Genomic DNA, 72,089 nt, shown 5'->3' with positions numbered 1-72,089 from the left:
CCAAATCTCTGCTGAAATTGTTCTGCATTCACTTAGAATTTCTGTGTCTCAAGTCATATCTTAGAAATTCTTAAGTCCATTGAGTCTGTATCTGATTTGTATTGTGAGCACCTCTGATTGTATATCAAGTGTTCAACCTTAAACAATTTTCTGTGTAATTTTGTTTAGTTAGGAAGTCTCTTGCATTTGTGCTTGAGCAGGAAGTCTCTTGATTGTGTTCTTGAGCAAAGGAAGTCTCTAGCTTGTGTGCTTGAGCAAAGGAAGTCTCTTGCTTGTGTGCTTGAGCAATTGTAATCAGATATTACTCTTAGTGAAATCTCCTTGGAAGTGCAAGGGGGACTGGACTACTTCCGGATTGTGGAAGGAACAAGTATAACTGCTTTGTGTCGTTCTTCTTCTCTCTCTCTGTTTTATTCCGCTGCATTTAGATTCTGTTTATCACTTCAGAAGCTGTCTCACTTAGCTTCTGATCAGTGTGTTCAGTTTTAAGGAGAAACGAAGAATTTTTCAAAACACAATTCAACCCCCCCCCTTCTTGTGTTTTTCTCACCTTCAATTGGTATCTAGAGCCTTGGTCTGTTGTGTAACACTTAACCGTGCAACAGTCAAAGATCTGAGAAAAACATGTCTATTCCTCCTCCTACTGGTTCTGGTGATACTAGCTATAAAAATGTCTCACATGATTATAGTGATAGTAAGAAAACCAGTGTTGGAAAAGTTCCAAAGTTCAATGGAGATGCTGAAGAGTTCTCTTGGTGGAAGACCAACTTTTACAGTTACATCATGAGTCTAGATAAAGAATTATGGGATATTCTGGAAGATGGTGTTGGTGATTTAGTCCTTGATGAGGAAGGAGCTGCTGTGGATAGAAAGAAACATACTCCAGAACTGAGGAAACACTACAAGAAGCATCATATTATCAGAGGAGCTCTTGTCACTGCAATACCCAAAGCAGAGTACATGAAGATGAGTGACAAATCCACTGCTAAAGCTATGTTTGCTTCTCTCTGTTCAAATTATGAAGGGAGCAAGAAGGTCAAAGAAGCAAAGGCTCTTCTGCTTGTACATCAGTATGAGTTATTCAAGATGAAGGATGATGAAACTATTGAGGAGATGTACTCAAGGGTTCAAACTTTAGTTTCTGGACTACAGATTCTAAAGAAGAGCTATGTTGCTTCTGATCATGTAAGCAAGATTCTCAGAAGCTTACCTGCCAGATGGAGACCGAAGGTGACTGCCATTGAGGAAGCTAAAGATTTAAACACTTTAAGTGTCGAAGATCTTGTTAGTTCTCTCAAAGTTCATGAGTTAAGTCTTAATGAACATGAGTCTACTAAGAAGAGTAAATCAATAGCTCTTCCATCCAAAGGCAAGTCATCAAAAGCTCTCAAAGTGGTTGAATCTGAAGAGGAAGAACAGTCAAGTTCAGATTCTGAACCAGATGCTGCTGAAATGGCCATGCTCTCAAACAGACTTCAATATCTGGCCAAGAAGAACAGAAAGTTTCTCGCCAAAAGGGGTAACTCCAGAAGCTCAAAGAAAGAAGATCAGAAGGGATGCTTCAACTGTAAGAAGCCGGGACACTTCATTGCTGAATGCCCTGATCTTCAAAGAGAAAAGTCAAAGGACAAGTCAAAGAGGTCTACATTCAAACCAAGCAAATTCAAGAAGCAGATTAAGCAGAGTTTAATGGCAACCTGGGATGATTTGGGTAGTGAATCTGGATCTGATAAAGAGAAAGCTGATGAAGATGCAAAGGTAGCTGTTGGGTTGGTAGCAACAGCAACTTCAGAAGCTGGATCAGATTCAGACTCAGAAGATGAAAACGAGGTATGTCTAAGAGCAGTGCCAAAGCAAAGATCATGGTACCTAGACAGCGGTTGCTCAAGACACATGACAGGAGACAAGTCCATGTTCCTCAGCCTAACAATGAAAGAGGGAGGAAATGTGAAATTTGGAGGCAACCAGTCAGGCAAGATCATAGGTACAGGAACTATTGGTAATTCCTCTACCTCAATTAATAATGTATGGTTGGTAGATGGTCTTGAACATAACTTTTTGAGCATTAGTCAATTTTGTGATAATGGTTATGATGTTCTTTTTGAAAAACCCAACTGTACAGTAATCAACAAGAAAGACAAATCCATTGTGTTCAAAGGAAAGAGAGTTGACAATGTCTATAAAATCAATTTTTCTGAACTGACTGATCAGAAGGTGTTTTGCCTACTATCAGTGAATGATAAGAAATGGATGTGGCACAGAAGGTTGGGACATGCTAACTGGAGGTTAATCTCTAAGCTTAGTAAGTTACAACTTGTGAAAGGGCTACCAGACATTGACTATCATTCAGATGCACTCTGTGGTGCATGTCAGAGAGGGAAAATTGTGAAATCATCTTTTAAAACCAAAGACATTGTTTCAACCTCAAGACCTTTAGAATTACTCCATATTGATTTATTTGGACCAGTGAGTACTGCATCCTTATATGGAAGTAAATATGGATTAGTCATTGTTGATGATTACAGCAGATGGACTTGGGTGAAATTCATAAAGAGTAAAGATGTTGCGTGTGATGTATTCAGTAGCTTCTGCACTCAAATTCAATCTGAAAAAGAATCAAAAATTTTGAAAATCAGAAGTGATCATGGTGGAGAATTTGAAAATGAGCCATTTGAAGCTTTTTGTGAAAAACATGGAATTTTCCATGAATTCTCTTCTCCTAGAACACCACAACAAAATGGGGTTGTAGAGAGAAAGAATAGAACTTTACAAGAAATGGCCAGAACCATGATTCATGAAAACAATTTACCAAAACATTTTTGGGCAGAAGCAGTGAATACGGCATGCTATGTTCAAAATAGGATCTATATCAGACCTATTTTGGAGAAAACAGCATATGAACTCTTTAAAGGAAGAAAACCCAATATCTCTTATTTTCATCAATTTGGATGTACATGTTACATTCTGAACAACAAGCTCTACCTAAAGAAATTTGATGCCAAGGCCTAAAGAGAAATCTTTTTAGGTTACTCTGAAAGGTCAAAGGCATACATAGTGTATAATTCAGAAACACTCTGTGTTGAAGAATCTATGCACGTTAAATTTGATGACAAGGAGCTTGAAGATAAAACTTCAAATAAAGATGAAAGTTTTGCAGAGATACAGGTTCCTGAAGTTACTCCAGAACCTGATCAGATAGCTGAGTCTGAAGATAGTCCAGAAGCTGAACCCACATCAGAAGCACAAGATGAAACTGCCTCTGATGAAGCACAAGGTGGCTCACATCAAGAAGATCCTCCCAGAAACACATTCAAACACAAGTCTTCACATCCTGAGGAGCTAATCATTGGAAACAAAGATAGTCCAAGAAGAACAAGATCACATTTCAGACAAGTAGAGTCAATGATTGGACTAATCTCAATGATTGAACCTACAACAGTTGATGAAGCACTTTCAGATGATGGATGGATCCTAGCTATGCAAGAAGAGTTGAATCAATTTCAAAGAAATGATGTGTGGGATCTGGTACCCAAACCTCAGCACAAGAACATTATTGGAACAAAATGGGTATTCAGAAACAAGCTGAATGAGCAAGGTGAAGTAACAAGAAACAAAGCCAGGCTTGTTGCACAAGGGTATAGTCAACAAGAAGGCATTGATTACACTGAAACGTTTGCTCTAGTTGCAAGATTGGAAGCAATCAGGTTACTTCTTTCCTATGCAGTTAATCATGGCATAATATTATATCAGATGGATGTCAAGAGTGCATTTCTCAATGGTGTCATAGAAGAAGAAGTGTATGTCAAGCAACCTCCTGGATTTGAGGATATTAAATATCCTGACCATGTTTTTAAACTGAAGAAATCACTATATGGCTTGAAACAAGCTCCCAGAGCTTGGTATGATAGACTAAGTAATTTCTTAATCAAGAATGATTTTAAAAGAGGACAGGTTAATACTACACTCTTCAGAAGGACCCTTGGGAAAGATATTCTTGTTGTGCAAATATATGTTGATGATATAATATTTGGTTCTACTAATGCATCTCTTTGCAAGGAATTTTCTGAGTTAATGCAGGATGAATTTGAAATGAGTATGATGGGAGAGCTGAAGTTCTTCCTTGGCATTCAAATCAATCAATGCAAAGATGGAGTCTATGTTCATCAATCAAAGTACACAAAGGAGCTTCTGAAGAAGTTCAAACTTGAAGATTGTAAAGTGATGAACACTCCAATGCACCCTACGTGCACCTTAAGCAAAGAAGATGAAGGAGCTAAAGTAGATCAGAAGCTGTATAGAGGTATGATTGGTTCTTTGTTATACCTCACTGCATCTAGGCCAGATATTTTATTCAGTGTATGCTTGTGTGCAAGATTCCAATCAGATCCTAGAGAATCTCATATGACTGCTGTCAAGAGAATCTTCAGGTATTTGAAGGGAACAACTAATCTTGGACTCCTTTATAGGAGATCCTTAGATTATAAGCTAATTGGATTCTGTGATGCTGATTATGCTGGTGATAGGATTGAAAGAAAGTCAACCAGTGGCAACTGTCAATTTCTGGGTGATAATCTTATATCCTGGGCTAGCAAAAGACAACCAACTATTGCTATGTCTACAGCAGAAGCAGAATACATTTCAGCTGCAAGTTGTTGTACACAACTACTTTGGATGAAACATCAGTTAGAAGATTATCAGATAATTTCTAACAGTACTCCCGTCAAAAAATCCAATTTTGCATTCAAGAGCTAAGCACATTGAAATCAAACACCATTTTATCAGAGATTATGTTCAAAAAGGAATTTTAGATATACAATTCATTGATACTGAAAATCAATGGGCTGATATATTTACTAAGCCTTTAACTGTTGAAAGATTTGATTTTATAAAGAAAAATTTGAACATGCACGTTGTATCTGATTAAATGCTTGCTTGCTCCTGAATAGGATTTTAGGTTCCGAAGTTAGTTCAGAAGCAGTAGTCCATCAGAAGCTCTTTATTGAGATTCTGAGGAAAACTCTCTTCTGATAATGATGACGTCAGCATCTGAAGTCCAGAAGCTAGATTTGTTGCTTCTGAATAGTTGAATTAGTGGAAACGTTGGGAGTTACCTTTTAAAAAGTAACTTCTGGCCCACTAACTTGGTAGTTACTCTGTGAACTTTTGACGCGGCCTGTATGTATTGGTGTATAACTAAAAGGGCAATGATGATTTAATAGCTTTGAAAGTACTTTTCACGCGCCCCCAATTTTGTCATTAATGTTATGTTTGTTTGTCTCTTTTGAATTGCAATCGTTTTACTTTTAACACTTTGACAATTCACACACTACTCACTCACAACAAACACATTTGCTCTCAAACCTCTTGCGAAGTAAGCGCATTCTCTCAACCTTAGAACCCTAAAATCTTCATCTTCTTCAAATCTTCGTCAATCATCAAATGGCATCATCGAGCTCAAAAGTTTCAGAATCTACATCAAACATGCAAAGCGCACCAGAATCTGGGTCAGTCTACAAAGAAAAGACTATGGATATCCCATGGAAATCCTTAATAGTTCAAGTAGAGTCACCGGTGGATTTTGCTTCACTCAAGAAGTACGAAGTAAACATGGAAGGATTGATAGAAACTCAGAAGCTGTCTGAGTATTTCAAGATGCTAAATGGGCCAACATATGTGAACTTGGTCAAGGACTTTTGGTTAAAAGCTGAAGTGTACAATGAAAAGCCTGCAAAAGTTGTAAGCAAACAAGCTGGGTCAAAGAAAGGGAAAATGGCCATGGATATGAATCCTACATCATTTGATAGCTTAGAAATAAGGTCTGAAGTGATGGGCATTCCTATAACCATCACTGAGGACGTTATAGCTAAAGCTTGTAGAATGCATGCAGAGGGAAGATTCCAAGAAATAGTCAAGAAGGAAGATGTCCTGCTACAAGGTTACTACAACACTCTTCTGGGTGGGAAGAAAGATGCCAAGCCTTCTGAAATGGAGATTCACAACAGGATGTTGGTGAAATTCAGTAATGATTGTTTCTTTCAAAGAGCAGGAGGGTCTGATCAACCTAACAACCAACAGAAGCTAGCAATTTACTTCATGGCTATACTGGAAAAGATAAACTTCCCAAGATATGTAATGGATCACCTCTGCTGGGCAATAAATGAAAGCACTATCAGAGGAAGGAAGCAAGTGCCTTATGGAAGATTATTGTCTGAGATCTTTCATCAAGGAAGAGTGTTGGACTTCTTGAGAAATACAAGGAGTGCTTCTGATAATTGCTTCGAAGTGTCTACTGCTGAAAGAACTATCAGTAGCAGGAGCTTATTCTCTATGAAGTTTATCAAGAAGGCTCCTGAAGATGAAAAGTGGTTGGAGATGATCATAGAAGAAACTGAGATTATCAGGAACTTTCCTTCAATCTTTGAGGAAAGTAATCCTGAAATCTTGGCTAAATCAGTAGCTGAGTATGTCTTGGAAGAGATGCAAGCACTCAGGAGGAAGCTGCTCCTGCTAAAGTGAAGAAGGTTAAGAGTGCTACTGCATCAGAGGCAGCTACTGATAAGGGCAAGCAAAAGAAGGATGTTAAAAGAAAGAGGGGGAAAGCTGAAACAGTTTTCCACAAAGAAAAACTGGATGAAGCTTTGGATGAAGTAGAAAAAGAGGAAGCTGAGCCCAAGCTGAAGAAGAAAAAGGCACCTGTTGATATAAAAAGCTCTATAGTTGAGCTGACTCCTGCCAAGGCCAGAATGGCTAAGGAAATTGCTGCTTTTAAGTTAGCAGACTTACAGGAGAAGAAGAGAATTAGGGCTGCTTCTATTCCTAAGAAAGATCAAAGTCCATCATCACAGAAGAGCATCTGAACAAAGCTTTTGATGGGATAAAGGAAAATGAGCATAAGGAGAAGGCATCTGAACTAACCTTCACTCCAATGGTTGTAGTGACTTCTGATATGGAGAAAGAAGCTGATGAGCAAGCTGTTCAGATGCTAGCTGAGATAAAGAGGAAAGAAGCTCAGCACAATCAGGAAAGGGATCAAAGGCTCAAGGCTTCAGGACTGGAGAATTGTGATGAATTTTTCAAGAAGAAGTCTGAAGAAGTCAAGGAAGTGGCTGTTAAAGCTTCAGAAGCGGTTCTGAAAGCACCTAGTGCTACCACTTCAATAGCTGGCTCTTCCGTCAAGGTATGTCAGATTCCAGTCACCTCTACCCCCATTTCACCCCCTTCACCACAAGCAACTGAGCAAGAAGAAGACACTTCTGTCTTAGACAGTCTTGCTCTCCACTACTCAGGTGAGTTACCTTTAGACAAATCTACCTCAGAAAAAGCCTCTGAAACAACTCTAGAAGCAGCTGCTTCTGAAAATGTTGTTTCAGAAAACCCCCATCAACACACACTTGAACCACATAAACCCACAACACCCCCACAATCACCAACAGCTTCCATTGACCCCCAACTCAACACTCAAACATCAACTTCACCACAACAATCACCAACTGAAATTGAACCCCTACCAACTCCCATGGATATTGACAACTCTCAAGTCAATGTCCAAAACCTAACCTCTATCGCACACATTGTTTCTGACCAACCATCAACCTCAACCCCAACTCAACACATCACCATTCCAATTTCTAGCCCTGTTCAAGACCTTGAACTTAGTGATTCTGATCCTGAAATTCTTGAACAACCACCCACAAACACTCTGGAATCTGGATATATTAATGCTGAGGTACTCTCTATTCTCTCTCAAATTCATAATCTGGTGCATCAAAGGATGACAATTGATCTCACCAACGCATATGAAGACTCCTGGGCATCACTTCAGAACCGGGCAACTGAGCTAATTGAAAACATAAAGGCTAAGTGTATCAGAGTCAAGCAAGCTTCAGTCAGAAGGCTTATGGAAAATCTAAATCAGAGTCTCAGAGTTAGAAATCCTACACTGCTCCTGGCAAACCAGCCTTTCTTCTTAAAAATGGATTACTTGACCAGAGAAGCAAGGTTGTGTAAGTTTGTGAAGAAACAGATGGCACAGCAGCAGCAAGAGGCTAGAGAAAGGGAACAGGTTCTTCTCCAAAGGCAACAATTTCTTGAAGAACAGTTGCAGAAGAAAATTGAAGAAATGGAGAAGATGAAGAAACAACAACAAACCAACCCTTAGTTGCACACCTTAGTGTTATCTTTTGTTTGTTGTTTGTTTTAAAATTCTTAGTCTTTGCTTCTGAAACCATCTTGTTTTATTTCTCTATGCTTCTGAATGCTTAATGGTTCTGACTGCTTAGCTACTTCTGATTTATGTATTATGCCTGGATATTCTTGTTCATTTACATTGCTCTGATTGACTTAGTTATTTTCCTATTATACTCTCTTCTTGTTTGAGGTTTCTTTTTCTCAAATCTTTTTGTCTTTTATGCTTATTTCTTTTGATAATGACAAAAGTGGGAGTATATGTGACAAGTATTTAAAGGCTCTGAGCCCCATTAAGTGCATTTGAAATTTTTGAAAAACTTCTATCATTTTTTACCTTATTGGTATAAGCTATGAACGAAAGAAGGAATATCAAAATTCAAGTAAAATTAATTGAACCATTCTTCTTATCTCCTAATTAATTCTTTCAATGATTCAATTTTTTTAAAGCTCTGAAAATTTTATTGTGCGAAAAATGAATTTAATTAACCTGGATAGAACTTAGGGGGAGCTTACAAACCTCACCTTAAAGACTATCAGACTCAGGGGGAGTTTGAGCTTACAAACCTCAGACTCTGAGCTTACAAACCTCAGAACCCCAAAGTCAACTTGTTAATTAGATTAACAACAATTGATCAATTTTAAATACTTTTGTTTGTCATCATCAAAAAGGGGGAGATTGTTGGAACAAAATGTGTTTAACAATGAACCTTAAAGAGTTTTGATGATAACAAGGTATTAAAAATTGTAAATTGGACTAGCTAATATTTGTTCAAGTGTACAGGACCTTAATTAAAAAGTTACATCATCATTGGTTCTGAATGAGCAAATAAAGAGCAAAGGAAACAACATAATTGAAGCTTGGACGCTCCTGAAGGCAACGTGCTCCTGGAGTTGAGTCGCTTCTGAAGTAAGAATAGTGCTCCTGAAGACAAGAAGTTCAGAAGTTGTATCATCAGAAGCTGCATCATCAGAAGCTGCCTCATCAGAAGCTATTTCACCAGAAGCTGAATATCAACTGGATTTGCAAAAGATTCAAGAATTGAAGAATTATCACTGCAAAAGCTGTCTATTGGATTCGAAAATGCTACAAAAGATTAGTGGAATTTTGCAACGGTCATTTCAAAGGTGTTTGAAGGCATGTGCTTGCAATTTGGACGAAAGCGTTGACATTTGTACGGGTTGTACAACCACGTTCTCCACTACTCTGTTTTGTGTCCACGCTACAAGACAAGAAAACAGCTCCAGAATACGGCTTCGCCTGCATAGATGTTCCTTTGGATAAGGAATGGATTTCAAATTAGTTCTTCATAGGACAACAACCAAATCAGGCAAAAGATCAAGGGTGAAAGATCAAGCTTCAGCAACGACTCTTTGGGTGCTGGCAATTTCAACGTCTCTTTCACACCTCTATATAAAAGAGTGAAGACCTAGAGATTTAGTAATGCTGAACAACAGACTCTCAATACTTTTACTAGTGCCAAATCTCTGCTGAAATTGTTCTGCATTCACTTAGAATTTCTGTGTCTCAAGTCATATCTTAGAAATTCTTAAGTCCATTGAGTCTGTATCTGATTTGTATTGTGAGCACCTCTGATTGTATATCAAGTGTTCAACCTTAAACAATTTTCTGTGTAATTTTGTTTAGTTAGGAAGTCTCTTGCATTTGTGCTTGAGCAGGAAGTCTCTTGATTGTGTTCTTGAGCAAAGGAAGTCTCTAGCTTGTGTGCTTGAGCAAAGGAAGTCTCTTGCTTGTGTGCTTGAGCAATTGTAATCAGATATTACTCTTAGTGAAATCTCCTTGGAAGTGCAAGGGGGACTGGACTACTTCCGGATTGTGGAAGGAACCAGTATAACTGCTTTGTGTCGTTCTTCTTCTCTCTCTGTTTTATTCCGCTGCATTTAGATTCTGTTTATCACTTCAGAAGCTGTCTCACTTAGCTTCTGATCAGTGTGTTCAGTTTTAAGGAGAAACGAAGAATTTTTCAAAACACAATTCAACCCCCCCTTCTTGTGTTTTTCTCACCTTCAGAGAGAAGTCAGAGGAAAAGTTTTTAGAGAGAGAAAGTTTCTATATTGTTGTCTTGTGCTAATTCCGGGGTTAAATCACAAAAACTGCTTTGCTATTCCTCTTTTTATTTTTAATAATTGTTTAAGATATTAAAATAAAATGTTTCATGAATTTCCATGAAAAATAATTTCGCTGGATATAGCAGCACCCTAGATATAATGGTTGTGATTTTTAGCGCATTAAACCATTATTCCAAAACAAAAACAAAAAAGGGGCACGTGGTGAATGCTTTATAGAAAATTTAAAAGAAGGCAAATTGTACCAGTAGCCCTATAAGTCCTTCTTCATCGAGTGTGGGAGTAAACTTATTATACTGAAAAAGTCACGCATAGAGGTTTTTCTTTTTATTAACAGGCTTGATTAATTTCCTAATAAGGCTAATTGAAATCGAGAGGATTTAGATTCTTTATTGATTGATAGATTTTTTATTTTTGATCCATGTTGCTCTATGATTTGAGTAATCTTGTGGCCAATGGATGAATGAGATTGAGAGTGGAGATTTCATGTGGATAGAATTTGAGATCATGTAATGTGGTGGATCCATTGCAAATTTCTGTACTTGGAGTTATTATTGTGTTGTTTGAATTTTTAGAGTGGTTAATGTGTTATCACATTATGCTGCTTAAATTAGACAGTAGTACATCTTTGACACATCTCTTTTCATATTATGATGAGTGTTTTCAACTTAATAAATTCATCAACTTCATATTATAACAATAGTACATATTTAATTAATTGACGTACTAGAAGAATTCGCTGCATTCTTGAAATTGCGCGATGATGACAGTTCCAGGATCATAATCACATGAGTAAAAAAATGAGTAAGTAGTCACATAAGTGTAGCTCAATTGGTAGCTATCAGGGACAATATATGCAGGGGCTCAGGTTCGAATCTCGGATTCCCCACTTCTTCACACTTTAAAAAGCGTGTGATCTATCAGCTAGGCTATTGAAAAAAAAAAAAATGAGCAAGTAAATATACAGTTTCAACTCATCAAATGGTTTTGATTTGTGTTTTTACCATTGATTGTGATTTTTAAAATTTATTTATAAAAAATTATTCCAAAATTATTATTTCCAAAATTATTTATTCATAAATTTTTTTTTCTTTAATTGTATAAGAAATATTTCGGTGTATTTTTGCGGTACTTGTTATTAAAAAAAGAAACTTATTTTCAAATGCACTTAATGTTTTATTTTATTTTTATACCCAATTTAATGTGAGATTTTTGTTTTAGTAAAAGTAATATATTCTTTCATTCTAATTGGTAGAATATATCGCATCTAACCATAGATTTTACATCAATAAAAACGGAAAAAACGACGAGTCTACAAACAATATTACATCATGTACGTAAATAGCATAAAATAGAAAAAACTGTTACAAATAATATCACAAAATCATAGTTACTGGAAAATCCTTGTTTCTGCAACATTCAATATGATAGAATAATCATTGATTGAATCTGAAATCGAATATGATCCGTCAATTTGAACCAAACGAACAAAGCATTAAAATGAGAAATCAAACAACGCCGCATAAAAAGACTAGCTAAAACTATGATCTTTATAAAAGTCATTTACTTATAAAAAGTTAGGGCTGACTGGGATCATTGATGCTATGACTATATTTGAAATAAGATTATTACTTTTTCCACCTTCCTCTGTTGTCGCGCGCTCTGCAAAAAAGGAAGAAATAACCCCATTCCATATTATATAATCCGAACTAGATTGTCAGCATTTCCGGAAAAACTAAAAAACTAAGTAAAATTGAAGAAAATGTAAGAAAAGAGGTGAAGTGAAGAATGAAGGAATTTGTTGAAGATTGAAGCCTATTTATAACCCAAAACAAGTCATAGGTCATAAGTAAAGTAAATGAAAACGTGTTTGTGGCGCTAGCCGTTCAAAAATGCATTAATGGCTCCACCTAACCAGACAAACCTTTCGTGAAACGCCACAGTCCAAAAACAACTGAGGGTTTTCAGATTATATAATCCGAAAATGACAAAAACTTTTCAGATTATATAATCCGAACAACACTAGATTGCCTATTTGGAGGTGAGGCCTACGTTACCCTCTCTTGTTTAAAGGGTAATTACCCTATCATGATATTAACCAATCAAAATGTAATATACATAGGCAACATTAAATGTCAAATAAATGAATCAATTTTTTCTAAAAATAAAAGAGTTGATCTTAATCATATGGTAACTTTTAATACTTTTAATTTTTATTTAATTATATTAAGGTGTTCAATCTTAATTAATTTACACTACAAGACTTATAACAAATAAAATTTTACATCAAATTCCTTTCATCTGGATGTCCTTAAATTCATCACTTACATTCATAAAATTTCTTCCATTCCAAAACCCCTAACGTGAGAACAAAAACATCTTCATTCAAATTTCTTCTTCTTTATTCTTCCATATCGATCAATTCTTGTTTCTTTTTCATTCTTCTTCCCATTTTGATTGTTCAATTTTGTCGTTCCAAACTGCCATAGTTTCCAATTATAGTGAGAATTGTCGTTGTTTCTAGAACCGTGTCAAGTATCGTGACTTGAATTTTTTTATTTAAGCAGTCAACCTAATAAAATCTGCTAACACGCATAGACCTGCCTCACTATCAGCTAAAGCCTTTAAGTCCAAACAAAAGAACAAAAGCCTCATGACATAACCATTTCAGCAGCAACCAAAAAAAAATGCTAGCAAACTCTCACAACATCACAGCGGCAACACTTGCTAGCAGTCCTCAAAGTACAACGGGTGACTTACTCAATTGTTATAATTAACTAACTCACAACCAAGAAAAATCAAATCAAAAACAAAAATAGTGTCTCCAAACCTGACGTGGTTCTGGAAATAACGGCAATTCTCACGATATTTGGAATCAAACGAACGACGGCGATTCTCAGGAAAATTGAAAACTGCGGCAATTTGGAACGACAAAATTGAACAGTCAAAATGGAAGAAGAAATTTTATATATGAATGTAACTGATAAATTTAAGGACATTCAAATGAAAGAAATTTGATGTGAAATTTTAATTGTTCTAAGCTAGTCCTATAGTGTAAATTAATTAAGAATGAACACCTAAATGCAATTAAGGCAAGATTAAATTAGAGATCCTTTATCTTATTTATTTGTAACACCTTGGTCCTCTATCTTTATTTTTTTTTCATTTAGGTCCTTTATCTCTCTTGAAAGCACATATACATCTTTTTTTCTCATTTTTTTATTAAAAAAAACATAATTTTATTTTTAAAAATATATTTTCATTAAAAATGAAAAAAATTCAGAAATATGATGAAGATGTTCACCACCTTCACCTTCTTCCTTTGAATCTTCATCATCTTCTTTAAATATAAATTCTACTAAAATATATCTCCAAATATCGTGAATTAATGTTATATTTACCTCAAATCTTCTTTTAAACACAAAAATCAAAACCTTAATTTCACAAATGTTGCAAGGCGGATGGTGGAGGCCTAGTCACTGGCGGAAGGGTTAGGCTTTACGAAAGTTAAGATTGTTCTGGAGACAACAAAATTGATGTGCAAAGATTCTCTCAATTTTGGAGTTATTTTTATGCCGGGTTTGAATATTGAGTTAGAAAATAATAATAATAATAATAATAATAATAATAATAATAATAATAATAATAATAATAATAATAATAATAATAATAATAATAATAATAATAATAATAATAATAATAACTACAACAACATACGGTGTGACAATTTATATAACTAAATCTTTTTTTTTTTTTTTTGTGATGAAACTAAATCTCTCTCTCTCTATAGGGTTTTGATTTTTGTGTTTAAAAGAAGATTTGAGGTGAGCGTAACATTAATTCATGATATTTGGAGATATATTTGTGTAGAAATTTTTTTGATTCAATGAAGAAGATGAAGATTCAAAGGAAGAAGATGAAGATGATGAACATCTTCATCATATTTCTGGATTTTTTTTTCATTTTTAATAAAAATATATTTTAAAAAATAAAATTATGTATTTTTTTAATAATAAAATGAGAAAAAGGATGTATATGTGTTTTTATGAAAGATAAAAGACCTAAACGAAAAAAAATAAAGATAAAGGACCAAAGTGTTACAAATAAATAAGATAAAGGACCTCTAATGTAATCTTGTCTATAATTAAATAAAAATTAAAAGTATTAAAAGTTACCATATGATTAAAATTGATATTTTTTTAAGAAAAAATTGACTCATTTATTTGTCATTTAATGTTGTCATTATATACTACATTGTGATTGGTTGATATCATGAGGGGGTAAATACCCCCTAAACAAGAGAGGGTAATCTAGAAAAAACCCTATCTGGAGGTTTTTTTTTAGAGAGATTTCATGTAATATGACATAGAAAATAATTAATAAATGCATAAAAAAAACAAGTAAGCAACTTAAAATAAACATAAACAACAAAATATTATAGGATGATGTTCGAAGAGGTGCTTTTGAACTCGATCCAGCTGACTCGCCAACTGACATATTTCTATCGGCGGGTCAACTGGATTGAGTTCATAACTTTTTTTTTCAGAATCAGATCTGCAACATAACGATGAAAGACAAGGTGTTTGAAGCGGATTATATATTTTTGACAGCATGTTGAAGATCCACATAATGCCGTCAAATAGAGAGTTATCTATTTGCGACATCATTAGATAGATCCTCAACACAATGACAACAATTTCCATGATTTCTTAGGTGTGTTTGTTTTTTTTTGTTATTGTCTGTTTTGCAGCAATAAACCAAGGCAGCAGCAAGATCTATCCATATATTTTTGACAGCATAATGAGGATCTTTATCATGCGGTCAAATAGAGAGCAATATATTTACGATCACATCAGAAAGATCCTTAACACAATGACAAAAAATTTCATGGTTTCTTTGGTGTGTTTGTGTGTGTTTTTGCTGGAAATGAAGATGAAAACAAGAAACACTTATTTATAGAGGTCTCTGGAAGTCGTGAACCACAGAAACTGTCGGTGCATTGTGGTCCATACAAAAGAATCCTATGCTGAAGGAATTCCGTTTATGTAATCCGAATTGCACTTACACCCTATAAAATTGAGTTGAATTCGGATGGTTTTAGTGTTTAAATGAACATCTTTAACGTAAAGTAACACATAATGCAAATTTAGATGATATATATATTATTTAAAACATAATAATACATCTTAGTTGAACAGCATATAACTAACACGTAATTAAATAAAACATAAAACATATAATAAAATAAAACATAACACATCATCATAGATCATCTAAATCAATGTCTTCGTCTGGTGGATCTATTAGTGTCCTGATCTCTTCGTAGTTCTTTGGCCGGATCAAACTTCGTTGAATATGTTTAACAGATCTGACCAACGAAGCGTCCAACTGGATCGGCCCTCTAGTATTGAACTTAGATGGAGAACATGGTTCTCATGTCATCGAGGATGATTTGATTCAGATGAATCTTCAATCCGTAGAGGGTGACATCATTGCAAATCTTGAACAGATGGGGTGGTTTCCCCCCGTTGTAGTAAACTGCAGCTAGCTTGGTGTTTGGATCAAAGACAGAGTTTTACATGGTTTTTTTTTTGTGGTTTCTGGTTATGAACACAGGGACACCTATTGATAGAAGTCCCTGGGCGTCCTAAACCACAAAAATTGTCGGTACAATGTGGACCACGTGAAAAAAAATCATGTTTCGGATTGTATAATCCGAAATGTCCATCACCCCATAGAAGGTGCGCTTTTTCCTTCAGTTTGGCCCAATATCGTAAAAATTCGGATTTCATAATCCGAAAACCATGGGAGGTTTCCGAATTATTTAATCCGAACTGTGTCAGTTTCTTTTGGACGGTGGTCTGCACCACAAGAAACACGTTTTCAAAGGTTTTTACCAGCATTAATAATGGCTGGTAAAACTCCTTTGAAACACGTTTTTGACTCAACATTAAGTTTAGATACACTCTATGCATAATTTTCCCCTATAAATAGGCTTCAAATCTTCACTATTTCTCACACCAATATCTCACACCCTCTCCTCCTCTCCTCATCTTCCTTCTATGCACAATGTATTTCCATCGTTGGCTTTCATTAAAAGATTTTACTTTGGAAACTCAGGGATTATATGAACGGTCAACGGAGAAGGCAACACGCTGCAAAAAGGCACGGTGCAAGGTTGATCTGTTTCGGTGCAAGGTTGGTCATCAAAGTCTCTTTCGCCCTGTAAACAAACCTTACCCCAATAGCCTCCTCTCCCACACCCCCACCCCCCACCCCACCCACATCTCTCTGTATCTCTCTATCTTGCTGACTTTCGCTCTGTATCTCTCTTTTTATCTTTCAATTTTCTTTGCCTTAAAATACACTGAAGTCAGGGACAAATTGAAAACACAAGTAAAAGATGAAGTTATATTTTTCTTGCCTTAACGTACCCCTTAGTGATACTTAACTAAACTATCAAGACAAGAAGATAGTTACAACATTTAGAAGATGGGTTCCATCTGGCATGGTCTAGCATATCTTTTTTTACCATGGTGGTCTAGTTAGCAACAACCATATTTTCAAGTAGGTTGTTTCATATTATCACGGTCCATCGATACTAGATTGAGATTCCACATCCTGCCTCTCTCATCCTTCTTCATGTTCATATCAACACTAACGATGCACACTTCTATATATAATGAATTTTAATTTCAATCAATATAACAGGTGACAAATTCATAGTGTTTCATAGTCTGAATTATGACAGAAACATTCGTTATTGTGTGTGAAAAAAAAAAAAAAAATCGTAAATAACAAGACAACCACGACCTTCAATTAGTAAAACAGAACCAAAACTTCATTTGCAAAGAATACTAACTAAATAAACCTAGGCAGACACTATTCTCCAAGAATGATACCGAATTAATTGTTCCAAAAAAAGTTGGTTTCCTTGCAAGATAACAATATGAAGCTTGTGATCTTGCAACAAGTCACTAAGACTATACACAAAAACATGTTGCTATTACCTTTAGATTTAAGTAGAATCATGAACTCCGTAATTATTTACTAAGATCTAAAGTAGAAAATAGTTTGGAAAAGTAGAATTACATAAAGACATCCTAGAGATGGTGGATTCTTACAAACTGCATTACGTGTAGTGTCAAAAAGTATTCTCTTCCACAGGATCAGTTGTGATTTCACTAAAACTAATTAAGTCACTCGGCATTGTTTTTTGTAAGAATCACAAACAACTCATATCCAAGAATCAAAACATATCTCCCATTGCATATGATATGAGACAAGTAGTAATGGGAGATTGTTAGAACTAGATTTGTTAAAATACAATTTCAACCAATAATGTTTTGATAATAACAACTCAAAACAAGAATCAGCTTACTAACAGTTTATTTCAGTGTGCATGGTAAGTTCGATATAAAATATGCAAGTCAACCTGTGGCGTAGGTCAACGAAACAATAGTCCTGAGGTTAACACTATCTCAAGGGAAGAAGTTTTGAGTTTGACGAATCGTGATGAATAAATCAAAAGCCTTTGATGACAAGAAAGCACCAACTACCTCTCGTTAGAAGAATTTAAAGACCGAAGTTTCACAAGACTCGGTAAGAAAGAACAAATTTAACCTTCACTGACTTTAGAGAGAGCCCAGTGTCTAGAAAATCATTATTGTCAGGTCCTCTTGCATCAAAGTCATCAAGAAGACATGCTTATCAAAATATCTTAATCATCTAGCATTCATTCCCTACATGGGCTGACACGAGTTTACCCTCTAATTTTACTTCAAGTACATGTGTACTGTGTACAACGACCGTACTCATTGTAAAATATAATACTACTGGCTTATTTGAACAAATAATTGTACAATCTCAAACTATCATATTTTTACGCCCACCTCATGCATTTGTATTCTGTCTCAACGACTATATCTCAACGAATACCATAGAGACGGTACTTCTCATGGTATGGTGGGACCTGATCCAAAATACATATATTGCTGTAAGTTGGACCATAGGGTTGATTTTTATATTTTGTTTACTTTACACCGACTACGACCATAATGTACTTTTTAGAGTAAATAGGCAATTACCCTCTTGAAATTATAAGTTTTGTCAATTACCTCCCCTGAAATTAACAAAACGTCAATTACCCCGCTGAAATTGCACAACGTTAATCAATTTACCCCCTCCGTCAAATTCTTCTGTTAGTGAGCATGACGTTTTGCAAATATCCCCCCGAAGTTTTGCACTTATGTGCAAAATGCCCCCCAAACTTAAAAATTTATATATTTTTTTTTATCCTTGACTCAAAATGCCCCCATTCACGCATCTTCCCTCCAATTTGATGCACATATTTACTTGCAGAAAAAATAAATACTTGTTATTCACTTTTAGTTTTACTTGAACACTTTTATTCCCATTGCTAAAAGGATGGAAATCTTTTCTATGTGGTGATTGTTGTGATCATGGAACACAAGAACACAAATACACCAACACATTGTGCAGGTGAAAATTTCTCATACATGTCCAACCATAAAATATGTTTGTGGTCCTGCATAGTGGTTGAATTCTTTTTTGCCCATTAATCAAAATTTGGCTTTTGTCCATTGATTCTATGTACATATTTAGAGAGCATGTATGAAGCCTAAAGTGAACAAACTTGCAGCAAGTTTGGATATTGCATTGAAAAGAATTCTGAAATTCTATGTAGCAAAGAAGTATGTAAATCAGACAAAAGTTAATGAACATTGGTTCATTGATCATGTATATATATATATATATATATATATATATATATATATATATATATATATAACACAACTCTACCATCAATGATTTTTGGTTTCAATATTATTTTCATATTGATTACTCAAGCAAGTAAGAATGAGAAAAAATATATAAATTTTCAAGTTCGGGGGCATTTTGCACATAAGTGCAAAACTTCGGGGGGGTATTTGCAAAATGTCCTGTTGACTAACAGAAGAATTTGACGGAGGGGGTAAATTGATTAACGTTGTGCAATTTCAGGGGGGTAATTGAAGTTTTGTTAATGTCAGGGGGGTAATTGATGAAACTTACAATTTCAGGGGGGTAATTGCTTATTTACTCTACTTTTTATCTTCATCACTTTCTTTTGTTAGAACAAATTAAATACTAAATAACAGGAGCACACAGTGCTTTGATTACGCTACTGAATCTTTTAAATCTTCTGCTTTCAATAGCAGCAGTGATCATGTCGATTGTTAAGCAAAATCATCATTTTGTGACGATTGTTCAAATTAGCTACGAATCACTAAACATTTACATTTCCGACCCAGACAATTGCTTTATGAAAATGTATCTGGAACAGAAACATAAGCGTTCATCATTTCTTCCTTATTACCGATTTGATGCAGAATTAGAAACAATGATATCCTTTTTAAAATGCTATTTAGTTCAGAAACGACACTTGAGAAACCAAGATCGGATATCTGATGATTCACAAGATATAATCACTTGTGTCGTGTACCAAGATGGTTGACGTCAGTGCTTCTATCTATGCGAATCGCCTATGACTAATTTCCTCATTTTAAGTTGGCCCAAAACAAATTGTGCAGTTTGCGAAGCGAAAGGGATAACATGTAAATGGAATGATAGTCGCAAAATTCAGTCAAATACTTGGGAACTGTGAACCAATTCGTCGGTACCGGTTCCCGGTACTTTTTTTTTCGAATTGATACTCTTGTATTTTTGCAAAATTCGCAGAAAACAGAGTACCCACGTACTAGTTCCACCGAGTACTTCAAAAACATTTTACTAGTTACTAGCTATTCAAGCAATTTACAAATAAACTAATCCATTGTCGACATTGGAAAATGGAACAGGAAACAATGGCCCACAACATGCATCTCATACGATGCAGCACAAGGAACATTATTGTACCTTAGCCTTATGTGGTACACTTATTTATATTGTAGTTTGTCACGACATTTTCGAAGTGTTTGATTTTTACCGTTACGGGATGTTGTCGCTAGAAATGGTTGGAGAAAGAAAGAATGTAGATTCGTCATCTCCAAAAAATCTTCATGTTTTTATACCGAGAATTGATTCATGATAACTTATTGGAAAGAGACGTATAAATAAATATTGAAGGTGAAGGTGATGTTAGACTTGCAAAGAAACTCACAATTGCCGAACTTTGGTGCATTCAATAATGGCAACCAATGAATCTTCCTTCCATAAAAAGTGTCATACAAATGTTGGAAACAAGAGATCACAACCATTTGACCATTCCACCTAATCCATTTCATGCCACCAATTTCATTACCATTAGTGAAGGCTCTTTAACAGGACAATCTTTTCAAATGGAAGAGATTCAAAAATAAGGGAAAGATAATCATCTTAGATTAAGCAAAACAATTTCTGTATGTTAAATTGATTTCATTTCTTTGAACATGCGCTCAATAAAATTAACCTTTAGCTCAAACACAGCCGCGTGAAGGAATAAAAACAAGGTTTAAATGTGTAATTGGTCCCTGCACTTTCAACAGATTTTGGCATTGGTCTCTGCACTTTTTTTTTGTTTGGCATTGGTCCCTGCACTTTGTAAAAATATTGGCATTGGTCCCTGCACTTTTTTTTGTTTGGCATTGGTCCCTGCACTTTGTAAAAATATTGGTATTGGTTCCTGCACTTTGTAAAAATATTGGTATTGGTCCCAATCATTCCCTGCACTTTTTTGAAATAATTTTTTACTTTTTTTTGAGGGAATAAATTTTTTACTTTTAAATTAGATCAAATTATTAATTAAAATCTAGTTTAAAAAATATTTACTCCTAAAATGATGATGCCTTCAATTTTAAAAACTGTTTTTTTTTTTTTGTTGAAGAAATTAAATCAAATCAATTTTAAAAACTGTTAATATCCCAACCCAGTATATAATACAATTTATCCTACACAAAAACATGTTAAAATTACATATATAGATTCAAGTAGAGTGTGCTATTAAGCTTTTGATATTTTTAGGGACACTGAACAGAATGGAAGAGTAGAATTACAAAAGAACAAGTGTTTTAGATATGATGGATTCTAACAAGTGTCAAGAAGACAAGAAGTATTCTTTAATAGAGGATTAGTCATGTTTTCCCCCGAATCGCTAGAACTAATGAAGTCACTGGATGTTGTTTCGTCTGAGCTGGTTGTTTCATCTCTTGAAATTGTTTCATCTGGATACATGGTGGGCTCTGGAGGCATTTCTATGCTTTCAATATCTCCTTCAAGCATTTCAACTACTTTACTCATTGAGGGGCGATCGTTCGGCTTCAATTGTATACACCAAAGAGCGACTATGATCATCTTTTTTACGATTTTCATATCCTCCTCTGTGACATCTTCTATTTGTATTTCTCCCTCTTTTTCAAGTTGGTCATAAATCCAAAAAGGAAAATAAATCTGGCTTGAATGATCCACATTGGAATTAAGGTTTTTCCTCTTGCTTGCCATCTCCATCAAAAGCATCCCAAAGCTATAAACATCAGCTTTGTAGGACACTCCCCCAATATTTTTGTAGAACAATTCTGGAGCCATGTATCCAATTGTTCCTTTAGCTGCGGTCATTGTTACAATGCTATTCTGTGCTGGATATAGCTTTGCCAGCCCAAAGTCAGATATCTTTGGGATAAAGTTCTCGTCAAGCAAGATATTGTGGGGCTTAATATCAAAATGCAAAATCTTCATTTCACAACCATGGTGGAGATAAGCAATTCCTCGAGCTACTCCGATTGAAATATCATGTAATTGGTTGTAACTTAAATTTATACTCGCTTCTTTGGAGAAAATAAATTTATCGAGAGATCCATTAGACATGAATTCATATATAAGAGCGCGTTTTGACCCCTCAATACAAAATCCAAGTAATTGTACCACATTCAAATGATGTATCCTTCCAATAGTTGTGACTTCATTGAAGAAGTCTTGTCCATTACCTTTTGCCTTTCCCAACATCTTGATTGCAACACAAGGCCCACTACGTAGGTTTCCCTTGAACACAGTGCCAAATCCTCCTTTACCTAATTCATCTTTGAAACCTCTAGCCATTTTCTTGATTTGTTTGTATGAGTATCCAATGGGCATGAGGTTGTTTTGCTGTAGATATAGTTCAATACATTCATACATTGACCAATGTCTTTTTCGCCATTTGTATATCAGTAGTGCTATTAAAAATGTTATCCCAAATAGAAGCCTGACTACCATCAATGAAGGTAGAACGTAGTGGCCAGTAACCCATCCTACTTCATAGTAGGTAGTAGCGTGTCTTGGTTTTGATCCTTTTATTAGATTAACCAATCCTGTTATGTAAAACAAATTAACAAGATAAAAGCTATAAATAGTAGCAAAATTTAGGCGGAATTTCTGAAGACTTAGAAGTTTTTGTATTTCTTACTGAATAAGTGTTGACGGTTTCAACAATAAAGCGGAATAAACAACAATGATTACCAAACAAAACAGTCCAAACAATAAAAAATTCAACAAAGAACAAACAAATAACCAAGTACAAGACAAAGAGGGTCGATTAATAAATACATCAGCAGTGTGTGTGTATATATATTTGAAAAAACGCACCAAAATTTCACTTTCCCTTGAACTTGGTGAATTTATCATTAGATTAGTTTTTTCTCCTTTGTTTATGTTTGAACCCAAACTCCGACTCCTTATCCCTTAGGTCAAACAAGTTGAGCTACCTTACCCTCCCAAGATTGTTGAACTAGTTCGACCTAAATAACCCTACGTCTGGGGAGAAGTTGAGCTATCAATAAACCTTTACAAGATATGTAAAATAGTTACAAGAAATTAGCTTTAACAAAAAACCCTAATTTCTTTATGTTAACCCTCAAATAAAGTAATTCAAGAAAACAAGGGAGAATATCAACACATCGTGAATATTTCATGTTGGTTAAGTTCGTGAGGTCCAGCATTATCGTTCTAACATTTACCCTAAATTTTAATATTTGAAATGTTAACACTTGAATTTGCTTAAAACACTTAAAGATTAATACTAAAATTCTTAAATTAAATTAATAATAACAAATTGCAATTTGTGTAAACAGGTTGAGTTTGTGGTTTCCAATCATAAACAGGTTTGAATGGGTTGATCCGGTTGGACCCGAACTTGTACGTGTTTGGGTAAAATGCGGGTTGGGTTAATTAATTGATCCGGTTGATTCGCTTGACCTGGGAACACCTCTACTAGGTAGCAAACGAGCGCATATGAACACCCTAATGCGCCTTGCATGCCAGAAAACTTCTTGATCAAGCTGTTAACTCTGCTTGAAGCTCCTCGGGCCTGTACCTCATGCACCAAACGTTTTGGGCAAAATAAATCTGGACATGTGATAACAAAAATGTTGTGTTTATTTGTAAAAAAAAAAAAATGTTGTGTGTATAATTTAGCAACAAAGGTGGAGTCTTGTTCGAGACCACATGAATGTGGGGTGCAATGCTCTAAGGTAACAAGTGAAAGATACCACATCTCCACCAAAATTCTGAAGGTGGTGAAAGTATAAGCAAACTATCTTATATTGTCAATATTTAATTCATTCATAGTTGATATGAGACTAACATTCTCACTTGAACGTCAATAATCCCCCTCTCAAATGTGAATATACATCACTATACTTCACGGCCAATATTGGATCGCACTCCCGTACTGCACCCCTACCAAATGAAACTAGAGTTCTGATTCAAAAAGTTGGACAAACTCAGGAGCGCTACTAAAGGTTCACTTAAGTGCACAAAAAGTTCAATTTAAAAAGGACATACTACTAAACGTGAATACAAAGATGACACACTATTTCAAAAAGCATAAACTCCACTAACTCAAATGTTTAGTCCATAGTACTATTTCATATTTTAACCTTAAACGGGACTATTCAAATAAACCTGGGGTCTTTTGACAAACCCGTCTAAATTAACCGCCCCAATCAACAGTCAATTTATCGATTTTGTAAAAAAAAATCATCCAATTTATGGATGCTCAATATACGACTACCCCCATTCCCCAAAAAAAAATATATGACTACCCGTTCACACTTGACAACAATATTATTGGGCAGCACCCTATAAAAAAAATATTATTGTGCAGCTTCTTACAAAAAATTATTATCGGGTACCTTTCAAAACAGAAAGAAAATATTGGATAAGACAGATATATCAAATGATAAATGTCAAAATTCTTATTTACTATAATAACAAATATTTTAAATTTTTTAGAAAATCATGCATTTTAAAAAAATTTCACACTACAAAGGTTAAAAAACTCACCTATAAAGGTAGCCGAGATAATAGCTGCAAAAAAAAATTAAAAATACTTTTAGTAAATAAATATAGTGGTGAAAAAAAAAAATCAACGTTAATCCTTCAAAAAAAAAATCAACGTTAATTTAAAGAAGAATGATATTTACATTGAAATTGGACTGTGCAACTCATCAAGAATTTCACGATTTTGTTATTTTACATGATAAAATATAGAGCCTTGCTATATATCCCGAAGGATTTCTTCAAGAAGGGATCGCCAAAATCCATTTAGCCAAATAAAAGCAGTTGTTGTCCGGAAATCACGAGCATTCTTTGTGTTATTGTTATTTAGTTTTTTATGAAGCCTGTTGTTTCTTTTTTAAGATGAAGTGGTGAGTTAATCAAATATAAGATCTAATGGACATTGTATTGCCAATTTATTCCAGAAGCTTTCGTGAAAATCCATTCTAGATATCTAGCATTATCCTAAAAAGGAATATATAAATTGTAAAACACTAACGGTTCTTTATTTTAGTTTGTAGATGAAATGGCAAATACTATCATCACTCGCACACACATAAACACACAATAGAATATTCTGAGTTCAAACCCGGTGACAACGCAAAAATATCTAACTAATAATATTGGCATTGTCGAATGTGCTAAAACTAATTATAACAATACTTTATTTAAGTAATACACGATATGAAACTCATCGATTTATTCATTCAAAAATTGATTTTTTTTAATTATAAAATGCGTGCGTGAATTTAGTTGTTTTGAATTAAGTTACTTATTTTTATGTGGTAAAATTTTATTTTCACCAAAATTTGAATTATTAGAATGCTTAATATGTGATACAATTTCAAAAACTATTTGGTGGGTACATAGATACCCAATGACATACCATGAGAAAGAATAAAATAGGGAGAGTAACGTGACAAATGTATAAAATGAAAGAGATAAAAAAGAAAATAAAATGTTGCATGAATATATAAAATGTATGGTGTTCAAATATAACAGTTGAATACTTACATATAGCCTTTATAGCCATCCGAACCAATTTGCCTGCATTCAAAGAAAATGTAGGCGGATTGAAATATGAATCTCATGTTATTATAATCACAAATACAACATGAATCCTCTGCAATGTCATAAGCATTTATGCAGATTCATACATAATTTTTATATATTCTGCAAGTTAAATACCGTGTAGGAAAAAAGTTTCATCAACGGTTATAAGGGATCATAAAAAAGTTGCAAGATCTGGATAAATTTCAAATCTGGATAAAAAAGTTGCAAGATCTGTACTTTACCACATCTATTGGTACAATATTCAGTAAAATAGTCATCGGCAGGAATGCATTGAAGTGCCTCGGTGGAAGTATTGAAGGAACATAGCTCATTTTTTCGACAATGCAGATTCTGACAGGAAATATGCAACCATGAAATCTCAAATCCATATACTAGTGCTTTGTGTATGACAGCATAGGAGAGCACTTGATTTCTTTGCAAACCCGACCAAGAAGTTAGAGTAACCAATTTCACACGACAACCAACTTGAAAATCTTCAGCAATTAAATCACCAGCTATAGCATACATATAATACCCTTTGGATTCAGAGCTCCAATTGAGACATGAAGAAGTATTCACATATTTATGATTGTTAGTCACTTGATGGGTACAATTCAAGTAAACTATATGCTCAAAGAGAAGTTCATGAGAACCCTCGCCGGCACTGAAAATTCGTTCTTTATCAGAAACGGCATGGTATGCATCATTGCAAAATTTGTTGTTGTAATCATAAGTATCACAGAAATTAGATCGAGACAAGGAATGGCGTGGAAGTGAAGAGCAATTAGATTGTTGAACTCCAGGATCTACCAGTCTGATTGTGAAATTATTGTAGTTGATGGACTGGACATGATATTTTGCAGAGTATAGATATAAAGTTGTCACATTATTTTCACAAGTTAGTTCGTACCTGCTGTCTCCGCATTGTTTTGGGTCATCTTTTAATCGAAATGGGTAACTTATTTGTGATATTTTGCCACAAGATGAAGAGGGACAAAAATGTTCTTGCCCACTTGTTGTATTGCTGCTACTGCATTGCTGGAATAGAAGGGAAAACCCTACCAATATCAATGTCAGTGACCACATATGGGGGAAACTTTTTTTGATTGAAACCGAGCAAAGTTCAAAAGCATGGAATTCGATGTTCAGGTTTAGGTTGTATTACATTCTTATGCAAGTATTGCATTAACAAAGTGATACTATGAATTGATTTGATGAATGTGTTTACACTGTCGGTCTTAACAAATTAAATCCTAAACCTAATACCAATTCATAATATTAATTAAATATATTTAACCGATTACAGAACCTTAAAATATATGTTTGGTGTGTACACACTATTTTTTTCCAAAAGAGGGGTGAGTTCAGGCACACATATTCAATTAGAAAAGATAGAATAAAATATACTATCCTTGATCTGTACACACAGCACAGTCGCAAAGTGGAGTGCACTGTTTTTGACTGTGTTGGCTACTGTAACTTACTAAAATATATATCATCACACTCACATTCAGAGTTTAAGAATATTTAATATAAGACATGTTTTATCTGTGACCATGGTGGTTTGATACTTTTAATTTTTTTGACAAAAGGGTTGATATTTTTTTGACTAACTATTAAATATATCCTTAATCCCTATGGCCAATTTGTTAGTGTAATAATCTTGATCACTGTACACACATGCAGCCCATTAGCAACTCTAATTCCATCTTTATCCATCTGTATATATTAAATTGTATGTGCACCATCAAAAGGAATATCATTTCACAACCTCAACATATTTTAATGTTATACTTACAAAGCATTTTGTTTAAGTTTTAGCCTTGTGCTTGGGGTTGTGGACCATTACATGATATATAGCTCTTCACCCCGTCCTAAATAAGGGATTCAAATAATATTCGGCCAGCGATACAACCCTAGGCAAGCTACATCAACCTGTCAGTTGATTTAACTTGGTTCGCCCTTACATGCCAAGTCACCCATTATGCTTCGACCCGCCCAAACATCTAACTCCCGGTAATTTCTCTAAACTTCGAAGAACATTTCTATAAAAAGGAAGGAAGTCTTTGAAGAGAGGAAATTAGACAGTTCTTATACAAAAAAAAAATACACTACACATTCTTGAAACAATACCAAGCAGGGTGGAAACGATCGTACTTACAACAAATACATATGGATATTTGTGAACTATCATCAAATGTACATTCTAATGTTATGCTTACAAAACATTTCGTCTTAGTTTTAGCCTCGTGCTTGGGGGGTTGTGGATCATCATATGATATTGTCGCGTCATTTTTCGGACGGTCGAATGCCATTTGATTGGCGTTTGACCCACTTTTGATTTCACGACTGAACATTTAATTCTTTTCAAAAAGAAAGTGGAAAAAAGTTCAATTACCACATTTTTTAGGGATTAAGGGTTCGGGGGTCGGTTATATTTAGGGAAGGTGTTAAGCACCCTAAATATTTGTAGTACTCTACGAGAACCTCTTGATTTTATTTAACTTTTGTGCTATAAACTTGCTTGCTTTAAAAAATGGAATTAGCAATGATAAAAGAAAATTAGAGACCTAAATTATCTACGTTTTTATTGATTTGGAAGGACGCGTGTCCCTTGCCTACGTACCCGTGAGGGATCAAAACCTCGTAGTTCGGGGTAGAAATTGACGTTTGATTGGTTGAGTGTTTTTTATGTTCTTAAAAAAAGGTTTTAAAATGAAAGAAAGCCAAAGTGGCAAATGAGTATTTGTTTGTGTTTTTTAATATTGAAAGAAAGTAGACTCAAAGTAGGATTAAATTGATTGATGATTTGATTAAGAAATAAACTAAAAAAAGACGATCACTTGATTGAAGATCAAGGTTTATTTATGAAAATATTTTTGTGATTTGATTATTTGAATGTTTTTGTTGTTTTGAATATTGATATGAAAATTATATAAACAGAATGAGAAAAAATAATGTTAAACTGAAATATAAGGTTATTTTAACCCGGACCAGAATACTCTGGAGAACGACTATATAAGCATAAGCATAATATTAACAGTTGATTTAGGACCAGAGCACTCTGGATTAATTTAATTAAACAAGGACCAGATCGTTCTGGAGAATAATATAATATTAATAGTTAAATTAGGACCAGAGCACTCTGGATTGAGGTGTATATTAATGACAAAATTTAAATATGCATATAATAATAGTAGATAATGGAATGCAATGCGAAAATAAAATAAAAATGCATGAGATAATTTATAAATAATAAAATGAGATACGAGCAAAAAATAAATAAAAAAATGCATGAGAACGAAAGTAAAAATGCTAAAGAAATTAAAATGCATGCGATAATTTATAAATGATAAAAATGAGATGTGAGTAAGAAATAAAAATGCATGATGACAAACTTAAACTAATAATAGTAAATAAAGATGCAAAAGAAAAGAAAACGAAGTGCCAAAAAGTGTATGCAAGAGACAAAATAAATAAACAGGGGGGTGTGCAAGTAATAAAGGGGGGGTGTAGGAAGAAAACTGGAGGGATTGGGCTTAAATGAGCACAGAGGAGCACTGCTGGGCCTGGGTTGGACTTAGACCGGTTCGGACCTCAGGGTGAACCGGTTTAATAAAAAAAACCCGGTTCAAGGAGGAATATAAATAGGGTTTTACTGGTTTTTTCTTTTCATTTTAAACCATCTTCCTCTCTCTAACTTCTCTCTAGTGAGAGAAGCTCTGTTCTCTCTCATCCCTCTTCTTCATTTCCGGCGAGAAGACAGGGTGGCCGGCGGTGGTCTGACGCGGCGGTTAGCCGTCATAGACGGCGGCGCCGCCGCTGTGAACACCCCAAACAACCCTATTTCTTATTTTTTTTTTTCGGCTTTCTAACCGTTTTCTTCTTCTCTTTCACTTTCTTTCAATAAAAATCCCAAATGATGAATATACAGCCCTAGATCTAAACAAAACAGAATAGACTTTTAACCTTTTGATTTAAGTTCCTCTTTATGACAGCTTTGTAGTTTGAAATTACGGATTTTTGCGTTGTGTTGATGTTGAGTTCGAGGATGATATGGGTATAGTTGATGATGACTCTGTGATATGGGACTATGATGTCGATGGTTGGGTTTTTTGTGTTGAGGTTTCGGATTTTGATTATTGTTGGTTCTGTGTATTGGTTTAAAAATGGCTTTTTGTTGTTGAATTTGTGCGCAGGTTTTTGATGAATTGATCGTGAATTGGGTTTTGATGAAATATTGTGTTGTATCGGATTTTTGTGCAGGTTTAGGCTTCTAGAACTTGGCTGTTAGTGTCTTTCTGGACCGAAAATTCCATTTCGTGAAAGATTTGGCTTGTGAAATTTTTTTGTGTGTATTTGGTTGTTGGAAAAATTCCTCCCTCTGTTGGTTGCAGGTGTGGTTCCATTTATAGAGAGGGATTGAGACAAGGAGCTTGCTGAAAGAGCAACACAAACTGTCTTTGTGTGGTTTAGAGGGGACAGGAAAAGGCTGTCTTGAGCTGGATATTTTTGGACAATCATTTTGGACTTTTTTTTTAAAATAATAATAATAATAATAATAATAATAATAATAAAAGTAATAATAAATAAAAAAAAATGAGCGAAGAGGGCCCGACTCGGAACCAAATATGAGGTATTTTAAAATACCTCTCTGCCGAAATTTTCGTTGAAAAGTCAAAGATTAGTCGGGTTTAAAAGACACGTGTCTGTGATATCTTGGGTCAAAAATTGGGGTATGACAGATATATAGCTCTATACCCATGTCCTAAATAAGGGATTGAAATAATATTTGACCAAAGGTACAAACCCTAGGCCAGCTACATCGACCCGCCAATTATTTAACCTAGGTCGCCTTACACGCCAAGTCTCTCATTATGCTCTGACATGACCCGCCCAAACATCTTTAACTCCCGGTAATTTCCCTAAATTCCCAATAACATTTCTATAAAGAGGAAGCAAGGCTTAGAGGGTAGGAGATTAGACAAAATGTGTTGATTACTTCACAAAATGTTAATGATCTGGAAAAGCAAATGAATTTGGTATAATGAATTCACGTGGATAGTTAAACAGCTACAATTCATCAATACATTAATAAAAAAAATATATCAAATTAAAATGATTTCATTTAATCAAACATAAACATGATAACATTAATAACAAAAAAAAAACCATGATAACATTAATTGATTACTTTTGGTCAATTCGCATTACCATTTGTTTCCTCAAAATCAATAATTATAATGTCTTATTTAAGGAAGCCAAAACAAGAAAGTTTTTAGTTAAAAATAATACTTTTGGTCTCGCAGCGAATTTTTTCCTCAAGAAACATCACGAGCGGTTGTTTCTTTATTGTGGCAACCCCCCATGTTTGGTAAGTGGGACCTCTTTTTTTTGTTTTATTTTTTTTTGCTACAACAGCAGATTTTGTTTCGTGAGCTATTCGCGAGAGTTTTCTCGCGTGATATAGCATTACTGTTTGGTCTCTGCCCTCTTTTTTGTATAAAAACAAAAATAATACTTTTTAAACTTTTGATTCCTTAACCGAGGTTTCGGATGCGTTTTCAGTCACAGGAGTGCAAAATGCTTTAGTCTGTCTGTGGAGTGCATGAGACAACAGTTTGGCATTTCGCGGCTTTGCATTTTTCACCCTTTTTCCATTATGAATTTCATTTTCAACTATACGTTTTGGCCTGCTACATCTTTCACAAACCGACCCTATCCAACCACAAATCAAGCCAAAAAAGTATGTATGATTCTAATTTCCTATAGTTTATTTGAAAAGCAATTCCCACCCTACCAAACGCCTTATTCAAAACGCATTTATCTAAATATTTAACTACTACAATTTAAAAATATATCAACTTTTTAATAAAGGACGACTTAACTATTGATCTAAATTAAAGAACAAGGAAGCAAAAAGCTTTCATTATTTTACAACAGTATGGTAGAAATTATATATCATAAAAAGAATCCAATGTGTTTTTTGGAAGGAAAGAATCAAATAATATTCTCAATTTCATACTGAGATAAGATTGAGTTCACACTAACTTGTGTTCGTAAAAGGCATGAGTTCTATTTAATAAAGGCAAATGATAATGTTTTGATTAGGTATATACTGCAAGCAAAACATGGGCAATAGGAAATTAACTAACAACTTAATCTCTCTCTTCTCTCCTTCCCAAACCTTAGCCATCTTTCTTTTTCTTATCTATTGAAGACGGTGATTTAGGGTCAATTTTATAAACCGACCTTACTTATAAATTTTATAATTTTGGGAATGAAAAAAAACACTACTGTTGTTTATAGTTTTGATACGTATGCTTTTGATGGAGATGTCAAGCAAGAGGAAAAACATAAAACCCAGAGGATAATATAGAGATAGTAAAAAATGATGGTCCTTCAATAAGTAAAGTAGTGGAGATGCTTGAAGGAGATATTGAAAACCTTGAAATGCCTCCAGTCCAAAGCCTACCCTGTATCCAAATGAATTATTTTCGAGGGATGAAACAACAATCTCAAACCAATCAATGTTTCGAGTGACTTCCTTAGTTCTAGTGGTTATGAAGAAATCCCAACCAGTTCTCTAGTATAGAAATATTTATTAACACCATACAAAATGTAATTTGTTAGAATCCACCGTATCTAGGGCAGTACAATTGTTTTTATGTAACTTTAGGTTTCCATATTGTTTTTCTACTTCAATTGCTAGAAATGAGTTACTGAATTCATGGTTTATTTTTTTCGTCCTATTTTTACATCTATAAAGAAAGTTACAAATTATTTATATCAAACTAATTTTTACAAAATCTAAAACAAAGTAACACTTGTTTTTGTTAAGAAAAAGAAAGTATAAAATATAAAAATTGACCATATGGTCGAAATTATTTTCAAAAGTAAAGATATACAATCTAAAGGCAACTTTTCCTTAAAAAAATAAAATCTAAACGCACCTAAAAGAAACAAAGATATATTGACCTTGAAGAAAAAATTATCATATGGTCGGTCATATGGTTTGTGGTCCAAATTATTTTTAAAAGTAGACATACAATTTAAATTTAATATGTCTATATATACACATTCCTTCAAAAAAAAAAAATATACACATGGATAAAGACAACAAATACAGATTATTACAATATATTTTCTAAAGTTACAATAACCAATGAGGTCACAGAGATGACTACAGTTGTAGAAACGTTTTAACTCCACAAAAAAAGTTCCCTGCTCTCATCATGTCATGAACGCTGCCACTATTGATAAGCAGAAAAAGAATACTCAATAGTGTGATCAAACTATCTGCTCTTGGTATGCAATTTAATTTGTTGAAGAACAGAATGTGATTAAGAATGATATATTGAGCTTGAGAAGAAAAATGCGAAAATTGATCACATGGTATGGTCCAAATTATTTTCAAAAGCAAAGACATACAATTTAATCGATCTATTCACATGGATATTAAGACAAAATAAATATAGAGTTGCTAATGGGCAGCGTGTGTGTACTGTGCTCAAGATTACTACAATAACATATTGGCATTAGGGATCAATAATCAAGAATATATTTTATCAAAAAATAAGAATTCATGAGGTAAAAAAAAAAAAGAAAAATTCTATGATGAAGTCATAAGAATGACTTTTCTGGTAAAGTTAAATGGCCAATCATGGAGAATTTGTGTATTTAATCCATAGCACGTTAGATTATATGGTGTATTGCACATTTTCCCATAAGGTGTGTCATTATATCTTTACTTATTGTAATTGTGTCCCTGATTAAATCAAAGTTTAATTACATCAAGGGTCCTTTAAGTTTGAAGTTTGTAAAATATTGATGCTTTAAGTTATTTCGGTCACACATAAGTCATTTAAGTTTGATGTTTGTAACAAATTGGTCTTTTAAGTTATTTTGCTCATACATAAGTCCTTTAAGTCTGTAAACATTTTCAATTTAGTCCTTCTATGTGACCAAAATAAAAGACTACATCGAAAATGTTTACAAACTTAAAGGACTAATGTGTGACCAAAATAACTTAAAGGACTAATTTGTTACAAACCATAAGCTTCAAGGACTTATGTGTAATCAAAATAACTTTATGGACCAATCTGTTACAAACCTCAAACTCAAAAGACCCCGGGTGTAATTCAACCTTAAATCAAAATTGAACATAGATTTCCATTTGTGCACTAAGATTGAAATTCCCTTAACATTTTGTATGACGACTGATTCGTAATAAGGTAAAGTTTAGTTTTAGAGTGGTCCACCAGCTAAACAAAATAACTTTTCCAAAAAAAGTCAGTTTTTTGACTGCACCGTAGAAGATAAAAAAAACCCCACAGAAGTCATGTATTGTATTAAATATTGAATTAATTGTTTCTCACATATTAATTGTTTCCAAAATTTCCCGCATATTAGTTTTCAATTTAATTTCTCTATAAGAGAAGAGTCAACAGCTCAGAGACCGAATAAAGAGGCTATGGAAGCTAAGATGAAAGAAATTGTGGTTAATCATGAAGAAATTCTACCCTTTTCCGAATCTCTTCCCAAGAACAAGAGACCATATGTTTTCACTCACACAAGGTATTTATAATGTTTCCTAATCCAAGAGAATCTCTCAGGGACCAATACCAATATTTTTACAAAGTACAGGGACCAATACAAATATTTTTACAAAGTACAGGGACCAATACCAATAGCTTTGTGTTTTTTTTTAACAGATAATTAACAGAGGGACCAATACCAATATTTTTACAAAGTGCAGGGACCAATTCCAAACAAAAAAAAGTGTAAGGACCAATGTCAAAATCTGATGAAAGTGCAGGGACTAAAGACATATTTAAGCAAATAAAATATAGAAATTGACCATACGGTCCAAGTTATTTTCAAAAGTAAAAAAATATTCTACAATCTAATCTATAGAGATCGATAAAGATAAAACAAATACAGTACAATGTTGTTAATGGGCTGCATGTGTGTACAGTGACCTAAATTATTGCATTAACATAGTGGCATTAATTAGGGATCAAGAATATATGTTTTAAAGGTTAGATAATCGATGAGGTAAAAAAAGGGACCGCCCTTTCATTCTTCCGGATCAAGCATATATCGTTTTAAATCATCTTAAACTAAATATGTGTGTGAGCATATAGTCAAAAATCGAATACTCCAGTTTGGAGAGTGTGCTGTGTGTACACATATCAAGCAAAATATATTTTATTCTATCTTTTTTGATTGAATCTGTGTGTGTGAACTGACCCCTTTAAAAAAAATCATGTGTGTACAGACATTCTTTCAATTTATGCTCTCTCTCCTTTATAATGGAAGGTAGAGATTCTAATAGACTCTCGTACAGACCAAAGCATATACTTTAAGGTTCAGTAATCCACTAAATAAAATTACTTAATTGATACTATGTAATGGTATTAGGTTGATATAAGTCTATTTTTTTTTTTTACAAGAGGTTGATATAAGTCTATATGATCCAAAAATAAAGTGTGTAATAGTTGTCAAAGCGGAAATGCGGCGCGGCGCGGCCACCCCAAAAATTGACGCGGCGCGGGATGCGGGAGCGAAGCGGGCGCTTTTTCATGACGCGGACTTTAATATATTTAATATTAAAATACTATACTATTAGAAAAAAATACTAAAACACCTTAAACATTACTCAAAATTCATGAAAATACTAAAATACCATATAATACTACTATTATTTTGTTGCTCAAGTAGAGGTTTATTAATTTTTATAACCATTATTGAAAGACATTAACAGCAACCATATATTACTACTATTTTTCTTTTTGAAAGACATGTGTGTATTAGTAAAAGAGTAAAGTGTTTATAAAAGGAAAACATTTAGTATTGGGCCTTAGCCCCTAGGGCCCAGATAAATTTCTACAACTTTAACCTAGTTTGACAGTCTTCCTTCTTTCCTTCTGTGCAGCTGCCGCTTGACAGTCTTCTTCTTCTTCCATGCGTTTCTACTTCTCTCTCTCTCTCTCTCTCTCTCTCTCTCTCTCTCTCTCTCTCTCTCTCTACAGCAACCAAAATCCTTGATTTCGTCTTCATTTTCTGGATCGACGCTTTTGGCCGCTCCCAGACCGCACCGCACCGGCTAATAGCAGCCGCTTTTGACCGCATCGACCAACTGACACGCACCGACCCAGTTCAACGCGGAGAAGCCAAAAAAACCGCTATCGCGGGCGCGAAGCGGGCGGCGCGGCGCTATTGACAACTATTGTGTGTATAGATCAAGCAAATATTTTATTAAATTATTAACCATTAATTCAAAATTATTTAATTAACTAATACAATGCTATTATGTAGTTGGCTACAAAAGAAAAGTTATTACGACCCCTTAAAAAAGAAACAAAAAAAGTATTATGTAGACTGATTTAACAAAATAGCAGTGCTTTGCATTAAGAAAAAAGTATTATGTTACAAAATAGCAGGCTAGTCCACCTTCATCTTGTGGCAAAATATCAAAGATAAGCTAACCATTTCATTTAAATATATTAAGAATCCAATGAAAGTGTGAATATGGTTCATTGAACATCAAAGAGAGTGCAAGAGTACAGTTCTTATGGTTCCAATGAAAGAATCCAATGAAAGTGTGAATATGGTTCTTGTTTGACTATTGTACTACACTAAGAAGGATAGTACAGTTCTTATTCTAAAGTACAATGAGAAGCTAATGACTTGTAGTACAAGCAACCTTATTATTATGCTTATCATTCTCTAAACTATCACTATGTAATATCCCCCACAAGTTGGAGGTTGGTAGATATCTAACAACCCCAACTTGGATAGCAAGAAATTAAAGGATTGTGGAAACAAAGATTTTGTAAAAAAATCTGCTAACTGATCATGAGTAGTAACTGGCAAGAGCTTGAAAAGACCAACTTGAAGTTTTCCCCCCACAATGTGGCAGTCTATTTCAAGGTTCTTAGTTCTTTCATGAAACACTGGGTTGGCTGCAATGTGCATAGCACTTTGATTGTCACAATATAAAACTGGTAGTTGAACACAAGTGACATGGAGATCCCTGAGAAGGTAAGCAGCCATTGAAGTTTACAAGTGGCAGATGCCATGGCCCTGTACTCAACTTTAGAGGAAGACCTGGACATAGTAGGTTGTTTATTTGTTCTCCATGAAATGAGAGATTGCCCCAAAAAGAAACAATTACCTTAAATTGAGCGCCTAGTGTCCTTACAACCTGCCCAGTTAGCATCTGTGTAACCTTGAAGATGTAAACCTGAGCCTCTAGGGAAGAAAATGCCACGGCCTGGTGAACATTTAAGATACTTGAGCATCCTTATAGTAGCATTGTAATGAGTTTGTGTAGGTTTACTTAAAAATTGACCGAGTTGTTGTGTGATTAATGTAATGTCTGGTCATGTAGTATTCAAATAGATCAATCTACCTATCAATCTTCTATAAGCAGAAACATCACTGAAAGCAGCTGAACTATCACTTTGTAACTTGATGGATGGATCTGAAGGAGTAGAGACAAGTTTGGAACCAAGAAGACCTGAATCATTCAGTAAATCCAAACAATATTTCCTCTGGCATAAAGAGATACCACTTTGAGAATGACTTCAAAGAAGTATTTTAGTGTGCCAAGATCTTTGACTTTGAAGGCTTGATGCAATACATTTTTGATAAAAGTTATCTCAGATATTGAATCACCAACAAGAATGATGTCATCAACATAAACTAATAGCATAGTAAAACTATTAGAAGCTTTCTTAGTGAACAAGGAAGCATCTGAAGTGGCTTGTTGATAACCATTTTTAAGGAGCAGGCCAGTGAGTTTCTCATACCATTTCCTACTTGCCTGCTTAAGACCATAGAGAGACTTGGATAGCTTGCAAACCTGATTTGATTTTGAAGTAGAGACTCCTGGGGGAAACATCATGTAAACATATTCATGGAGATCCTCCATAGAGAAAAGCATTATTTACATATAATATTTGTAAAAACCAGTGATTTATGGATGCAAGAGCTATAACCAATCTGACTATAGTGACTTTAGCAATTGGTGAAAAAGTATCAAAGTAATCTAAGCCTTCAATTTGATTGTACCCTTTTGCAACCAAACGAGCATTGTACCTTTCAATTAATCCATTAGCATTGTGCTTGACCTTATAAACCCATCTGCACCCTATAGGTTTGATTGATGGAGAGAGATCCATTATTTGCCAAGTTCTAGTCTAATCAAGAGCATTAAGTTTGTTTTATCTTGGTTTTCGGGTGTCAAACATTGATTACGTTTGAACCTTTTAACCGGTGATATCTTATTTTTTCTTGGGAAGGGAAAAAGTAAGCAAAACCCTTGAGAATCGAGGTCCGGGAGTTGTTTTCGCTACGGGAAGGTGTTAGGCACCCATAACGACTATAGTATCCTATAGGAACCATCTTTAATTTCTACGCACGCGCTTTATTTTTAAATGCTATTTTGAAAGATGATATTAACACCTAAAGGTTTACTAAGTGAAGAATTGGAGGGAGAAGAAGATGTTTGAATTTTTATTTTATTTGAATTGAAGGAATTTTGTCCTTGCCTACGTACCCGTTTAAGGGATCAAATCCACCGTAGTTCTCTTCCAAAAATGTTTTTGTTTTTGTTGGTTGATTTTAAGTTTGAAAATGGGATTTTGAAGAATGGAGATTGAGAGGCCTTAAAGGCATGAGAATTTAAGAAAAGGTGAGGTTTGATTAGTTATTTCGGAAAAAAGTCAAATATGATTAATTTTCATTGAAATTTTGATTAAGAAAATAAAAGAGAAAATGCAATGGGATTTTGATCCCAAGGTTTATTTGGAAAAAGGTTTTCAAGTGATGTTGTTCATATTTTTTGGAAAATTGATTTTTCTAAGTGTAAATCCTAAGCATTCATCTAAACATACAATCCTAAACATACATCTAAACATGCATATTCTAGCAATATATCTAAAGTGATGTGTGTGCATGTGTCGGTGTACATTATTAGAGTCCATTGTCCTTTACATCATTGGCCTAGATACATTCTATGGTCTTGCAAGAAATTTAAAGGCATAAGAAAAAAATATTACAAAATTCCTAAGTTTTACATTCTAAGCTTTGCATGAATTTTAAAGTGTAGGAAGATAAAAACCAAGAATGTGAGATGAAGATTGAAATGCTTATGGAATGGATGAAATATGATATGAAAGGGTTAGTATCACAAGATGCAATAGGATAAAGAAATAAGGCAAGAAAGTGTTAAATAAAAGTGGTAAAATCAACAAGAATAAAGGGTTAAAATGTACTAAAAGTTTACCATAACTTCTCAATATGCACATGACCCATAATTCTCTCATCATAGCACTTTTCAAGGGACTTTATTGCAGCCACAATGTGGTAATTATAGGCACATATTCAATCCAAGAGTTATGACACACTTTTAGACACATTTTACACTTTATTCTTACATAGCAATATTCACATAACTTGTAACACAAGGAACCAATTACACATATTCATATGCAGCAAAAAAAACACACACAAACAGTAGCTAAAACCTTACAAACTCATATGGTATAGACCACAATCATACATCAAGAAATTGGAATTAGAATCAAGCAAATTTTCATCAATTTTTAATACAAAACGTCACAAAATTGCAAGAAAATTACCACATTATCTTTTACCATTTTTTAACATGTAAAAATTATCACAAAACACTACAAAATTATCAAGAAATACTCATGAATTTTTTTTAGAATTTTTAAAAGGTTTTTAGACACAAGAACACATAAAACTTCACAATTTTCAACAAAAAGGCAAACAATTAATCAAGAAAATACCACACATTTTTCTATCAAGATTTAATACATATAAACATCAAAAAAGTGTCCAAGAACGCATAGGAAAATTTTTAGGATTTTTTATGAAAAGATTAGACAGACAGGGGTGCAATTAGCAAGAAATCAGTAGAACATGCAAGAAAGGGGGGTGTGAGCAGCAACACGTGTATAAACAAGGCAGACTGGGCCTGAGAGTGCAATTGGACCGGGTTAGTGGAGCAAGCAAGGTCCGAACCGGTTCACTGGCCTATATAAGGCTTTGAACCGGTTTTTAATCCATTTTCACTCTCTATTTCTCTCTCTAAAGGAAACCTAGAGAGAGAGAGTCTGCAACAGACTCATCTTCTCCGATCATCTCCTTCCCCACTCTGACGTGGTGGCCGGCGGTGGCGCCGCCGCGTCGGAGCTGCAGACTACTTCGATTCAAAACCTAATTACATGATTTTAAAGCTCTTTTTCTCCTCTACATGATTTTGAGACTAGTTTTCCGAGGAGAGGTCAGAATCGGAGTAGATCTACATTTTTCTGATTCGGTTTAAACTTGAAATGGAAAGGAAAGAGAAAGGAGGAGGAACTTTTACCTCGATCTGTTCGTAGATTTGTGATTTTGTCGCAGAACTGAACTCTTCCTTGTGATTGTACCGAACCAGTTCCTTTTTACTTCGATCTCTCTTCTTCTTGTCTCCTCTGTGATCGTTCAGTTTTTTGCTGCCTTAGTGGTGAATCTGAGCTCGGATTGCAGGGAATCAGGTTCGATGATGATGATTCGTAACGAATCTCTGAGAACCTTGCAAATTCGTTGCAATCTTGTGATTAATTGCGCTTGGATCCGTTTTTTTTGCTTGATGTATGCGTTGTATTGTGTGAATTCGCTCTTGAATTTGCACTGTAATGTTGTGTGAGCTTGGATCGACTTCTTTGTGTGATTGATGATGATGATTTGGTTATGGTAGTTGGATGAATATTCAAGTGTGTTCTTGAATATTCTTGAGAATTTTTTGTGATTTTTGTGGTGTTTGATCCGTGGAATGGAGAGAGAGAAAGGTGAAAAATGTTTCTGCTGAGTTGTAACAGAATGAATAGTGATCTTTTTTTTTTCTGACTTGGCCTGTGATGACTGGAATTTATAGCTGACACTTGTGCACCCTGGACCAATGGCTGACTGCCACGTGGCACTTGGACCTTGTAACAAACTTTTGTGGACAAATGGAAAATTGACATGTGGACTGGACTCATAACAAACTTTTGGACCTATTTGCAATTATTAAAAATTGGGGACTAAGATGCAAAATGACACACAGGACTAAAAAGTAATTAATAATAAAATTGGTAAAAAAACGTAATTTGAAAACAACGTAAAGTGAAACCAATAAAAAACACAAAATGGACTAAAACGAACCAATTACTTTAATGAGGTACTTTAAAGTAACCTCTCTCTGCCGAAATTTCGTGTGAAATGACAAAAATGCCCCTGGGCTAAAACGACTAAAAATGACTCAGATGCAAATTTTAAAATGGATTTTTAACAAGGAATTAAAGCAAGAGTTTATACAAACAAATTAAAAGACACAGAGACAATTTTAAGAGATTAAACAGGGTTTTAACACAGGAAATGACTAAAATGCCCCTAAGGGCTTAACTGACTCAAAATGACTTCAAATGCAATTTTTGGAATGGGTTTTTGACATAGAATGGGAACAAAGACTTACTCAAACTATTTGAAAGGACTCAAACTATTTTTCAAAGACTGAAAGAAATTTTAACATGGGAAATGACTAAAATACCCTTTCATGTGAATTTTGCAAGTAATATTGAAATAGGAAACAGAGAAAGATGTGATTGATCAGAGACAAATCAAATAGCTTGAAATGCAAGGAAAGAAGAATTGAGTTAGTATTTTTAGGTCCAAAATTAGGGTATAACAAAGTTCATTTTGCATTGCTTGTTTCTAGCAGTCATGTTTGACAGCCTCAACATAAGATTTTGGTTCAGTGTAGGATACAATAGATATAGCAAAAATGGAATGTGAGTTAGATAAGTGTGTATGAGAAAGAAAATCAGAAATAGGATATTGGACACGATTGCTATTGACATGTGAAGTAGCAGGAACAGTGCAAATGTAATATTGCAAGTTAGTGGGAAGGACTTTGCTTCTAGTGGAAACTCTAATAGGTGGTGGAGGGTCAGAAGGAGGTGGAGATGGTGTAGGTGATGAAGGTGGTGAAGATGGTGGTGATGGTGAAGGAGTGATGATAGGTTGAGTGTCAGGTGTGGATGAAGATGGTAAATGAGTGTCTGAATCATCAAAAACAGATGGATGAGGAGTGGAAGAGGATGAAAAATATTTCCAGTTTGAAGTGGATGAGGTGGAAGATGGAGAATAAGGTAATATTAACGCATGAAAAGTAACATTTCTAGAGACAAAAATTTCTCTAGAATCAAGATCAAAAAGGACAGAACCTTTGAATTCCTACTTGTAACCCAAGAAAATACACTTTCTGGCTCTGGATTGCAATTTTGTTCTATGAGCCAAAAGAGTGGAGGCATAACACATACATCCAAAAACTTGATAAGGAGATTTGTGTTTGAGTAGGGGAGTAGAAACTCTATTGATGAGAAACACTGAGTGTAAGACAACATAAGACCAAAAAATTGGAGGAAGTTTAGCTTGGAAAAGCAAAACTCTAGCAAAATTAAGGATATGTTGATGTTTTCTTTCCACTCTACCATTTTGTTCAGGGGTCTCAACACAAGATCCTTGATGAATGATGCCCATTGAAGCATAATATTCAGGCAATAAAAACTCAGGGCCATTATTAGACCTTGTAAATTTTAGGGTGATGTGATGGTGATTTTCAATTAAGTGTTTGAAATTTTTGCATCCATAAACAGAAAAAATATCACTATGTAACCTTACCAATGGTTATCAACAAGCCACTTCAGATTATGCTTATCATTCTCTAAACTATCGCTATGTAATAAAATATCTGCTGAATTTTCTAAGGATTCATTAAAGTGAAAAGTTCCTTATATGTAAATCCGCAAGACAAGTAGAAAAAATTATAAAATTCTTTCGCAAGAAATGCTCAGCAAAAGTAATAGTTAGCTGCAGATGCTCCTGCACTAACAAGATCTCAACAGGACACTTCTTTTGAGTAAAGAAAATTGCAACAAAACGAGAATTTCGAGGTGTGTTCTTACTTCTATTTTACATTTTCAATTGGTTCATTTCACACCGGAAAAATATGTCCTCTAACTTTGTTGTTGGAAAGTTACCGTGATTTTTAATGATTTTATGATAAAGAAATGTAATTAAAAAAAAGAGAGATATAAAATAAGAGAGGAGAGTGTAATATAAAAGTGAGACAAAAAGAAAGTGTACATAAATTTTTTCTTCTTCGAAATGAATAAAAATATTTTTCATCAAAATATTTAAAAATATTTACAAAATAACATTCGATTACTACTAGAAAAATACAAATGCCACTTTTCCCCAAGGATAAAGGATTAAATTAAACTAATCAAACATGATAATCTTCCCTTATTCTTGAATCACTTCCATTTGAAATGGTTGTCTTGCTAAAGAGCCTTCACTAGTGGTAATGGAATTGGTGGAATGAAATGGATTAGGCGGAAATTTTAATTGGCTGTAATCTTCTGTTTCCAACATTTGTATGACGGTTTTAATGGGAGGACGATTCATCGGTTGCCACTGAATGCACCAAAGTCCGACAATTGCGAGTTTCTTTGCAAGTTTAACATCACTTTCATCTTCAATATTTAGATATATGTTTCCATCCAATAAGTTATGAATCCATTCTGGGTATAAAATATGGAGATTTTCTGCAGATGACGAATCTACATTCTTTCTTCCTCCAGCCATTTCTAGCAACAACATTCCATAACTGTAGATATCAGACTTAAGAGAAACATTCCCAAAATTACGAGACAGAACTTCAGGTGCCATATATCCCAAGGTTCCCCTAGCAGCAGTCATGGACACCACACTTACATTCTTTGAACATAACTTGGCGAGTCCAAAGTCTGAAATTTTTGGAGTGAAGGAGTCATCTAGCAAAACATTGTGAGGGTTGATGTCAAAGTGAAGAATTGGATGGCTACAACCCTCATGAAGATACTCAATTCCTTTTGCTATACCAAGACTAATTTGTTGCAGCTTCTCCCACCCCATGAAATGGTCTTTCTTATCTGGTGGAACTATGAAGCTTTGTAGCGAACCTTTTGGAAAAAAATTGTATACAAGAGCACGGTGGATTCCATCCGCGCAGAAGCCAATCAAACGAACCACGTTGATGTGGTGGATTTTTCCCATAATTTCCATTTCAGTGATGAACTCTTTCCCTTCTCCCTGTGTATTGTTGAGCACTTTCACAGCCACTTGAATCTCATTAGAGAGTTTTCCTTTAAACACGGTTCCGTGAGCTCCTTCTCCTAGCTTTTCCTTAAACCCACTAGTGATTCTTTTTACATCAGCATAGGAAAATCTGGCAGGCTTTTGTGCTCTATAATCCTCTAAAAACTTATCAATCCTAACTTGATCTTCTTCTTTTTCTCTGAAATACAGATAAATCTTAATAAATACAATGGTGATCAACCCCAACATAACTGAACCTGCGATAGCACATTAACAGTTACATTTTCCTCCCAACACAAATAAAAAGAACATGGACTCAAACCAATAAATAAATAGAACAAGATTATCATCTCACCTGTAGTTGCAAAAATAACAGATTTTGGAATTTGAATTATGTTCCATTTATTGTTGCAGTTAAAACATTCAGTGTCACCTTTCACACTGTTGTTGTTCCATCTACATTTCTTGCCTTTAGCCTCACACATTGTACAATTTGGTTTGTGCCAACTCAATCTGAGTTGATTATAAGTCAATTCCAATAGACCTATAGAGAGACTGACATCGAACATCTTTGTACACGATACAAGGTCCAATCTGAGGACACTTTTCTCAGAAGCAAAAGCATAAATTGGACATGTGATCATATCTTGCGACTTTGGGGATAACTGATATTCGTTTCTCAGGTGGTGTTTCCTAACTGACGAGCAGTTGTAGAAAGAATATTTTGTTTTATATTCTGAATCAAATCTGTAAGGTAGAAATGATGAACTGTTAAATTTCAGTTTTTGTAACTTTTTTGGTAGGCAACTTTCTGGGTCTGAAATTGAAATAGTGTGTGATTTGTAGTCAATTTCAGGTACAAGGAATTTAATTGGACCTGAAGCGGTATGGAGTAAAAGCATAGTGTTCTTATTTTGAGTACAATGTAGGCAAAACTCAGGATAAACACAACGATCTTGTGTCTCCTCAACAAGTTGGAAGGGGAATCGAATAATCGGTTGGTTAGGCCCACAAGATGGTTCTCTGCACTCATCATGACTGCTGCCACTGTTGATAAGTAGGAAGAGAAGCAGTAGCGCGATCAAACTATGTGATCTTGCCATCCAATTTAATTTGTTCAACAATAGAATGTGATAAGAAAGATATATTGTGCTTGTGACTCGTTTGAAACTAAAGTTTTTGAAAATTTAGCTTATGGTCCAAATTATCTATACTATATATAAAGAAAACTACCCATTTCAGCACACTTTTGGGTTGAACTTTTCTTTCCCAAAAAACATTATTTCCATTTTAATTTTATTATTTTATTAATATAAGCAACTCTTCCTTAGGCTATGATCAATTGTAAAAAACGTGAGCAAAAAATAATGGCAAAGATTGGACTTTAAATCCTCTAGAAAAAGATTAGTAACAAACTTGAGCAAAAAATAATGTTAAAGATTGGACTTTAAATCCTCTAAAAAAATCAGTAACAAACGTGAGCAAAAAATATTGTTAAAATTGGACTTTAAATCCTCTAAAAAAATATTAGTAACAAACGTAAGCAAAAAATAATGTTAAAGATTGGACTTTAAATCCTCTAAAAAAAATATTAGTAACAAACGTGAGCAAAAAATAATAATGTTAAAGATTGGACTTTAAATACTCTAAAAAAAGATTAGTAACAAACGTGAGCTAAAAATAATGTTAAAGATTGGACTTCAAATCTTCTAAAAAAAAGATTAGTAACAAAGGTGAGCAAAATATAATGTTAAAGATTCGACTTTAAATACTCTAAAAAAAAGATTAGTAACAAATGTAAGCAAAAAATATTGCTAAAGATTGGACTTTAAATCCTCTAAAAAAAGATTGGACTCAAAATATTTTAGAAAATGATTTGTTAGCACTATATTAATTATTAATAAGTAGGGTTCTCACAGTTCATAGTCCGTTCCCACATTGTTTAGTTTTTCTCAATCTCTCTCAGCTCTCTGCATCAGAATTCAAAAAATTAACCTGTAAGTGTTTTTCTTTTTCTTTCATGTTACAACTAATCAAAGTCGATTAATTTTATAGATTATATTTAACTTTGTTGGTTTATAAGTGATTATGAGTCAAAAATAATTTTGTTATATGCCTTGACAATATTTTGTTTATAAATCAATATATCAATAATTTCCATTAATATTTTAAAATTTAAAATTTTAATCAAAATTATACAAACAAACATAATAAAATAATCACATGCGTTAGCGCAGTAGAAAGAGCAGACAGACAGACACGATAGCGAGCAAAAAATATGGTTAAAGATTGGATTTTAAATCCTCTAAAAAAAATTAGTAACAAACGTGAACAAAAAATATTGTTAAAGATTGAACTTTAAATCCTCTAAAAAAAAGATTAGTTACAAACGTGAGCAAAAAATAATGTTAAAAATTGGACTTTAAATCCTCTAAAAAAAGATTAGTAACAAACGTGAGAAAAATATAATGTTAAAGATTGGACTTTAAATCTTCTAAAAAAATATTAGTAACAAACGTGGGTAAAAAATAATGTTAAAGATTGAACTTTAAATACTCTAAAAAAAGATTAGGACTTAGAATATTTTAGAAAAAGATTTGTTAGAACCATATTAAATATTAATTATCAATCAGTTTTCAGGAGAAAAACATAATTTGTTGTCATTTGACAAGGTTGAAGGGGATACTCATAACTTATATCAACATGAATTCCTAAACTCAATTTCTCAAGGAAGTATCCAAGGCAGTATCCCATCACATATTTTAAAGGTAAAAAAAGGTGCACCTTTGATGTTGTTCCGAAACATAGACCCTAGATATGACCTGTGTAATGGGACATGATTGCTATGTTGTGGTTTCTTTAAGAATATATTGGATGTGGAAATCCTATCAGGAAACAATGCTGGAAAAAAAAGCATTCTTGCCCAGAATTAAATTAAAAACAAACGTGAATTCAGGACTTCCCTTTATGCTTAGTAGAAAACAGTTTCCAATAGACTAAGTTTTTCTATTACCATAAATAAGTCACAAGGGCAGACCATTCCCAATGTCGTAATCTATCTTCCACGACATGTTTTCAGCCATAGTCAATTATATGTAGCTTTATCAAGAATAGTTTCGCAAAATTCAACAAAAGTTCTCATTAAAGAAGGGAAAATAGAAGGAGAAGATGAAGACTTAACGAAAAATATAGTTTTTAAAGATATTTGTTTATCGTAATCGTAACAATGTTTCTTTTACATAACATGTCATTCATTCATTTATGTTATGATGTTACTAATTACTATTAGAGTAAACAATAAATGATCATTATTTTATCTTAACTTTATATGCAGGCAAACTAAAATATGTTGAATTCAAAAATAATTTTGTTAAATGCCTTGACAATATTTTGTTTATAAATCAATATATCAATAATTTTCATTAATATTTAAAAATATAAAAATTTTAATCAAAATTATACAAACAAACATAATAAAATAATCAAATGCGTTAGCGCAGTAGAAGAGCGGACAGACGGGCACGATAGTGCCCGTCTTTCCGCTAGTTTTCTATAGTAAAGACATACAATTTAATAATACTTACAAATCGACGAAAACAGAACAAATACAGAGTTGCTGATGGGCTTCATGTGTGTATAGTGATCAAGATTATTAGAATAACATGGTGGCATTTGGTTTATAAAGTTACAATTATCCACGAGGTCAAAAAATGATCAAGAATAATTGTTGTATTAAATAATCTTAAAGTGAATGTGAGTGAGCAAATATTTTATTAAGTCACAATAGCCCATACGGTCAAAAACAGAGCACTCCACTTTGAAATTGTGCTGTAAGTTCAATCAAATATTTGATTAATAATATGTAGTATTAGGTTTGTGTGCCTTCAGATATGATAAAAATATGAATGTGTAGACCAAGACCATTTTATCTTTATCAAGTTACAATAATCAAAGGAGGTTTAACAGTAATTGTGTGTGACAAACAAGTAAAATTGCTTTGGTGTCCCATCTTTCTTCGTAAATTGCATTTCCTTGATCATCAGTCGCATCCTAGAGTTTGCTGAAAGGGATAGCACATATGTGGTCGATTATAGTGAATTTGCTGGTATTTTCACTTCTACTCCGGCAAGCTAGCAGCATTACAGGTGAGCAACAGCATTCTTGTCCACCTTCATCTTGTGGCAAAATATCAAACATAAGTTATCCTTTTCGATTAAAAGATGGCCCTTTTCATTGCGGGGACAGAAGGTATGAACTATCTTGTGAAAATAATGTAACAACTTTATATTTATACTCTGCAAAATATTATGTGGAGTCCATCAACTACAATAATTTCACAATCCGATTGGTTGATCCTGGAGTTCAACAATCTAATTGTTCTTCACTTCCGCACCATTCCTTGTCTCGATCTAATTTCCGTGATACTTATGATTATGATTACAGCATCCAATTTTACAATAATCCATACCGTGCAGTTTATAATAAAGAACGTTTTTCCAGCACCGGTGGGGGTTCCCATGAACTTCTCTTTGAGCATATACTTTATTTGAATTGCACCCATCAAGTGACTAACAATCACGAATATGTGAATACTTCTTGTCTCAATTGGAACTCCAAATCCAAAGGCTACTATATTTATGCTATGGTTGGTGATTTAATTGGTGAAAACTTTCAAGTTGGTTGTCATGTGAATTTAGTGGCTCTCACTTCATGGTCGGGTTTGCAAGGAAATCAAGTACATTCGTATGATGTCATTCACAAGGCTTTAGTGTATGGATTTGAGGTTTCATGGTTGCATCATTCTTGTAATAGTCTTTGTGGATATTCAGGATTCTGCTTCATCAATGCTTCACGTGATCCGATTGTTGAATGCATTAAAGAACCCACCTGCTATACTTTGATGGGATATTATACCAGAAATAGTTCTGGTAAATTAAAGATCATTTCAACTCATTTTGATCCAGATAATAAACTTTTTACTAATTAATTTTCTTTTCTTGGTTGATGTAGGGATATGGTCTCAGATTACTTCATATGCTAAAGGTATGAATTTTTGTCAACTTAATATATCAAGTGTGAGTAAGAGTTTCACATTGGATGGAAAAATGGATGTTCAATACTAGATACCCATGATCTAAGGTTTTGAGTTAAGAAGTAGTGACTAACTCACTTATGTGATTGTTCAACTACACATGTGATGATCTCAGAACCCCCTCATGATCAAACATAATAGTCTTCCTTAGATTAACACTTATTTTCTTATAAATAATACTAATTAAATCATTCTATTAATATTGAATCATTCTTTTTTGTTGCAGATACTATCACTGCTATCTTGATAGGTGAGTTTGTCTGTGATTATTATTTTTTTTTTAAATGCATGATTTAGTGTTTTCCAAAATATTTGGAATTAAACTAATTAAATAAAATTGGACATTACCAACATATGGTTTGGTTCGAGTAGTAAGTGACTCGAGCACCATAAACAAGTGGTTAGGGAACATATCTTGGACTCATTCATAAAGAAAAAAACTCACTTGAAAAAGGAAAATCCACTTTACAGTTCCAATAGGATCTCTAACGAAGAAGATTGATCATTAGAAAACGACGATACATAATTCATATCTATAAAATGATTATAAAAATGGACATTGTTATCAACATATGTTATGTGGAATACTATTGTCTTTTATCCATTATCATTTGCTTGGAAAACAAAACCTTTTTGTGTGTAAGATATTTAATAACAACCTTTAAGTCTTAATGAAGTATGGTTGAATTTTGCTGATATATATATTTATCTCGTCGGTATAACATTATAGGACTGGTTGAAATAATAAAAGGACCAAACCCAACTTATGACGGTCAAACCAACTATAAAGTAGGATTGGTTACAGGACACTATGTTCTACCATCATTCTTGACGGCTAGATTTCTGTTTGGGATAACATTTTTCATTGCACTACTGATATACCGATGGCGAAAAAGACATTGGTCAGTGTATGAATGTATTGAAAGATATCTACAACAAAACAACCTCATGCCTATTGGATATTCATACAGAGAAATTAAGAAAATGGCTAGGGGTTTCAAAGATGAATTGGGTAAAGGAGGATTTGGCACTGTGTTCAAGGGAAACCTACGCAGTGGGCCTTGTGTGGCAATCAAGATGTTAGGTAATGCAAAAGGTAATGGGCAAGACTTTGTCAATGAAGTCACAACTATTGGAAGAATTCATCATTTGAACGTGGTACAATTACTTGGATTTTGTATCGAGGGATCAAAACGTGCTCTTGTTTTTGAGTTTATGCCTAATGGGTCTCTCGATAAATTTATTTTCTCTAAAGAAGGGAGCATAAATTTAAGCTACAACAAAATTTATGATATAGCAATTGGAATAGCTCGTGGGATTGCTTATCTTCACCATGGATGTGAAATGAAGATTCTACATTTTGATATCAAGCCCCACAATATTTTGCTTGATGAGAACTTTATCCCTAAAATATCTGACTTTGGATTAGCAAAGCTACATCCGATAGAGAATAGCGTCATCACAATGACTGCTGCAAGAGGTACAATTGGATATATGGCTCCGGAGTTGTTTTACAAAAATATTGGGGGAGTGTCCTATAAGGCCGATGTTTATAGTTTTGGGATGCTTTTGATGGAGATGGCAAGCAAGAGGAAAAACCTGAACACCCAGGCAGACCATTCAAGCCAACTTTATTTTCCCTTTTGGGTCTATGATCAACTTGGAAAAGGAGAAATAGAAATAGAAAATGTTACAGAAGAGGATATGAAAATAGTAAAGAAAATAATCATGGTCGCTCTTTGGTGTATACAATTGAAGCCGGATGATCGTCCATCAATGAGTAAAGTAGTGGAGATGCTTGAAGGAGATATTGAAAGTCTCGAAATGCCTCCAGAGCCAACCATGTATCCAGATGAAGTTATTTCGAGGGATGAAACAACAAACTCAAATCAATCAATGTTGAGTGACTTCACTAGTTCTAGTGGGTATAGAGAAATCACAACTAATCCTCTGGTAGGGAATATTTCTTGACACTGCAAAACTATAATTTGTTAGAATTCACCACATGTAGACGGTACACTTGTTTGGTTTTGCCATCTAAAAAGGCTTAGCGGTACAGCTTGTTGTCCGCTTGCCTTCTATTCAAGTATAAATAATGGTTTATATATTAAAATAGTCATTTTTACTCCAAACGTTAGAAATGGGGTTACGGAATTCATATTTTATGTTTTTTTTTATCTAAAGATTAGTTAGCAATTATCTCTCTCAAAGTGATTTTTCAAAAATCCAAAACAAAGTGATACTTACTATAATATTTTCAGAAAAGAAAGCGATAAGAAAGATATGTTGACGTAGTGGTCCGTGTGAAAACATAAAATAAAATGGACCACATGGTCCAAAATTTTTTTTTTTTTTTAAGGATGGTCCAAATTATTTTCAAAACTAAAAAGATATACAATCTAATCGACAAAGGTCGATAAAGGCAACAAATGCAAGTTGATAATGGGACGGTCGGCCTTAAGATTTTTGGTGTCTTGGATGAAACAATAAATTTTGCCATTTTAAATTATTATAATATTTTTTTCTTACATTTTTTGTTGCAAAATATTCATTTATAATCAAATTTATCTAAAAATATATTTTTCAATATAATTAATCAAAGCTAATTAAAAATAAATATATATATTTTTTGAAGGAATATACATATTACTAACTATTAATTAAAAATAATAAATTTAATGCCCAAAAAATAATGCCTTGGGTTGCCGCCTCTCCCGCCCACCCTCATGGCCACCACAAGATAATAGGCTGTATGTGTCTACAGTGACCTATATTATTACAATAACATAGTGATATTAGGGATCAAGAATATATTTTTTAAAGCTAAATTAGTCGATGAGGTCAAAAAAGGACCACCCTTTCATTCTTACATATCAAGCATATATTGCATTAATTAATCTTAAACTGACTACGTGTGTGAGCATACAGTCAAAAACAGAGTACTCCAGTTTGGAGGGTGTGCTCTGTGTACACATATCAAGCATAGTATATTTTATTCTATCTTTTTTAATTGAATCAGTGTGTGTGAATGGACCCTTTTCAGAAAATCACGTGTATACAGATCAAGCATATATTTTAAGGTTCAGTAATCCACTACATAAATTAATTAATACGATGTAATGGTATTAGGTTTATGTGTGTTTCTATGATCCAAAAATAGTGTGTATAGATCCAAAAATAGTGTGTATAGATCAAGCAAATACTTTATTAAGTTATTAAATTAAGTTATTAACCATTAACTCAAAATTATTTAATTAACGAATACAATGCTATTACGTAGATGCTCACAAAAAAAAAAGTTATTATGTAGACTGATTTAACAAAATAGCAGAGCTTTATGTTACGAATAATTTCTAAGAGAAATATTTTTTTGGTTACATATTTCTAAGTGAAATATGTGCACAGATGATTTTAACAAAACAAATTCGCCTTTATGTGGTGGGGTTAATACGTTTTTACCCCCTGTAATATAGGCGAGTTCCGGTTTTCCCCCTGTAAAAAAGATTCTTTCGATTCCAACCCTGCAATATAAAGATTCCGTCGAAAACCCCCCTGAGCACATTTGAGACCCCCCAGCTGATGACGTGGCGCGCTGAGTCACCCTTGTCTGCTGACGTGGCTTGCTGACTGTATAATTATTTTTATTTTTTATTTTTTTTATAGGGTACACGTGGCATTTGTAATTTTTTTTATGTCTTTACCCCCCTGTAATTTAGGCGAGTTCCAGTTTTACCCCCTGTAAAAATTTTAAAAATAAAAAATAAAATCTGGAAAATTTAAAAAAATAATAAAATGAAAAAATAGATTTTTTTTTGAAATTTTAAAAATGATAAAAAAGTTCGGATTTTTTTTGAAATTTAGAAGATATTTAAAAATACTGGAATTTAATTTTCAAAATAAAAAAGTTTAGATTTTTTTGCGAAGCTCAAAAGACATTGGAAGAGCAACTTGGGGTACTCACTTTTTAAATTTTAATGTCTCTTAAATAAGAAACTTTTTAAATTTTTTTTTTAAGTAAAAAGAAAAATACATTAAAAAAAAAGAGAGAGATACAGAGACTGGGGGGACATAAAACCTAACCCAAGTAAAACCCAAAACAGGCATACATCATTATAAATCAAACCAAGCGAAACAGTCCTAAAATATCCTAACAAAAATTCACTAATCATGAGCATAACATAACGAACCCGCGTACAGGAACGAAACCAGATTACAAAAAAAAATATGAACAGTGAACATTTGTCAAAAACAATTAGGATTTAATTTTAGCGAATAGATTGACTGCCAACACAATAACAAACCCAAGTGCCAACAACTCCCTGCTCAAGCAGCAAGCATAAAGCTCTTTCGAGCTCGATGAACCTGAGTGTAAGCGGACACTTTTTAAAATTTTACACGCATTAATAATTCTTTTTACAAAAATATTCCTATGTAATTCAAGCTTCTCAGATTTTTTTTCTAATTTTTTAATTAAACTAAAATCAATTTTTTTCTTCAGATTATATGATTTTTTAAATTTAATTTTCATATTGTAATTGGATTTTAAAAAAATATATATCCAGATTTTTAAAATTTAAAATATTTTCCAGTTTTTTTATTTTGCAAAAAAATCTAAACTTTTTTATTTTGAAAATTAAATTTCAGTATTTTTAAATATCTTCTAAATTTCAAAAAAAATCCGAACTTTTTTACAATTTTTTAAATTTCAAAAAAAATCTAGATGTCTTTTCTGCTTTTTTATTTTATTTTTTGAAAAAAATAATCTGATTTTTTGTTATTTTTAAAATTTAAAATAAAATCAATCTTTTATTTTTTTAAAAAAATAATCTGATTTTTTGTTATTTTTAGAAGATTTTCAGTTTTTAATTTTTATTATTAAAATGATTTAATGATGTGGTATGTATATACACACATGTCATGCGAAATTTTTTTCCAGATTTTTAATTTTTTTTGTATTTTTTCATTATTTTCAATTTTTATTAATTTTCCAGCATTTTTTTAAATTTTCCATATTTTATTTTTTATTTTTAAAATTTTTACAGGGGGTAAAACTGGAACTCGCCTAAATTACAGGGGGGTAAAGACATAAAAAAAAATTACAAATGCCACGTGTACCCTATAAAAAAATAAAAAAATAAAATTAATTATACAGTCAGCAAGCCACGTCAGCAGACAAGGGTGACTCAGCGCGCCACGTCACGCCACGTCATCAGCTGGAGGGTCTCAAATGTGCTCAGGGGTGTTCGACGGAATCTTTATATTACAGGGTTGGAATCGAAAGAATCTTTTTTACAGGGGGAAAAACCGGAACTCGCCTATATTATAGGGGGGTAAAAACGTATTAACCCTTATGTGGTGGGTGTGGACTTAGAATGATATTGGTACGTACTGTTGTTGCCATTTTTGCTTCTACTCCATCAAGGTGCCTGCAGCCTAGTCCACCTTCATCAAGGTTGAATAGCAGTAGCCAAATGAAAAACATAGTTGTCGCGAAATCCATACAAAAATTGAAATTATGCATGGACACTCCTACAAAATCGTGGTCCGATATGATAAAATTGTGCCCCGAAATATGTCGAATTGAAAAAGCTCTTTTTGGGCTTGAAATCACGGCATGATATGCTACTTCCTGTGATTCCTTGATTTCTATCAATTTCAGCTTCAGAGACCCAATTATTGCACTAAACTCAACGGAAAATGCATGAAAAACAACTACCAAAACAAAATAGTGTCATCACCGGGGAAGCTCAAAGAGTGGTAACAAGTCGAAGTATAGGTGCTTCGAGTGTCACAAGATGGGTCACTTCGAAGGATTGTCCAGAGGACAATGAAAACTCCGCGCAAGGTCCTTTGAAGAAAGTCTCAGATTCATTCTCTCTAGTGTCAATTTTGGTAGGCTTGTTTGACTTCTTTAGTGCATCTTATGTGATGAAAAATAATTGGTCGATGAAATTGTTTCTTTCGCCAAACACAGAATCAAATTGATTAATTAATCTATCAAGAATATCATCAACGTGTTCAAATATTGCCATCAGCATACACAAACACCACCATCATAATTCAAAACAGAAAAAAAAAAATCTGGTTTATAACAAATTTTATGGAAATGGAAAGTAGAATTACATAATGACAAATGTACTAGACAATGTGAGTTCTAACAAATTGCAATATGTGTAATGTCAAGGAATATTCCCTCCTGTAGAATTAGTAGTGATTTCCGTAGAATCACTGATACTTATTAAGTCACTACTTATTGTCTGGACTGAGTTGGTTGTTTCATCTCTGGAAATTGTTTCATCTGGATACATGGTTGGTTCCGGAGGCACTTCAATGCTTTCAATATCTCCTTCAAGCATCTCAACTACTTTACTCATTGAGGGACGATCATTCGGCTTCAATTGTATACACCAAAGAGCGACCATGATCAGCTTCTTTACTATTTTCATATCCTCTTCTCTGACATCTTCTATTTCTATTTGTCCCTCATTTTCAAGTTGCTCATAAACCCAAAAGGGAAAATAAAGTTGGCTTGAATGCTCTGCATGGGTATTAAGGTTTTTCCTCTTACTTGCCATCTCCATCAAGAGCATTCCAAAACTATAAACATCAGCCTTATATGATACTCCCCCAATATTCTTGTAGAACAACAATTCTGGAGCCATATATCCAATTGTTCCTCGTGCCGCAGACATGGCGACAATGCTTTTCTCTATCGAATGTAGCTTTGCCAACCCAAAGTCAGATATTTTTGGGATAAAGTTCTCATCAAGCAAAATATTATGCGGCTTGATATCAAAATGCAAAATCTTCATTTCACATCCACGGTGAAGATAAGCAATCCCACGAGCTATTCCTATTGAAATATCATAAATTTGGTTGTAGCTTAAATGTATGCTCCCTTCTTTAGAGAAAATAAATTTATCAAGAGATCCATTAGGCATGAATTCATAAACTAGAGCACGTTTTGATCCCTCAATACAAAATCCAAGTAATTGTACCACGTTCAAATGATCTATTCTTCCGATAGTTGTGACTTCATTAATAAAGTCTTGCCCATTACCTTTTGTGTTACCCAACATCTTGATTGCCACACAAGGCCCACTACGTAAGTTTCCCTTGAACACAGTGCCAAAGCCTCCTTTACCCAATTCGTCTTTGAAACCTCTATCCATTTTCTTGATTTCTTTGTATGAGTATCCAATGGGCATGAGGTTGTTTTGTTGCAGATATAGTTCAATGCATTCATACATTGACCAATGTCTTTTTCGCCATTTGTATATCAGTAGTGCCATAAAAAATGTTACGCCAAACAGAAATCTAGCCGTCAAGAATGATGGTAGAACATGGTGTCCTGTAGCCAATCCAACTTTATAGTTGATTTCACCTTCATAAGTTGGGTTTGGTCCTTTTATTATTTCAACCAGTCCTGTAATGTTATACCAACGAGATAAATATAGATATCAGCAAAATTCAGCCATGCTTTATTAAGACTTAAAGGTTGTTATTCGATATCTTACAAACAAAAAGGTTTTGTTTTCGAAGCAAATGTTATTGGATAAAAGACAATAGCATACACATAACATATGTTAATAACAATGTCCTTTTCTTATAACCACATTTTATAGATATGAAGCATGTATCATCGTTTATTAATGATTAATCTTCATTAGAGAACCTGTTGGAACTGTAAAGTTGATTTTCCTCTTCCAAGTGAGTTTTTCTCTTTATGAAAGAGTCCGAGATATATTCCCTAACCAATTGTTTACGGTGCTCGAATCAATTACTACTCGAACCAAACCACATGTTGGTAATTTCCAATTTTATTTAATTAGTTTAATTCCAAATATTTTGGAAAACACTAAATCATGCATTTTAAATATTTTTCACAGACAAACTCACCTATCCAGACAGCAGTGATAGTATCTGCAACAAAAAGAATGATTCAATATTAATAGAACGATTTAATTCGTAGTTATAAGAAAATCAGTGTTAATCTAAAGAAGAATATTATGTTTGATCATGAGGGGGTCCCGAGATCATCACATCGGTAGTTGAACAATAACATATGTGAGTTAGACTCTACTTAACTCAAAACCTTAAGATATTAGGTTTATGGGTATCTAGTGTTGAACATCCATTTTTCCATTTATTACAGTTCACATTCCTTCATGCTATCAGAGATAACTTGTGCAGCAAGTTATCACTTGAAGTTGTAATACTCTAGTTGCTAGCTTACATTACTTAGCATACAATCCATATCATGTATAAATAACTCTGTATTGATCTCATTCAATCAATGAAAAATAAGAGATTCATTCACTTTTCTCTCTCTCATAATATGGTATCAGATTTCTCTCTCTTGAGAGAGAAGTTTCGATCCTAACCGTTTTCTGTTACGGTTGCTTCCGCTTCAATCTTCATCTTCAACCTTTGATTCTTCTCTGTTTTTCGCCATTGTTGCTCACTGAAGCTTTTTCTTATCGCTTCTTTGTTCTTCTTTGCTTCAATTGGTGAATTCTTCTTCAATTTCTTCAATTTTTGTGTTTTACGCATTGTTTTCATCTTGATTCTTCACATTGCACTATGCCTCCTCGTCAAGCACCTATTATCATTCAAGCTGCACCGAATCAACAAGATGTTGACTCGGTTTTCTATGTTCATCCAAGCGAAGGTCCAAATTCGGTTACAATCATTCCCAAGCTTAACGGCTCCAATTACTTGGCTTGGAGTCGTTCAATGAAGCGTGCGTTGGGAGCGAAGAACAAACTCGCCTTCATCAATGGCGTTCTTCCTCAACCAGATGCTATGGACTTGAACAGAGCAGCGTGGGAGCGTTGCAATTATCTCATACACTCATGGATTATCAATTCAGTTTCTGAATCTATTGCTCAAACTATTGTTTTCTATGATTATGCATCTGAAGTTTGGGAAGATCTGAAAGAAAGATTTTCCAAAGCTGATAGAATCAGAATTTCCACTCTTCGTTCTTCCATTAACAACCTCAAACAAGGAAGCAAAACGGTTTCTGAGTACTTCACTGAAATGCGTGCACTTTGGGAAGAACTGAATTCACACAGACCTCTTCCAAAGTGTTCTTGCCCTCATCAATGCCTTTGTGAATCTTCAACTCTTGCTCATGAATACAGAGTTGAGGATCAGATCATGCAGTTCCTTGTTGGTTTGAACGATCAGTTTTCTGTGGTCAAGACTCAGATCTTGCTTATGGATCCTTTACCTTCTCTGAATAAGGTGTACTCTTTAGTGATTCAAGAGGAGAGTAATCATGCACCTATTCTTTCTCTTCCTGCTGATGAAACAAGTGTCTTGGTTAATGCCACTGATTCCAAGAAACCTTATGGTCGTGGCAGAGGATCTTACAATCATAACAAGAATTCCTCTAGACATTGCACTTTCTGCGATCGTACCAATCACACCATTGACACTTGTTACCTCAAGCATGGATTTTCTAATGCTAACAAATCAGCAAATTCCAACAATGTTACACATGGATCCACAAATAGTGTTACAGTTGAATCTGAAAATGCAAGTAACACTGAGCATGGGAATCGTGATTCAGGTTTCAGTATTTCTCAAGACAGATATGAGCACCTTGTGAGTTTGCTTCAACAAGCAACCTTGTTGCCTCAGACACCTGCCTCTACATCTAACCAAATTACTACCTCTCCAACTGTTCCCATTGTTCCTTTACAATTAGGTATACAAAGTGTTTTCTCCTGTTCTTTTCATGTTAATTCCATACCTGTTTGGATCATAGATTCAGGAGCTAATGATCACATTTGTTTCTCTAAATCTCATTTTACTTCATTTTATCAAATTAAACCTGTTCTTGTTACTCTTCCTAATGGTAATTCTGTTTATGTGCATCATGCTGGCAATGTCTCTTTCACTCCTCATTTGCATCTACATCATGTCCTGTATTCTCCTGAATTTAAAGTTAACTTGATTTCAGTATCCAAAATGTGTGAATCCTTATCTTGCAGTGTCAATTTTGTTTCTAATAAATGTATTATACAGGATGTGACATCACTGAGGATGATTGGTTTGGGTGAGAAATCAGATGGTCTCTACAAATTGTCCATGCAATATATCACTCAGAAGTTGCAACTTCAAAATAGTTTCAAGTCTTTACCTAATAATGTAGCACATAGTGCTTGTAATGTTTCAGATTCTAGCATTTCTAAGTCTTCAACTGTCTTTGATAGTTCTAGGATTCCTGAATCTGCCCTTTGGCACTTCAGGCTTGGTCACTTGTCTAATCAAAGACTCTTGTTATACCCTAATTTTGGACCTAAAAATACTAATCAATTTCTCCTTTTCTTGCATTTCAAGTCATTTGATATGTCTCTGATCAATTGCATCTTTCTCTGCATTTTATTTCAATGTTATTTGCAAAATTCACATACAAGGGTATTTTAGTCATTTCCTATGTCAAAATGTCTCTCAGTCTGTCAAAATTTGTTTAAGTCCTTTCAAGTAGGTTGAATAAGTCTTTGTTTCATTCTATGTCAAAATCCATTTCAAAAATTGCATTTGAAGTCATTTCGAGTCAGTTTTGCCCCTAGGGGCATTTTAGTCATTTCAAGTGTCAAGTCACTGTTTAAATCCTAAAAATTATCCCTGAGTCTTTTAATTTTGCCTGTGTGAGTCTTTGATTCAATTTCTGTCAAAAATCCATTTTTTAACTGCATCTGAGTCATTTTTAGTCGTTTTCAGCCCCAGGGGCATTTTAGTCATTTCACACGAAATTTCGGCAGAGAGGTACTTTAAAGTACCTCATTTAGGCCATTGGTTCATTTTAGTCCGTTTTGTCAAATTTTAGACGTTTCACTTTACGTTTAGTCAGGTTATCATTTTTTATTTTCAATTTTATTCTTAGTTTTTTTTCTCTAAGTCCAAAATTTCCAAAAATTGCATCCAAGTCCTTTTCAATTTTCTTGTCAGGCCCTTCAGTTTCGTATTTTTGCATATTAGTTTTTTGTTGTTTTTTGATTTCTTTTAAGTTTTTATTTTTTGCAGTTTGGTCCTCTTTGACTTTTATTTTGCAGAATAGTCCTCCAAAGTTTCAAAAATTGCAGAAAGGGTCCCAAGGTCCAAAATCATGCCAAGGCCGAATCAGTTAGGGTTTTGTCCATGTGTCAATTTTCTATTGGGGCATATATCCACATGTCAGCTATATAAGGAGCCCCAATCATTGCTAAACCCATTGAATACACGCCAACTCAACAAACACATTTCAGATTTTCTCTCTGATCATCAAAGATCAAACACCAAAATTCTCAGAAAAGTTTCAAGAACATTCATAACAGAAACCCTAACCGTTTCCAAAATCTTCAAAGTTCCTCAAATTCACATCAATACAAAGCTTAAATTCAACAATTCATTGTGCAAATCAATCGAATCTGTCACGAACTCTCAGAGATTCATCAAGAACCTTCATCATCGAGTTCGTACCTTCGCAATTCAAGCACCAAAGTGCGATCACGAAGGGTTTGAGGCGAGAAGAAGAGTAACAGAAGCAATTGTGAATCAGTGAAGAAGAAGAAGAGGATCACCGATTTATTTTCGGTTCCAGAACTTACCAGAAGCTTCAACAAGGATCTTTTGTTCGAATCTCCAAAAGTAAACCAGGTAATCCTCGAAAAACCTCTTCGTTCTCATCGCAAAAGCTCAACGAAGCTCAACAAACAGAAATAAACGGTGAAGTTGAAGAAGAGCTTCGAAAGAGATTCGAAGAACTTCGAAACGAAACCCTAACGATGTGAATCTTCAAAGATTCACCGTTTGTTTCTTGAAACGAGGCCTATAATCATCATAAGTAAGAAAAGTACTTCAGTTTAGGGTTTCGTTTCGATATATTCAGAAAAAGTTTCAAAAGCTTCGAAAACGAAACCCTAAAAGACAGATCTGTACAATTTAACCGTTCGTTTTACAAAATCAAGATCAAATCTATCATCAGCAGAAGAAATAACATGGATTAAAGCCTCGTTTCAAAAGTACGAAGAGTTTTCGAAAAAACTTAAAACCGTAAAGTTTGAGCCTCGATCTGCATAGATTTAAGTCTTGTTTGTGATGTCTGATGCTTGATTCGTGTTTAGATTGAAAAATAAACGGTGAAAAGCTTTAGATCGGAGAGTTTTGGTATGTTTGAGTATTAGTTAGGTTTCCGGCATCGGAATCTTCACCGGCGGCGGTGAAACCCGCCGGAGAAGATGAGTCTAGAGAGAAGAGAGGAGAGAACGATAGAAGAGAGAGAGAGACATGTTGAGAATGAGGATTGGACCGGTCTCATGCCTTATATAAAGGTGTTGAACCGGTCCGGTTTGTTCCTGGTTCAGTTTCTTTTCATTTTACCCGTTAGATCTAGGTTTTGGAAACCCTGGATCAATCCAACGCCTCTGAGGCTCTTGGATGACCCAGACATATCCATGGGTTTGGGCTTGGGCTTGGTATCTGTGCAGAATTCGTTTTCCTTTTTATTTTTGCTATTTCCTAACACTGTTTTGCTTTTTACACCTCTGTTCATGATCAAAATTACTTGAAAAATTCCATAAATTTTTGTACATATTCTTGTTAATTTTTGTGGTGTTTTTATGCATTTTGTTTACTGAAAATCTTGATGGAAAATATTATTTCATTTTTCTTGCTTTATTTCCTTAAATTGTTTGAGAATCCATGAAAATTTTGTCCAAATTCTATTTCAAATTCTTGATAATTGTTTGTGATACATGCTAGATGTTTTGTGGGTTTATTGCTACTGTTTGTGTTAGATTTTACTGTATGCATGTGAATATTGATTAGTTACTTAGCTTGCAAGTCATTAAGTAAATAAATAATGTAAATATGCTTCAAACTTGTTTTAAAATGTCAAGTAAACCATGTAGCCTTAATTCCCATTCCAATACTTGTTTCTAAACCCTTAAAATGTAATTGGAATGTGAGAATTATAGGTCACTTGGTTCTTGCATTTTATGAACAAATTTTAGCCATGTTTGCACTTATTTTCTACCTTTTACATTCTAATATTTCTCTTACTTCACTTCTTTGATATTTGCCTTATGCTACTAACCATTTTCCTTTCATATTTCATATTCACCATAAGCATCATCATTGCATCCCATTTTCATCTCTATTTTCTTTCTTGCAACTTAATTTGTACCAAAAGTTAGAATGTAAACACTTAGGAAATTTTGTAATATTCTTTCATGCTTTTAATTTCTTGGCAAAGAGGCCATAGAATGTATCTAGGGTATGATGTAAAGGACAATGGACTCTAATGATGTACACCGACACAAGCACCGACACATGCACACACACCACTATATAGCTAGAATATGCATGTTTAGATGTATGCTTAGGATTGTATGTTTAGATGAATGCCTAGGACTTATACTTAGAGAAAAATCCAATTTTCCAAACAAATGTGAACAACTTCACTCAAACCTTTTCCAAATAAACCTTGGGATCCAATATCCCATTGTATTTTCTTTTCCATTTTCTTAATCAAATTTCAATGAAAATAATCAAACTTTGACTTCTTTTGCAATTCACTAATCCAACCTCACTATTTCCTAATCTCATGCCCTTGAGGCCTCTTTCTATTCTTCCAAAATCCATTTTCAAACTTAAAATCAACCAACAAAAACAAAAACATTTTTTGAAAGAGAACTACGGTGGATTTGATCCCTTAAACGGGTACGTAGGCAAGGAACAAAATTCCTTCAATTCAACTAAAATAAAAAATCCAAAAACATTCTTCTCCCTCCAATTCTTCACTTAGAAACTCTTAGGTTTAAATAAACACTTTCAAAATAGCATTTAAAATTAAAGCGCGCGCGTAGAAATTAAAGACGGTTCCTATAGGTTACTATAGTCGTTATGGGTGCCTAACACCTTCCCGTAGCGAAAACAACTCCCGGACCTCGATTCTCAAGGGTTTTGCTTCCTTTTTCCCTTCCCAAGAAAAAATAAGATATCACCGGTTTAAAAGGTTCAGACGTAATCAATGTTTGACACCCGAAAACCAAGATAAAACAGCTGGCGACTTCACTGGGGAGATTCGAGAGTTACGCCTAGTCTTTATTTCCACGCTTGCGCTTGTATTTTTACTTGCTTCCTTTACTTGCTTTCCTATGTGAATAAATGTTTAAATTCTTGCAAACGTGTGGGGTGAGAATATCAAAAGTCCTGCACCCGGGCTGAGTGAACTTAGGATTTAGGGGGGATATAATCGACAATTCACTCCGGGGGTTGCCTCGTGTTTTGGATTATGCGATCAATCCCACATAGTTGAGGCATTTTGGAGGTGATGTTGTCGGCGCGAGTTGTCGCGTTTAGGCACTTTACTTCTAATTGTTCTATGACGCTATGAACCGTAGATAACCAAACCCATCCATGGCCATTTTCTAGGACGTAGTGCGGAGGCTAAACCGAGTGTCGTCTCGAGTTTTAGTCGTCACGCGATACTACACTCAAGTTAGACCTTCCACGTATAATCATGGAGCGAGAGTTGTCTCGTGACACCATGAGATACGTCGGAGAGGTTGCAACTTGGGAACCTTCTTAGAACCCGGTTACTATTATCCTAAAGCCCTAGTTTCACCGGACACCGTGTCCACCCATGACTCCTCGACTTTGAACTTCAAACCCACCATGTTTTCTCCGAACTTGAACATAATCATGCATTCATGCATACATGCATACATGCATAAACTTTTGTCATGCATTGTTATCGAAGGGCTTAGACAAGTTGAATTTGTAAACATTGTAGGGATGAAGATGACTAAATCCTACAAGTTCAAGGAAGTGGATTTGGCTAGTTTGAGAGATTTGGCACTCAAGATTGAGGATCCGACTGGTTTCCGACGCCGTTACGGGACTTTACTTCCTATTCTCCATACTAATGTGGATGAGAAGCTTGTGCACACTCTAGTGCAATTCTATGATCCGGGGTATCGGTGCTTCACTTTTCCAGACTTTCAGTTGGTACCTACTCTAGAGGCTTATTCTTCCTTGATGGGTCTATCTATTGCTAAGGGGATACCTTTCTCAGGACCTGAAAACCCTCCTCCTCCATTGGTTATTGCTAAAGATCTCTATCTCAAGACCACCGATGTCTCCAAGAATCTTGTCACCAAGGCACACATCCGAGGGTTCACTTCAGAGTATCTTCTTGGGAAGGCCAACCTCAATACCACTTGTCAGGACACCCTCGAGGCTATTCTTGCACTTCTCATCTATGGGCTTATTCTCTTTCCGAATCTTGATGGCTTCGTGGACATGAATGCTATTATGATCTTCCACTCCAAGAATCCGGTTCCTACTTTGCTAGCTGACACATACCATGCTATTCACGACCGTTCCAGCAAAGGTCGTGGATACATTCTTTGTTGTGTGCCTCTCCTCTATAGGTGGTTTATTTCGCACCTTCCGCAGTCTTTCCACGACAATCCGAGGAATTGGTCTATTTCACAGAGGATTATGGCTCTCACTCCTAATGAAGTGGTTTGGCTCACTCCCGCTTCTAGGGTTAAGGAAATCATCTTTGGTGGTGGAAAGTTTCTTAATGTACCTCTTCTTGGTACCCGGGGTGGAATCAACTATAACCCGGAGCTCGCTTTGCGACAATTCGGTTTCCCGATGAAGGATAAACCCATCAATCTTGCTACAGCTCCTTACTTCTTTCACTACTCCAATGCCCCCACGGGAATTAGAGAGGATTTCATGGAAGCTTGGACTAAGCTTCGGAAGAAAGAGGTAAAGCATATGGGTGTGAGGTCCGGTATCGCTCATGAGGCCTATACACAGTGGGTGATAAGCCGAGCTGAGGAGGCTGGTACGCCTTACCCCTCTATGAGATATGTGTCTGCAACTGTTCCTACCATGCCTTTGCCTCTACTCCCACCTACCCAGGAGATGTATCAGGAGCACCTAGCTATGGAGAGTCGGGAGAAGCATCAGTGGAGAGCTAGATACTATGAGGCTGAGAATTTGATCATGACTTTGGACGGAAAGGGTGAGCAGCAGACTCATGAGGTCTTAACCCTGAAGAAAGAGTTAGCTAAGGCTAGGAGAGAGATTGAAGAGAAAGATAGGCTGCTTATGAGGGACTCCAAGAGAGCTAGGGGTGCCCGTGACTTCTACGCACGATACTGCGACTATGAGTCCGACTCTGAGGACGACGCTTCCACTTCCTATGCTTGAGGATTTCCATTTCCTGTTGTTATTTCCATTTGTTCATGTTGGATTTGCCTTGTAAAACTATATGTTAGTTGTTTGATTCCCGTTTATGTTAATTATTGTTTAGTAATGTTTACGAGTTCATAATTTGTCTAAAACCCTTCGATAACCTAAAAAGAGTCTTTTTGCATATACATCAGCACATTTCATGCATCATATGCATTCATTGGCTACAAAAAACTTCTCTCGTGCTCATTGCCTCCTGGTTTTGTCCGCCGCAGTCTGAAAAGTGGCTCGTGTTCGCAAAGTCTACCAACCAGACAGAATTCATCAAACAAGATTTCACAAGAGAAGGATAATGGCTAACTTTGAAGAAGAAAATGCTCAGCTCCGTGCCGAATTGGCCGCTATGAAAGAAGACTTGGCCAAGGCCCATGACGCCATGTCCGCTATGATGGCTTCACAAGAACAGCCAGCCACTTCTATTCCAGTCACTGCTGAGGTGATTCCCTCTATCCCACTATCTACCGTGGCTACTGATGCTCGTTTTGTTATGCCCAACGGCCGTCCTTACGGACTCCCACCTTTCTACTCTCCTAATACTGCTGCTGGTGTCTCTGGTTTTGCTGGTCAAGGACAGATTCCTGTGTCTACTGCTATGCCTCAAGTAACCACTGTTGTTACCGACCCTATTGTGCACACTGTGCAACAGGTGATTGATGTTGATACTCCGCGCGGACAAGATCCCGCAATGGAAGCTATGAAGAGACAGTTAAGGGAGTTGGCTGGAGAACTCCGTGAGGTCAAGGCTAGCCGAGGAAACAATGGTGCTCCTGCTAAAGCTCGTGATCTATGCTTGGTGTCCCGATTTGAGGTTCCTAAGAAATTCAAAGAGCCAGAATTTGACAAGTACAATGGGACTTCTTGCCCACATAACCATGTTATCCGGTATGTCAGAAAGATGGCTAACTATGCCGACAATGATGCACTAATGATCCACTGCTTCCAGAGTAGTTTGACAGATGATGCAGCAGATTGGTACACTAGTCTGAGCAAAGACAACATTCATACCTTTGAGGAACTCGCTGCTGCTTTCGAGGGTCAATATGAGTTCAACACCCGTCTGAGGCCAAACAGGGACTCTCTTAAAGCCCTATCTCAGAAATCAGATGAAACCTTCCGAGAATATGCTCAAAGATGGAGAGGGGCAGCAGCCCGTGTTTCTCCTCGACTTGATGAGGAAGAGTTGACACGGACATTCCTGAAGACTCTGAAGAAGGAATACAAGGAGAGAATGATAGTCTCTGCCCCAAACAACTTCTCTGATATGGTTACAATGGGCACTCGATTAGAGGAGGCCGTCCGAGATGGTATTATTGTCCTTGAGAAAGGCGAATCATCAAACAGTGCACCAAAGAAGTACGGTAACGGTCATCACAAGAGAAAAGAATCTGATGTAGGGATGGTGTCTGGTAACCCGTCTGCAGCAGCCATGCAACTACCTTCGCCCTATCAATACATGCAATACTCTCAACATCCTTTCTTCCCACCATTCTACCAACAATATCCTCTGCCACCGGGTCAACCACCAATGCCCGTCAATGCTATCCCTCAGCAAACACAACAACAACCTCCTATTCAACAGCAACGACAGCAACAACAGGGTCCCCGACCCAAGCCTTCTTTTCCAACAATACCAATGCTTTATGGTGAGCTGCTCCCAACTCTACTTGCTAAGGGACACTGTGTCACCAGACCAGGCAAGCCTCCGCCTAATCCATTACCTCCGAGGTTCCGTCAGGACTTAACATGTGAATTTCATCAGGGTGCTCAAGGCCATGATGTTGAAGGTTGTTTTGCTCTGAAATATATTGTGAAGGATCTGATAGAAAAGGGACGGTTGACTTTTGAGAACAGTGTTCCTCATGTCCTTGACAACCCGCTTCCAAACCACGCTGCTGTCAATATGATTGAGGCCTTTGAAAGGGTTCCTGTCCATCAAGAGGATCCCAGGCTGGATGTCCGCAATGTCGTTACTCCCTTGGTGCCATTACATGTCAAACTTTGCCAGGCTTCTCTGTTCAATCATGATCATGATTCTTGTTCAGAATGTCTGCAGAATTCTATGGGCTGTTGTGTTGTGCAAAGTGATATCCAGAGCCTGATGGATGACAAGTACTTGATTGCCAGTGATGTATGTGTGATTGTACCAGTGTTCCATGATTCTCCTGTTGAAAGTGCAAAGAATGTTGAGCCTCTGGTGATCAGGCTACCTGGTCCTGTATCTTATACCTCTACCAAATCAATTCCCTACAAATACAATGCAACCATGGTTGAAAATGGGGTGGAAGTACCTCTGGTATCCCCAGCTACAGTTGATAATGTTGCTAGTGAAGTTACAGCTCTGAGAAGTGGAAAAGTCCGTCTGCCCTTGTTTCAAAGACAGGTGGTAACACCTATTGCCACGGTAACTCCACCAGTTGCTCCTCCTGTTGACAAGAACACCAGCCCAGCAGGCCAATCTATTGAAGAGTCCAATCTGGACGAAATCCTGAGGCTTATCAAGAAAAGTGACTATAAGATTGTTGACCAGCTGCTACAAACCCCATCAAAGATATCCATCTTGTCTCTGCTCATGAGCTCAGAGGCTCACAGGAAGGTGTTAATGAAGATACTGGAGCAAGCTTATGTTGACCACGAAGTCTCTGTGGATCAATTTGATGGAATAGTGAGTAATATTACTGCCTGCAACAACCTAGGGTTTGGAGATGATGAGCTCCCCGAAGCAGGGAAACGCCACAACTTGGCTCTACATATTTCAGTACATTGTGGATCTGACCTGATATCCAACGTATTGGTAGACACTGGATCATCTCTGAATGTAATGCCCGAATCCACGCTAAGGCAATTGAGCCATCATGGAATTTCTCTGAGGGGTAGCAGTTATCTGGTTAAAGCTTTTGATGGATCCCGCAAGGATGTTCTCGGGGAAGTGGACTTGCCAATTACCGTTGGTCCCGAGACATTCCAAATAACCTTCCAAGTCATGGATATCAACGCTTCTTACAGCTGTCTCCTCGGAAGACCGTGGATCCACGACGCTGGAGCGGTAACTTCCACTTTGCATCAAAAGCTCAAGTTCATGAGGAATGGCAAGATTGTCACTGTGCATGGTGAGGAAGCATATCTAGTTAGCCAGGTATCATCGTTCTCTTGTGTTGAAGCAGGGTCCGCTGAAGGGACGTCGTTTCAAGGATTGACTGTTGAGGGTGCAGAGCCCCGGAGGGCTGGTGCTAGCATGGCTTCACTGAAAGATGCCCAGAAGGCTGTTCAAGCAGGGCAAGCTGCTGGCTGGGGCAAGGTGATTCAGATCTTGGAAAACAAGCGTAAAGAGGGCCTTGGATTCTCCCCGACATCTGCTGTTTCAAAGGGAACCTTCTACAGTGCTGGGTTCATCAATGCTATTACTGAAGATGCTGCTGAAGGTGGTCACGTGCCTGCATTTGTTATACCAGGAGGCACTGTGAGAAATTGGGAAGCCATTGATGTTCCTTTAGTCATGCATGCTTCCATGTAATGTGTTTTGTTGCTCATGTTTTCTGTTTTCAAAATAACAATCCTTTCGCTCTGCCCAAGGCGAAAGTGATATCATTGTAAGGGCGTGTTTGTTTCGGCATTGCCGTTTTCAATAAAAGTTGTCGTTTTTCTCACGACTCTTTGTTTCTTTTACTTTTTAGTGCCTTTTTCTTGGAAATAATGGTAATGCCAGAAAAAACCAAAACATCTGTATTTTTCTTATTAATTTCAAAAATCTGCATGAAAAACTTTTTCTAAAATCATCCCAATCATATTATGCAGATTGAACCATAATAAACCCGTTGAACACAGTGACCCCATGGTTCCTCCAAATCTTGAATTCCCTGTATATGAAGCTGAAGATGAGGATGATGATTATGAAGAGATACCGTACGAGATCACTCGACTGCTTGAGCAAGAAAGAAGGGCCATTCAGCCTCACCAGGAAGAAATTGAGCTTATCAACCTGGGTACTGAGGAAAACAAGCGAGAAATCAAGATTGGTGCTGCACTTGAGCCAGAAGTGAAAAAGAAGATTATTCAGCTTCTCCATGATTATCCAGATGTCTTTGCATGGTCCTATGAAGATATGCCGGGTCTAGATCCCAAGATTGTGGAACATCGGATACCGACAAGACCTGAATGTCCTCCTGTCAAACAGAAATTGAGAAGGTCTCGTCCAGACATGGCTCTTAAGATCAAGGCTGAGGTACAGAAGCAAATTGATGCGGGTTTCCTCATGACAGCTGAATACCCTGAGTGGATTGCCAACATCGTACCAGTACCAAAGAAAGATGGGAAAGTTCGAATGTGTGTTGATTACAGAGATCTGAATAAAGCTAGTCCAAAAGATAACTTCCCATTGCCTCATATTGATGTGCTTGTTGACAGTACTGGTCAATCCAAAGTGTTCTCTTTCATGGATGGTTTCTCTGGTTATAATCAGATACGAATGTCTCCTGAAGATAGAGAAAAGACGTCCTTCATCACTCCGTGGGGAACGTTCTGTTATAAAGTAATGCCGTTTGGCTTGATAAATGCTGGTGCTACCTATCAAAGAGGTATGACAACTCTGTTTCATGATATGATTCACAAAGAAATTGAAGTATATGTTGATGATATGATTGTGAAGTCAGGTGATGAAGAGCAGCATGTTGTGTACTTGAAAAAGATGTTTGAAAGACTGAGAAAGTACAAGCTGCGGTTGAATCCTAACAAGTGTACATTCGGTGTACGATCTGGAAAGTTGCTAGGCTTCATTGTCAGCCAAAGAGGCATTGAAGTTGATCCCGACAAAGTTCGAGCTATCAGAGAGATGCCGGCCCCTCAAACTGAGAAGCAAGTCAGAGGTTTCCTCGGACGTCTGAATTACATTTCAAGATTCATATCTCACATGACTACTACTTGTGGTCCAATTTTCAAATTGCTCAGAAAGAATCAGCCTGTTGTATGGAATGATGAATGTCAGAAAGCTTTTGATAGCATCAAAGAATACCTGTTAGAGCCACCTATCCTTGTCCCGCCAGTGGAAGGAAGGCCTTTGATTATGTATCTGTCAGTGTTAGATGATTCAGTGGGCTGTGTTCTCGGTCAACAAGATGAGACTGGTAAGAAAGAGCATGCTATCTACTATCTGAGCAAGAAGTTCACCGACTGCGAGACTCGGTATACAATGCTCGAAAAGACTTGTTGTGCTTTAGCTTGGGCTGCCAAACGCCTGCGTCATTATATGGTGAATCATACAACTTGGTTGATATCCCGAATGGATCCAATCAAGTACATCTTTGAAAAGCCTGCTGTTACTGGAAAGATCGCACGTTGGCAAATGTTGTTGTCTGAATATGATATTGTGTACAAAGCTCAGAAAGCAATCAAAGGAAGTGTCCTTGCTGAGCATCTTGCTTGTCAGCCTCTTGATGATTACCAGCCAATTAAGTTTGATTTCCCTGATGAAGAGATTATGTATCTGAAAGCAAAAGACTGTGAAGAGCCACTGATCAATGAAGGGCCGGATCCCAATAGCAAGTGGGGATTGGTGTTTGATGGTGCTGTTAATGCTTATGGTAAAGGAATTGGGGCCATCATTGTAACTCCGCAGGGGCACCACATTCCTTTCACTGCTCGAATAACTTTTGAATGCACAAACAACATAGCTGAATATGAAGCATGCATCTTGGGCATTGAAGAAGCCCTTGATTTGAGAATTAAGCACCTTGACATCTATGGAGATTCTGCACTTGTTATTAATCAGATAAAGGGTGAATGGGAGACTCACCATGAGAAGCTGATCCCATACCGTGACTATGCAAGACGTCTGTTGACATACTTTACAAAGGTTGAACTGCACCACATCCCTCGGGATGAAAACCAGATGGCTGACGCTCTTGCTACTCTGTCTTCCATGTTTCGTGTCAATCACTGGAATGATGTGCCCGTAATCAAAGTGCAACGTCTTGATAGACCCGCTCATGTGTTTACCATTGAAAATATGCCAGATCATGCTGATGGAGATGTGAATGGTAAAAAGCCTTGGTACTACAACATCAAGCAATTCTTGCAGAATCGTGAATATCCACCTGGTGCTTCCAACAGGGATAAAAAGACCTTGAGACGATGGGCTAGCAGATTCCTTCTGGACGGAGAAATCCTATACAAGAGGAACTATGACATGGTCTTGCTGAGATGTGTGGATAAGCAAGAAGCCGAGAAGTTGATGCATGATGTACATGATGGTACCTTTGGGACCCATGCTTCGGGCCACACTATGTCAAGAAAACTGTTAAGAGCCGGCTATTACTGGATAACTATGGAGCGTGACTGCAACAAACATGCTAAGAGATGCCACAAGTGTCAAATTTATGCTGACAAGATTCATGTGCCTCCACATGCTCTCAATGTTATATCTTCCCCATGGCCTTTCTCTATGTGGGGCATTGACATGATCGGAAGAATCGAACCAAAAGCTTCCAATGGACATCGTTTCATCTTAGTGGCAATTGACTATTTCACCAAGTGGGTTGAAGCTGCCTCCTATGCCAATGTGACCAAGCAAGTGGTTGTCAAGTTTATCAAGAATAACATCATCTGTCGATATGGTGTTCCCAACAAAATTATCACTGACAATGGTTCCAATCTGAACAACAGCATGATGCAAGCTTTATGTGAAGAATTCAAAATTGAACATCACAACTCTTCTCCTTATAGACCTCAGATGAATGGTGCAGTTGAGGCCGCTAACAAGAACATCAAGAAGATTGTTCAGAAGATGGTCACTACTTACAAAGACTGGCATGAAATGCTACCTTTTGCCCTGCATGGTTACCGTACTACAGTGCGCAGTTCAACCGGGGCAACTCCTTTCTCTCTTGTATATGGTATGGAAGCAGTTCTCCCTCTAGAAGTGGAGATTCCATCT

The 72,089-nt window shown here is 35.4% G+C and overlaps 4 protein-coding genes and 1 pseudogene across 5 annotated transcripts; 2 read left to right on the top strand and 3 right to left on the bottom strand.

Annotated features, from left to right (window-relative positions):
* Nucleotides 1–21,194: 21,194 nt before the first annotated feature.
* LOC146952992 (LEAF RUST 10 DISEASE-RESISTANCE LOCUS RECEPTOR-LIKE PROTEIN KINASE-like 2.1) lies at nt 21,195–26,820 on the bottom strand. Its single transcript, XM_085707416.1, has 2 exons — nt 25,852–26,820; nt 21,195–22,659 (listed from the first exon to the last, which is right to left on the bottom strand). Exons 1-2 carry the CDS (start codon nt 26,698–26,700, stop codon nt 21,337–21,339), a joined length of 2,172 nt encoding a protein of 723 aa, XP_085563542.1. The 5' UTR covers nt 26,701–26,820; the 3' UTR covers nt 21,195–21,336.
* Nucleotides 26,821–42,811: 15,991 nt separating this feature from the next.
* LOC146952991 (rust resistance kinase Lr10-like) lies at nt 42,812–44,969 on the bottom strand. Its single transcript, XM_085707403.1, has 2 exons — nt 44,165–44,969; nt 42,812–44,066 (listed from the first exon to the last, which is right to left on the bottom strand). The coding sequence occupies exons 1-2, from the start codon at nt 44,910–44,912 to the stop codon at nt 42,976–42,978; spliced, it is 1,839 nt and encodes a 612-aa protein (XP_085563529.1). The 5' UTR covers nt 44,913–44,969; the 3' UTR covers nt 42,812–42,975.
* A 2,667-nt stretch (nt 44,970–47,636) lies between these two features.
* LOC146952990 (LEAF RUST 10 DISEASE-RESISTANCE LOCUS RECEPTOR-LIKE PROTEIN KINASE-like 2.1) lies at nt 47,637–51,052 on the top strand. Its single transcript, XM_085707399.1, has 4 exons — nt 47,637–48,737; nt 48,820–48,852; nt 49,128–49,151; nt 49,632–51,052. The coding sequence occupies exons 1-4, from the start codon at nt 47,888–47,890 to the stop codon at nt 50,870–50,872; spliced, it is 2,148 nt and encodes a 715-aa protein (XP_085563525.1). The 5' UTR covers nt 47,637–47,887; the 3' UTR covers nt 50,873–51,052.
* Nucleotides 51,053–54,898: 3,846 nt separating this feature from the next.
* On the bottom strand, nt 54,899–56,929 carry LOC146952989 (rust resistance kinase Lr10 pseudogene; annotated as a pseudogene). The gene is made up of 2 exons (XR_015007977.1): nt 56,801–56,929; nt 54,899–56,327 (listed from the first exon to the last, which is right to left on the bottom strand). The product of XR_015007977.1 is annotated as a rust resistance kinase Lr10 pseudogene (transcript).
* Nucleotides 56,930–57,484: 555 nt separating this feature from the next.
* Nucleotides 57,485–58,943, top strand: LOC146952988 (uncharacterized). The gene is made up of 2 exons (XM_085740683.1): nt 57,485–58,836; nt 58,937–58,943. The coding sequence occupies exons 1-2, from the start codon at nt 57,485–57,487 to the stop codon at nt 58,941–58,943; spliced, it is 1,359 nt and encodes a 452-aa protein (XP_085596809.1).
* The last annotated feature ends 13,146 nt before the right edge of the window (nt 58,944–72,089 follow it).

The sequence above is a fragment of the Medicago sativa genome, chromosome 1 (genome assembly GCF_051527215.1).
Source record: "Medicago sativa cultivar Bolivia chromosome 1, Bolivia_mono, whole genome shotgun sequence".
In the NCBI taxonomy this organism is placed as follows: Eukaryota; Viridiplantae; Streptophyta; class Magnoliopsida; order Fabales; family Fabaceae; genus Medicago; species Medicago sativa.
The sequence above is the reverse complement of the archived record's forward strand: the minus strand, read 5'-3'. Positions and strand labels throughout refer to the sequence as shown.

Bases quoted from the DNA above. Each gene is read 5' to 3' on its own strand.
- LOC146952991 (XM_085707403.1), bottom strand. From the start codon at position 44,912: ATGGCAAGATCACATAGTTTGATCGCGCTACTGCTTCTCTTCCTACTT. The intron at 44,067-44,164 runs GTGAGATGATAA...GTGCTATCGCAG, and splicing joins TGTTATTTTTGCAACTACAG to GTTCAGTTATGTTGGGGTTG.
- LOC146952990 (XM_085707399.1), top strand. From the start codon at position 47,888: ATGTGGTCGATTATAGTGAATTTGCTGGTATTTTCACTTCTACTCCGG. The intron at 48,738-48,819 runs GTAAATTAAAGA...TGGTTGATGTAG, and splicing joins TTATACCAGAAATAGTTCTG to GGATATGGTCTCAGATTACT. The intron at 48,853-49,127 runs GTATGAATTTTT...TTTTTGTTGCAG, and splicing joins GATTACTTCATATGCTAAAG to ATACTATCACTGCTATCTTG.
- LOC146952988 (XM_085740683.1), top strand. From the start codon at position 57,485: ATGCCTCCTCGTCAAGCACCTATTATCATTCAAGCTGCACCGAATCAA.
- LOC146952992 (XM_085707416.1), bottom strand. From the start codon at position 26,700: ATGTGGTCACTGACATTGATATTGGTAGGGTTTTCCCTTCTATTCCAG. The intron at 22,660-25,851 runs GTACAGATCTTG...CTAAGTCTTCAG, and splicing joins GTACCAATAGATGTGGTAAA to AAATTCCGCCTAAATTTTGC.